The sequence below is a fragment of the Blastomyces gilchristii genome (genome assembly GCF_000003855.2).
Source record: "Blastomyces gilchristii SLH14081 genomic scaffold supercont1.3, whole genome shotgun sequence".
Taxonomy (NCBI): domain Eukaryota; kingdom Fungi; phylum Ascomycota; class Eurotiomycetes; order Onygenales; family Ajellomycetaceae; genus Blastomyces; species Blastomyces gilchristii.
This window is the reverse complement of record NW_003101680.1, coordinates 5001520-5069383: the sequence shown is the minus strand read 5'-3', so window position 1 is coordinate 5069383 and position 67864 is coordinate 5001520. Positions and strand designations below refer to the sequence as shown.

General features: G+C 39.2%; 14 protein-coding genes across 16 annotated transcripts; 5 read left to right on the top strand and 9 right to left on the bottom strand.

The window, feature by feature from the left end:
- Positions 1 to 7918: 7918 nt before the first annotated feature.
- On the bottom strand, positions 7919 to 8458 carry BDBG_16597 (uncharacterized protein; the record flags this gene model as incomplete). Its single annotated transcript, XM_031724521.1, has 1 exon — positions 7919 to 8458. One exon carries the CDS (start codon positions 8456 to 8458, stop codon positions 7919 to 7921), a length of 540 nt encoding a protein of 179 aa, XP_031577151.1.
- A 13529-nt stretch (positions 8459 to 21987) lies between these two features.
- On the top strand, positions 21988 to 24214 carry BDBG_02555 (vacuolar membrane PQ loop repeat protein). The gene is made up of 5 exons (XM_002627838.2): positions 21988 to 22554; positions 22636 to 23297; positions 23373 to 23422; positions 23494 to 23552; positions 23628 to 24214. Exons 1-5 carry the CDS (start codon positions 22444 to 22446, stop codon positions 23781 to 23783), a joined length of 1038 nt encoding a protein of 345 aa, XP_002627884.2. The 5' UTR covers positions 21988 to 22443; the 3' UTR covers positions 23784 to 24214.
- BDBG_02554 (60S acidic ribosomal protein P1) lies at positions 23109 to 25209 on the bottom strand. The gene is made up of 4 exons (XM_002627837.2): positions 25014 to 25209; positions 24790 to 24867; positions 24502 to 24640; positions 23109 to 24421 (listed from the first exon to the last, which is right to left on the bottom strand). The coding sequence occupies exons 1-4, from the start codon at positions 25080 to 25082 to the stop codon at positions 24375 to 24377; spliced, it is 333 nt and encodes a 110-aa protein (XP_002627883.1). The 5' UTR covers positions 25083 to 25209; the 3' UTR covers positions 23109 to 24374.
- Positions 25210 to 25333: 124 nt separating this feature from the next.
- On the top strand, positions 25334 to 27680 carry BDBG_02553. 2 transcript variants are annotated; one of them, XM_002627836.2, is made up of 8 exons: positions 25334 to 25688; positions 25770 to 25851; positions 25956 to 25980; positions 26035 to 26313; positions 26381 to 26547; positions 26617 to 26830; positions 26898 to 27083; positions 27171 to 27680. In XM_002627836.2, the coding sequence occupies exons 1-8, from the start codon at positions 25472 to 25474 to the stop codon at positions 27324 to 27326; spliced, it is 1326 nt and encodes a 441-aa protein (XP_002627882.1). In that variant the 5' UTR covers positions 25334 to 25471; the 3' UTR covers positions 27327 to 27680. The 2 variants fall into 2 exon arrangements, with proteins under 2 accessions (XP_002627882.1, XP_031577150.1); XM_031720838.1 differs by having other exon boundaries at positions 25756 to 25851.
- A 44-nt stretch (positions 27681 to 27724) lies between these two features.
- Positions 27725 to 30780, top strand: BDBG_02552 (aconitate hydratase, mitochondrial). The gene is made up of 2 exons (XM_002627835.2): positions 27725 to 27814; positions 27875 to 30780. The coding sequence occupies exons 1-2, from the start codon at positions 27770 to 27772 to the stop codon at positions 30257 to 30259; spliced, it is 2430 nt and encodes an 809-aa protein (XP_002627881.1). The 5' UTR covers positions 27725 to 27769; the 3' UTR covers positions 30260 to 30780.
- Positions 30781 to 31536: 756 nt separating this feature from the next.
- BDBG_02551 (importin beta-3 subunit) lies at positions 31537 to 35240 on the bottom strand (the record flags this gene model as incomplete). The annotated part of the gene is made up of 6 exons (XM_031720837.1): positions 31537 to 31744; positions 31842 to 33847; positions 33983 to 34414; positions 34491 to 34666; positions 34750 to 34972; positions 35058 to 35240. The coding sequence occupies 6 exons, from the start codon at positions 35238 to 35240 to the stop codon at positions 31537 to 31539; spliced, it is 3228 nt and encodes a 1075-aa protein (XP_031577149.1).
- A 715-nt stretch (positions 35241 to 35955) lies between these two features.
- BDBG_02550 (CBS/PB1 domain-containing protein) lies at positions 35956 to 39094 on the bottom strand. The gene is made up of 4 exons (XM_002627833.2): positions 38521 to 39094; positions 37531 to 38407; positions 37367 to 37461; positions 35956 to 37297 (listed from the first exon to the last, which is right to left on the bottom strand). The coding sequence occupies exons 1-4, from the start codon at positions 38707 to 38709 to the stop codon at positions 36458 to 36460; spliced, it is 2001 nt and encodes a 666-aa protein (XP_002627879.1). The 5' UTR covers positions 38710 to 39094; the 3' UTR covers positions 35956 to 36457.
- BDBG_02549 (40S ribosomal protein S26) lies at positions 39032 to 40964 on the top strand. Its single transcript, XM_002627832.2, has 5 exons — positions 39032 to 39115; positions 39203 to 39236; positions 39410 to 39537; positions 39629 to 39731; positions 39961 to 40964. Exons 2-5 carry the CDS (start codon positions 39214 to 39216, stop codon positions 40070 to 40072), a joined length of 366 nt encoding a protein of 121 aa, XP_002627878.1. The 5' UTR covers positions 39032 to 39115; positions 39203 to 39213; the 3' UTR covers positions 40073 to 40964.
- BDBG_02548 (leucine Rich Repeat domain-containing protein) lies at positions 39252 to 43994 on the bottom strand. The gene is made up of 2 exons (XM_002627831.2): positions 43355 to 43994; positions 39252 to 43245 (listed from the first exon to the last, which is right to left on the bottom strand). The coding sequence occupies exons 1-2, from the start codon at positions 43542 to 43544 to the stop codon at positions 40757 to 40759; spliced, it is 2679 nt and encodes an 892-aa protein (XP_002627877.1). The 5' UTR covers positions 43545 to 43994; the 3' UTR covers positions 39252 to 40756.
- Positions 43995 to 44460: 466 nt separating this feature from the next.
- On the bottom strand, positions 44461 to 45435 carry BDBG_02547 (uncharacterized protein; the record flags this gene model as incomplete). The annotated part of the gene is made up of 2 exons (XM_031720836.1): positions 44461 to 44809; positions 45269 to 45435. The coding sequence occupies 2 exons, from the start codon at positions 45433 to 45435 to the stop codon at positions 44710 to 44712; spliced, it is 267 nt and encodes an 88-aa protein (XP_031577148.1). The 3' UTR covers positions 44461 to 44709.
- A 2270-nt stretch (positions 45436 to 47705) lies between these two features.
- Positions 47706 to 49392, bottom strand: BDBG_02546 (metacaspase-1; the record flags this gene model as incomplete). Its single annotated transcript, XM_031720835.1, has 6 exons — positions 47706 to 47731; positions 47799 to 48407; positions 48469 to 48873; positions 48935 to 49037; positions 49099 to 49213; positions 49283 to 49392. The coding sequence occupies 6 exons, from the start codon at positions 49390 to 49392 to the stop codon at positions 47706 to 47708; spliced, it is 1368 nt and encodes a 455-aa protein (XP_031577147.1).
- A 1584-nt stretch (positions 49393 to 50976) lies between these two features.
- BDBG_02544 (T-complex protein 1 subunit eta) lies at positions 50977 to 55579 on the bottom strand. Its single transcript, XM_002627827.2, has 7 exons — positions 54912 to 55579; positions 54608 to 54774; positions 54101 to 54437; positions 53625 to 53997; positions 52903 to 53564; positions 51700 to 52680; positions 50977 to 51616 (listed from the first exon to the last, which is right to left on the bottom strand). The coding sequence occupies exons 1-6, from the start codon at positions 54955 to 54957 to the stop codon at positions 52577 to 52579; spliced, it is 1689 nt and encodes a 562-aa protein (XP_002627873.2). The 5' UTR covers positions 54958 to 55579; the 3' UTR covers positions 50977 to 51616; positions 51700 to 52576.
- Positions 55580 to 55619: 40 nt separating this feature from the next.
- BDBG_02543 lies at positions 55620 to 58074 on the bottom strand. 2 transcript variants are annotated; one of them, XM_031720833.1, is made up of 3 exons: positions 57817 to 58074; positions 57174 to 57737; positions 55620 to 57103 (listed from the first exon to the last, which is right to left on the bottom strand). In XM_031720833.1, exons 2-3 carry the CDS (start codon positions 57702 to 57704, stop codon positions 55688 to 55690), a joined length of 1947 nt encoding a protein of 648 aa, XP_031577145.1. In that variant the 5' UTR covers positions 57705 to 57737; positions 57817 to 58074; the 3' UTR covers positions 55620 to 55687. The 2 variants fall into 2 exon arrangements, with proteins under 2 accessions (XP_031577145.1, XP_031577146.1); XM_031720834.1 differs by having other exon boundaries at positions 57804 to 57853.
- A 5683-nt stretch (positions 58075 to 63757) lies between these two features.
- Positions 63758 to 63985, top strand: BDBG_02542 (uncharacterized protein; the record flags this gene model as incomplete). Its single annotated transcript, XM_031720832.1, has 1 exon — positions 63758 to 63985. The coding sequence occupies one exon, from the start codon at positions 63758 to 63760 to the stop codon at positions 63983 to 63985; it is 228 nt and encodes a 75-aa protein (XP_031577144.1).
- Between the last annotated feature and the right edge of the window lie 3879 nt (positions 63986 to 67864).

Sequence of the window (67864 nt, the reverse complement as noted above, 5' to 3'; positions counted from 1 at the left end):
TCTTATAATTACAACTGATAATACTGCAAATAACTACACTATGATAAAGAGCTTGAAATAAAAATTGACTTTGCATTTCTGAAATAATAAACAAGGTCATATTCTCTGTATTACTCATGTAATTTAACTTGTAATATAAACACTGATAAAGAATCTTAACATTGAGATAATAAATAATGAGATGACTGATTCTTGAGATGAGAATGAGATGAAAGTAATTGCTTAAGTAACTTTTACATTCACTTTGTAAAAGATAATGTTTTTTGATACCACTTTTTAATAATACTTTTTGATAACACTACTGTTAATTTTGAATAGATTAACTAATAATTTAAATATCACAGATTTAAAACATTGCTAATATGATTTGTACCTTCTCTAAATAATAATAATGATTTCATAATATTCAATAAATAAACAAATCAGTCACATCACTGAATATAATACAGAATATTAGAATATAATGAAGTTTAATATATAAAATAACTGTTCAGACTCTTTGATTATATCAGATAATTAATTATTAAGTGCAATACTCTGATCAGAAAAAGATTCAGATATTAAAACTTTCTGATATAAAGTAAACTTAGTTGAAATATGTAATTGATTCACTGTTTTAGTTTTATAAGATAATAAAGACAGTCTTAATCACTTGTACATCAATACTGCAGTCAGTCTGATATGTGTATAACAGTTTATTTACTCATCTTAAGAAGCAGTTGAATCACTTAAAAAGAAATTCAGTCTGAAATAATGCTATAGCACAGGCTATTATTACTATAAGAAATAAACTAGTATATTACTACAGTAAAACTGAACAATCTTTTACAGAGTACTATACTATAGCAGCTCTACTAGATCTCTCTTATTAAGTTAATATCTACACTTCTCAAGATTGAACAGAGAAGAAATAAGACTTATATATTAAATTAATTTAAGACTACTACAATGTTAACTATCAGAGATTTATAAGTAGATATTTGAGATGTAAAGATAGTGAAATATAATTCTCTAATAAATAATAATCTTTAGTATCACTTCGTATTACATAGAACTATAATACTAACTTTAAAACAGAACTTACATACATTGATTATAACTGAAAATCAGACAAAACTACGTACTTATAAAACTGAATTTGATTACTATTTTCAAGATAATCTGATAAAGTTACACATTAAATCAATTCTAGAGTTATGTAAGAAATCCCGCTTCTCGCGGATTCTTTACCTCTATTTCTATCTCTCACGTAATCAATAGGGTTAGCAGCCCTTGGCTACACACAACTATATAGACTGAAGTTCACAAATACTATTTATAACTCAGCTTAAATACTAATATACATTTTAACTTCTACATTTTATCTTTCTACTGTGAATACTTCTAGTAGTTAATGATACATATCATGTCAAGCTGCAAATATCTGAATAATTGCCTGTGAGCTCTTATTCTTACATTTCAAGCTCAGTCAGTCAGTAATCATCTGTTATAACTGAAAGAACTAGAAACTTACATGCTTCAATCCCTGTAAATTCTACTACAGATACTCAGAAGCAGTCACTCAAATCATGAATAATCTCTATAAAAGAAGTCTCAGAGAACTTATCAATCACTTATAATACATTATTTTCTACATCTGTGACAGAGAAACTCTCTGAACTCATGAATAAATCAATCTTAGTGAAGAACATTCTTGAGTATCTTCTGCAGAATCAAGCTATTTTTCTATAAGAAATACTTACTGTCTATGAACACTCTCAAACTGAGTCTCTAGACATAATCTTCAGAGATATCTATGAATTGAAAAGAAACTTTCTTAAGCTGTAATCACTTAAGATCACTTATTAAATCACAATCTATAAAAGCTTTTACAAGTTTATATTTAAAATTGACTCACAAGCCTGACTGTGTAATATAAAAGATGAAGAAGCTGTTATCTATATAATAACAGATCTCTACTACACTGAAGTCAAGAACTGACTGAATTATTTAAAAAATAATTATAAGAGATTCTGCTGATCTGTTCTTAAGACCTATCTAGAGAATAAGTTAAGAAACTCTATAAGCTGAACAGAGAATATCTAAGCTGTGATCATTAATATTAGAAAAAGAGATGAGAAATCTGATAAAAACTACTCATAGTGCTTCATGAAATTGTGATATAAATTAAGATCTGTGAAAACAGAGCTCTGAAACAAGATCTGAATAATAATGTTTATAAAGAGATTGAATAAAGATATACAGAACAAGCTCATTGAGTAAGACTCTAAGTTCTTGACTCTGAAGAAACTAATAACTCTTATTCACTGCTTACAGATCACTGTGAGAGTTATAGACCTGTGAAGAGTGAATCATTGACTGACTCTGTGAGAGTCAGAATAACAGAGAACACATTTATCAGAAAAAGATAATAAAATACAGAGAGATTCATATCTGACTACTGAGTAGAAAGAGAGAGCTTTATAAGCTTCTATAAATAGAGTGTATAATAGAGAGATTAAGAAAAAGAGTCTCTGCTTTATCTATTTTAAATTAGAATATCTTTATACAAACTGTTCAGATAAATTAAAATAGAAATTTGAGAAGTCATGAACAGAGTCAGTAACAGTCTTCTTAAGAGTTTTGAAGTTAATACCTGAATCTGTTACTTCTCTGATGAAAATACTTACTTATAAGAAGAGACTGCACTGCAGTACTGCTATCTCATAAGTATGAGAAGCATTAATGAACTCAGAATCTCAGGTCACTGTAGTGTTTCTAAAGCTCACAGAGTGAATAAGCTGAGTGATGAAAACTAGAAACCTGCTCTTATAATAAGCAGAATATGAGAACTCAGATCTGAGAGCTGAGAGACTTATAAGAGTGATCTTTGAATTACAAGATCTCTTCAGAATCTGAAGAAGATTTGTAGAAACTGTGATTGTCACAGACATCATAGATGATATATACTTAAGACTTATATAACTTTAAAGATATAATCTGTACATAGCTGTCTGTAAGTCAGGTTTATACTTCTGATCAGTGTTAACAGACTTACTCATAGAGATAGAATCAGTTGATACTGCAGAGTTAATTAGAGAAGACAAGCTTATCTATATAATAACTTTATAAATGTCTGAGAACTTCATGATTATGAAAACTGAGCTTTAGATATCAGAGAAATACTGAGATCTTATAAAGATATTTAGCTCAGTAAAGACAGCTGAGCTTTCTTCTTACTATGAGAAGAATCTAATAATAGATTTAATAGAAGAATAGAAACTCTTCTGAGAACTAATCTATAAGCTCTTTCATTATGAGACAGAGATCTTGCAGATCTATATAAAGAAGAATCTGAAGAATGACTTTATCTAATCTTCACAGATCTCTGTAGAAGTCTCTGTGATATTTATAAAGAAGAAGAATAAAGATCTCAGATTATATATAGACTATTATAATCTGAACTTTAAGATAATAAAGAGTCACTACTCTCTGTCTCTGATTGAGAATGTAATTAATTATCTCATAGAAGCTGTTATATTCACATAACTGAATATAATTAATATATATACACAGCTGTGAATACAGTCTGAAAATGAATAAAAGACTGTCTTTAGAACTGCACTGAAATTATTTGAATATCTAGTGATGTCTTTTAATTTGATTAATATCTCTGTAGCATTCCAGTCTTTCATTAATAAAACACTTTGTGTATATCTGAATATCTTCATAGTAATATATCTGAATGATGTGATAATATACTCTGCAAAGAAGAAAGAACACACTGAGTATATATGAAGTGTATTAAAGATCTTAGATGAGACAGAACTGTATATTAAGCTTATAAAGTATAACTTCAGTACTTATCAGATTAATTTTCTAGAATATGTAATTACTGTAGATGATATTCAGATGAAATCTTCATAGATTGAGACTATTCTATCATAATCAGAGTTAACTAGTATTTATAAGATTCAGATCTTTCTGAGCTTTGTGAATTTCTATAGATAATTTATCTTTGTATTTATAAGAATCTTCTTGACTCTTACAGACATGCTGAAGAGTGAAAATAAGAAGAAGTTATCTCATAAATAGAGAATAGAAAGATTATTAAGAAGAAAGAGCTGTAAGAACTTTCTTATCTCAGAAGCTTACAGAGTCTTTATAAGATTAAAACAGATATTCACAGATATAGTAATACTGTTTCACTTTGATCTCTTACTCTTAATCAGATTGAAGACAGATATCTTCTTCTTTATAATTTCAGAAATAGTCTTATAACTACAGTTAAATGAGAACTGAGTTTTAGTGATCTTTTTCTTATAAAAGATATAACTTATGAAGATCAACTATGATATTTATAATCAGAAGCTTCTTATAATAGTGAAATTCTTCTATTACTAATTAGACTGACCGTGTGACCGTGTCTGGGACCAGGATCAGATTTTTTGATAGTCTCATTATCAATTCGACTGATCCCATTACACGGTTTTAACATTAGATAGTAGTCCCATACTGTCCCAGTGGGACTTACTGTCTACTCTTGTCACATTTTCCAAATGAGACCATGATTTCCACTTCTCAATTTAAATTATTTTTATTGCTTTAAATGACTTTAAATCTCATTTGAGCGTTACCAAAAAGCGTTACTTTTTAAAAAATTAAAAATAGTCTAAAAAAAACCTTAAAATGTCTAAAAATAGTAACTTTATGCCAAGAATGGGACTAAATGGGACCAAATGGGACCACTTTCTCATTTTTTTCAAGTCATGGTTCCATTTTAAGATCTGATATATAGTCACTTTACATGTTTTTTTGATAGCCAGTCCCAGCGGGATTCACGCCAAGAAATGTATGAGACCAGATCAAATGGGATCAAACGTGAAATTCATGGTCCCGGCGGCCAGTCTATTACTAATATTACTACTTTGAGAGTCTTATAATAGTGATTACTGTTAGAACTGATTATAATAGCTTATAAAAGTTTACTTCAATTAAGAAACTCTCACAGTGATAGATTTACTAAGCTCAGAGACTGAGTGAGTTCTGATTCAAGATAGAATATATTAAGAAAACTAAGAATTCAGCAGATAAACTCTCTTACAGACTAGACTATATTAAGAAGATCAGAGTGACAGATACAGAGAGACTAGAAAAGACAGAAAAGCTTCACAGAATGCTTAAACTGAGTGTTGTAAAGAGATTAACTGAAGAGTCTCTCAATCTCTTATAAAAGAAGAGAGAAGAGAGAGAGAAGAAGTCTGTATAATTACTCTCTATAATACTGAGAATCAACACTCTGAGAATCTCTGTGAGAATTCTTGAAGAGAGTATCTATAATCTGAAGAATTTATAAGCTTTGAGAAGCACTGTAGAAGACCTGATATAAGAGAAAACAGAGTATAAGTCTTTATAAGATCTTCTGTTCAGATTGTCTGAACTATAACTGAAGAATAAATATACTCAGTATATTCAAAAACTGCTTATAACAGAGATCAATTCTGCAGAAATAAAGAATTAAAGAGACTTAAATAATCTCTTATAAAGAGAGAGCTGAATTTATATATCTATAAATGAGTTTCTATATATAGAACTTATTAAAAGGTATTATGACTCTTCTCTAATAAGTTATTTTATAGATACTAAAACTCATGAGTTACTTATAAGAAAATACTTCTGACTGAAGATATAAGAACTTATGAAGAAGAGAGTGAATTCTTATACTATTTATCAGAGTTCATGAGTAGTATAATTCAGATTCTATAAAGAACTTACTTCTCTACTTATCTTACAGAAATCTTGAGAATAGCTAGAAATGAATATTCTCATAAGTCTCTCTGAAAGTAAGAATATATATAATACCTGTTTTGACAGTGTGCTGATGATAGTAGATTACTTTATCAAGATAACACACTTTAGATTTATTCATAAGAACTTAAAGTCAAAGAATTTAACTTATATCTTCATCTGTAATATGATTCAGTTGTATAAGTTATCTACAAATATTATCTCAGACAGAGAATTAATCTTTATAGAAGAGTTCTAATCTGATCTGATGACTATACTGAAGATTTTATGAAATCTAAGCATGACTTTTTATTAACAGATAGATGATCAGATAGAATATCTGATGAGTATATTAAAACAGTATCTGCAGTGCTTTGTTAATTATAATCAGAATGACTGAGTGTATTAATTATTACTTATGAAGTTTATATACAATAACTTAAAATATGTTAGCATAGATAAAACTCTCTTTGAGATACTCACTAAGACTCACTCACAGAAGATCTTGATAAATTTATAAGAGTATACTATAGAGTGTGATAATATCTGTGAATAAGTTAAGAGAATTCAGAATATTCAGAAGAAAGCTCACAAATTCTTGAGAAAGACTCAAGAGTATCAGAAGAGATACTATGACTTTAAGTATATTATAAAGAGTTTTAAGAAAGATAATAGAGTCTGACTGAGTCTAGAAAATATTATTATATAAAGATTTAGTAAGAAGCTGAATCTCTTATAAACAGAGTCTTATAAGATTATAAAGAAAGTTAGCTCACAGTTCTATAGATTAAAACTGTTATCTAAGTTATAGATATATAATATTTTTCATATCTCTTTACTCTGTGAATATAAGAAATTCTTAGAAGAGAATTCTATGACTCATTACTCTATTTATAAAGTACTAGAGAGTGAAAGAGAATATCAGATTAAAGAAATTATTAACTCAGAGAAGTGAGATTACAAGCTCTGATTCAAGATTCAGTGATAAGAGTATTCTGATAAGATAAATGAGTTCACTTGAAAATCATCTAAGTAGATAAGATATCTGTGAAAGCTGAGATATAACTTTTATGCTGTGAATTCTGATAAGTTAGAATAATACAGTCTTTACTAAGAATCTGATTATAATAAAGATATTAACACTGTTATTTATAAACTCTAGTCTATAAGATAATGAGTTTCTACTGAGATGAACAGTTCACAGTGTATATAAAGAGAAGAAGAAATCATATTCTTATTAAAGTTAAAAAATAAGAAAATAAAAACAGAGCTGTGAACACAATTTAAAGATTAATAAAGAAAAAATAAAGAAAATTCACACTTATATTCTCAATATCTGTAATACTCAATCTCTCTGTGACTATCAATTTCTCTCTTCAAAGAAGCAGAGAGTATTATATTCATAATACAGACAATTATTATATTCAACATGAAGACTGTCAGAAATGTACAGACTTCAGAGAAGCTGAATATCAGAGTACATGCAGTTGCAGCAGAGTCTTAAGAGCTGACTATCTATATATATAATCAGATATCTCTCATGAAGCTGTATTCACTCTCTCAGTTATACTGAAGTATTCAGCCTGAATACAATTGAAATACAAAGAGAAGGCTTATCTGTTCAGATTAACTCTCATCATAAATTCATAATATTCATATTATCTTAATTACTCAGATTTTGCAGGTATCTGAGAACTCATCTCTCATTGATAATAAGATTGTGAAAATACACTGCAGTATGAGAACTGTTGATAGAAAATCTAGACATATTTGCATATATCTGATCAGAGATTATACAGATAGAGAGAGAGTAATTGTAGATCTGTAAGACTATAGAAGATATTAACAATATCCGAAGCTTTATAAGAACTGTCAGTTAGAGTCTGTAAGAAATTACTTACAGAGAGACTTATAGTAAAGAGTAGAACTACACTACTTAAAGTCAGAAGCTGATCTGAGAGAGATATGAAGTTAGTTACTGATCTGAAGATTAGATGCAGTGACAGAGCTGAGAGAGATAAAGATACTGTTATAAGTAGTAATACTTCTACTTCATCAGCTGATAAAAAGTGATCAGAGAAGTTACAGAGATACTTATAAGAAGCTCAGCAGTGATCACATATAAATCACTGATAGAAGTGAGCAAATCTGATCAGATATACAAATCTGAACCGCTCCACCACGAACTCGCTAGATTTTTTGAATAAGAACCCGCCGATAGATCCATCGAAAAGCCCTCGATCATACGAGCATTTTGACCCCATCGCCGACCGCATACCCCGTGTGGTGGTGGAGTTATCCAGCCAAACGTGAACCAACGTTGTTCGAAACTCCTGTGTGGGATTATCCCCCGTTCTCCCCTACCACACCACAACCCCGGGCCAAATTGCCATACAAATTGTAAGGTGAAAAGACCTAGCCATATGCACCAATCTTCTCGATTTTGGAAGATCCCCAATCTGTGATTGTGGAGATATCCGAGGAGCGACATCCGCGAAAACCCTGTCCATCTTTGATGTTCCAAAACATCAACGCCAAGTCCCACCCTCGTACCGCCCTTCCCAATCTGGCCCATCCCCGGCAGAAAAATACAAAAAGATACCTCGGCAATAATATCAAGCACATAATCAACGGACACTTCTGAAGTGCAACCTCCACGAATACCCTGTCTGTCTTCAGTGTATCTAGACATAAACGCCAAGTCTCACCCTTGTACCGCCCCTCTCAATCTGGCCCATCCCCGGCAGAACAATACAAAAAGACACCTTGGCAACAGTACTCAATACATAACCGGTGGATAATAAGTCAATAGAACAAGTCAACAGCACATCAACAACTATAAATTCAGTATACCTCAAGATCTGACTGAGCCTTTGATCCCTGCCCAGTGAGATATATTAAATCTAGTTTTAATATCTCAATATTCAATAGATTCTGCAAGGGATTGAGAACAGCAACACTAGATTTCTATTGAATTTGAGAATTATCTCTATATTGATATAATCATTGACAAAGTCTTCTATTTTGAGATATAAATAACCAGTTCCTCTACATCCCGCTGGCAATATTTATATTATCATATAGAAATAGACTTATATTCTCTATAATATCAAGACTCTGAAGAGGGAAAGTCTTGATAGAGAGTATACAGTAGTGCATATCTTAGCAGTTTCTATCTCATTCTTCTGCAGCAGTTAATGCAATAAAAAAAAAAAAGATCTTAGAAATAGTTTTTTACTTCTCTTGAAAAAGTAAGATGTTTTTCTCTGAATTTTACACAATATTCTTACAAAGAATTAAAAACAGAGTTGTTTTCTGTCATAATTTCATATTCTTTTAAGTAAGAATTACTTTTTCAGTGGCTGAAGAGCTCTCATTAATACTTAATTCTCTTTTACACTCTTTATTGACTGATTTGAGTTGCACACTTGTTGTGTGAGAAGAATTGAATGATTTAGAATAAAATTGAATAGTTTTAATCAATTTCTCTGCAAAAAATTGACTTATTTTTTGTCAGTTTTTCTCTCAAAAACTGTCATATTATCTGATTTATTATCAATTGATATCATACTTTTCCTCACTGTATCTCAAGAAAGAGTTTGTAAAGATTTTATTGATTTATCTTAAAAATCACTTTTAGTTTATTAGATTCTCTTTAAAAATCTAATCTAGTTACTGAACTAGTGTGAAAAAAATCAGGTGTTTTATACACAAAAGTCTTTCATTCTTCTTTTGAAACAGTCTGACCAACTTTTCAATTGAAAATAGACTAATAAATCTCTCAACTGAAACAGTCTGACCAACTTTTCATTTGAAAATAGATTAATAAACCTCTCAATTGAAACAGTCTGACCAACTTTTCATTTGAAAATAGACTGATAAATCTCTCAATTGAAACAGTCTGATCAACTTTTCATTCAGTGAGTAAAATGAGTTCAAGAGTACACTCAGTTGATGTGGAAAAAGATGTTTTCCCAGATACTGTTTCTGAGATTGAAATTCTAAAGAGAAGAAAGAAGGAAGAAATAGAGAAATAACAAGTTCTTGAAATACAGGAACTGGAAAAAGCAAGCAAAATTCTTGGAAAACAGTGTCTGAGTGAGGAGAATGAAGAAGTTCTGTTAATTCTTCATACTCAGGCTAGACAACTACAAGAAGTGATCAAGTTCAAACTTGGAATTTCAAACATAATTCAAAAAACATTGAAATCTTTCAGTACAGTCACTGACTCTTTTTCATATTCTACTTCTTCATCTTCTTCTTCAAATCAGAAGAAAACATATGCTCAAGTAGCAGAATCTGCTGTCTTTAAACCTGCTAGTTCAAAATCTGCTCAAAATTCTGAGAAAACTGAGAAGAATATTACTCAGATCTCTGTTCATAGAAAGAAAAAAAAAGAAATGCAAAAAGAGAAGAACTTTCAAATCTTCAGAAACAGAAGACTTATTCTCAAAGTCTCAAATCAGAAGAGCTTGCAAAAAAACAAGCTAAACTCAAATGTTATTTTCAGAATTAGAAATGAAATTAATCAGCAGTTCTTTTCTCAGTTAATGACTGATATTGAAGTTCAAAAACCAGTCATAGCTTCAATTAAGTCATCTTTCTTTGGAAATTCTATTATTTTGACTACAATGTCTGAATTCAGTGCAGAATTTCTCATTCAGAATGAGAATCTCTGAAAATCAGCAATAGAATCTCTACTGAATACAACAATTCTATCTGAGAGAGATGAAAAGTGAGACAAATTCATTCTTCATGATATTTCAGTTGAAATTTTTGACTGTGAGGAAGGAATGCTGCTTCTCAAAAATGAATTAGAAGAATACAATTCTATTCAACTGAGAAAAGAGCCTGTATGACTTAATTCAATTGAGTTCAGACAGAGCAGAAGAAATGTCTCTGTTCTAGTGTATACAAAGACACTTGAATAATCAAGAATCTCTGAAGTAAGAGTAGCAGGTTTGAAAATGAGAGTTCATGAATACAAAGACTCAAGAATGAATCTCAAAGCTCAAACACAGTGTTCAAACTGTCAAAGATATGAACACTTTGTAATCTCTTGTTTCAGAGACTCAAAATGCACATTCTGTGCTAGAGATCACAAAACTAGTGAGCATAAATATGAAACATGCTCAAAAAGAGGTGAAATATGTCAATATACTCTGCTTAAGTGCTCCAATTGCAAAGAAAAACATGCATCTAGCTTAAAAGAATGTGTATTTACTTCAAGAACTCAGAAGAACTGGAGAAAAGATGAAGCTTAAAGTGAATCTAAAACTGAAGAGAAAAGTTAAGCTAGTAAATTCACAACTGCAAGCTTAAAAAGAAGAAACTCTCAACTATCTAGGTCTTCAAACTTCAATTCTCTAGCTAAATGTAAACAGAATTTGACTTCTCAAACACCTGTTAAGATTAGAGAATTGAGAAATGACTCTGGTGATAAACTAGATAGAATGTAAGCAGTTGAGATTCCTGCTTTTCAAAATAGTTATAATCTACTATCTGATGATAGTGATTAGATTCTACTATATCTTCACTCTCTTTTAGTATGAATGTACAACAAAAACAAAAAAAAAAAAAAAAAAAGTTTAAAAACTCTTCAAAAATCACATTTATTTAAAACAATGTGAATAGAAACTCAAATTGCATTTATTCTTGTCTTCAGATTACATTTGAATAAAAAGTTGACTTTGTACTTCTTCAAGAATCAAACTTTGATACTGAGCAAAAGTACATCATTTCTCATTCAAGCTATTACTGCTTTCTTTCTGAAAAATCTGAGATAAAATCAAGAGTAGCAATCTATGAGAGAAAAAGATCAAGATATCAATTTAATCTGAGATTTGATATCATATCTGACTCTGACATTCTAGTGAGTGACATTATAGATAAAGATAATGAGTTTGATACTATTCAACTTATAAATATCTATAATGAAAAATCATTGAAAGAAAACAACAATACCTGAACAATTAATAGAGGATTTTTGAATATAACTCTCTTAAAAAACTCTATAATTGCAGGAGACTTCAATACACATTATCTCTGATGAAACTCAGAGTGCATAAGAGCAGTAAGAGTAGATAAACTGATTGAATAAACTTTTGAGCATTCAATAGATTTAGTTAACAAGTCTGATCAACAAACATTCTTTAGAAAAGACATAAAACAGAAATCTATTATAGATCTAACTTTCATATCATAAAATCTAATTGAAAAAAGACTTATAAACTGGTTTATTGATTCAAATGAAACCTCAGAATCAGATCATGAGATCATTCAATTTGATATTAAACTGAGTGAAAAATAAAGAAGTGAAAATCCTCTTCTCTCTAATCAGTATAACTTTGAAAAAGCTGATTGAAAAGCAGTTGAAGAAAGAGTAAAACAGCTGAAATCTGAAAGACAGAGTGAGCTCTATTGAAATCAAAGTCAAGACATCTCAAATGAAATGCTTGAAAATAGAGTAAAGCTGATTACATCTATTCTTCTAACAAGTATTGAAGAAAATATTTCAAAGAAAAAGTCTTCTGAGTATTTCAAACCTTGATGAAATGAAAATATCACTTCTAAAAGAAAGCAATTAGTCACTGCTAAGAGAGATTGAAAGAATCACTTAATATCTGATGAAGAGTTCAAAGCTATTTGAAATGAATATTTTTCAGATATTAAAAAAGTCAAAACAGATTACTGAAACAAATTTCTTGAAGAAGTATAAGAAAAAGAAGTTTTCAAAGTCTTTAACTATACTAAAACAAGAAGTGTAGCAAAGCTTTCAACCTTAGAATATGAATTTCAGAATGAATTATATACAGCAAACTCTTTTGAGAAAAAATGTCAAGCTTTTATGAGAATTCTCTTTCAAAACTCATCACATTTAGAAGAGAAGAATATGTCATTTTATGAATATATTGATGAAAATAACTGGGAATGGCCTGAGCTTACATATAATGAACTAGAGTCAGTAATATTCTCAAGTTCAATTAAAACTGCTGCAGGGCCTGATTCAATTAATCACTTAATTATTTAAAACACATATTCCTACTTGAAGAATGAATATTTTGAGCTCTTTTTCAATCTCTTAAAAAATGATTATCATTCTGAATGCTGAAGAGAAGCTACTGAAGTAATCCTTGTAAAACCTAATAGAAAGACTTCAATTTCTAAGTCATATAAAGTAATATCTCTGTTGAACTGTTTGAAAAAAATTCTAGAAAAGATAATAGCTACTAGATTATCTTTTATAAGCTCTATTAGTGATTCTCTTCTATTTAATGAATAAATGAGAGATAGAAAACAATGTTCTGCAATTGATACTATTCTCTCAGTTATTCATAATATTCAAGTAGCAAAGTATGAAGGCCTGGTCTCAACTGCAGTTTTTATTGATATAAAAGATGCATTTGATTATGTTTCAAAGTCTAAGATGATTCAAACTTTGAAGATGTTAAAACTGTCACTTTCTCTAATAAAATGAGTCAATTGTTTCATGTCTAAAAGAATTATATAACTATTCTTTGATGGAAGAAAACAAGATAAAACTGAGATAAAAATAGAAGTATCACAAGAATCTTCAATCTCATCTGTTTTATTTGCAATATACACTGCATATTTATTCAAGAATAGAGAGATGAAAATAGTGAGATCTTCAAGTTATATAGATGATATTGATCTTCTCTACAGTTCAAAGATAATCAAAGAGAATTTAGAAGTGATTGAGAAAGCAGCAAAGAAAATCTTTGTTAGAGCAGATATCAATCTAATTCAATTTAATATGAATAAAACTGAGTTAATTCACTTTTTTCTCAGATTTAATGAGAAAGAACTAAGTCTAACTCTTCTGAATAAAGAGATTAAACTCAGTTTGAATGTCAAATGACTAGAAGTATGATTAAACTCCAAGTTGAATTTTAAATATTATATTCAACAAAGAATCATCAAGGCAGAGAGACTACTGAATAGTATAATCAGACTATCAAATACTGAGAGAGGTTTATCTTTTCAGACTATGAGACAGTTGTACATAGCCTGTATTATCTCAGTAGCTGATTATGAAGTTTAAGTTTGATGAAACAATCAAGATAACTTCACTGAACTGTTTCAAAGTCTATAAAACAGAGCTTTGAGAAGAATTCTGAGAGCATTCAAATAATCTCCTATTAAAGCAATGGAAATTGAAGCCTCAATTTCATCTCCTGCTATTCAATTTGAAAAGGCCTGTATGAACTATGCTCTGAGAGTCATAAAGATGAGCTCAAATCATATAATCAGAGAAAGAGTCTCTTCTTCATTTTCATCAGTTAACTCAGGAAATGAACTGAATTGAAATAGATTTCTTGATTGAAATGAGAATAATGCTTTAAAGAAAATGCCCTCTCAACTGTATAGAATATTTTCACTTATTAAGAATTAATTTTCTTCATTAAATGTTGAGAAAATTGATCATGAGAAGATATCTCTCTGAAGAGAAAAGCTGAAATCTCTCATAGACTTAGAAATAAGTGAACTATCTAAAGAGAGAGAATATGAACAGCATTTGAAGAAGATCTCTATAATTAATATAAAAGACTCTATTCTGATTTACTCAGATGACTCAAAAAATGAGAATTTGAATAGATTAGATGCAGGCATTGCTTATACTGAAGATAATATTAATTTTATCTCAGATTTCTGGAATTTAGACTGTGAATCTGAAGTCTTTGATACTGAATTATTTACAATAGTGAAAGCTTTCAAACTCATTGAAATAAAATCTTATAAAAGAGGAAATGATTTGAAAGAGGCATGAATATTCTCTGATAGTCAAGCCACTTTAAAAAGACTTAGAAATAGTCAGATTCATAATGATCAAATGAATCTTGAACTGATTTTAAACTCTGTTTTGAAAATTCAAAAGAGAAGAACATCAAAACTGATAATTCATCTGCATTGAGTTTCTGCTTATATGAATATTCATGGCAATGAATTGGCTGATTCAGCTGTAAAAAAGGGTTCAGAATTAAGCAGATCTATTCAAAAAACAGTGTCCTGATCTTTCATAAAGAGAAAGATAAAAGAATCTTGTTTAAATAAATGAAATGAAAGCTGGCAGAAACAAAAGAAGAGTATACATTATTCAAGATTTGAGATAAAATCAAAGTGAAAATCTTGTTCAATTGAATGTAAAAAGAAAATATTCTCATCTATAATTCAGCTGAAACTAGGACATGGTTATTTCAAATCTTATATACAAAGATTTGATAATAGATTTGATTCAACAGAGTGCTCATTCTGCAATATGAATGAAAATTCTGAGTATATTGTAATGCATTGTGCATTATACAATAGTCTCAGAGTCAGATTAAAGAAAAAGTATGATTTAAATCAATTAAATATGAGATTCTTATTCTCAACTGAGACAGGAACTAAATACTTAATAGACTTTCTATCAGAAACTAGAGCAGCTACAAGAAAATGACTGAATTCAGAAGTATCTGAATATGAAGAGGTGAAAATTGACTAGATATAGTCTGTTAAAACAGCTATACATTATCTTTTAATAATTTTGTTTTATTATAGTCTCTCTTTACTGTACTTGTTTTCTTCTGTTCTTTTCTCTATCTATTTAATGTGTCTATCTTTAAGACTATGTTCTCTTTTCTTTTGTCATAATATTTTCAAATGATTTCAAACTATCAGAAGGTGTTGAAATACTGCAATTTGTAAACAGTTTTTGTATTCTGAGCTGGAATTTTCTGATTTTGCATATTTGAAATTGATAAATATATAATAGTTGTCTCTATAGATATAGGAAAAACCCTGAGAATTAAAGATTCTCAGGTAGATATCATAGTCTCTGACTGCATACATCTATAATTGAAGAATAATAATAATAATAATCAGCAGTGATCAGATATTGTTTACAAAGATATTAAAATTGAAAAAATTTTTATTCTTGAGAAGTTCTTGAATTAATATACAGATATTGTTAGAAACACTCTCTCTCTCTTATCTAAGTGAAAACACTTCACAGATGAATGAGAATACTCATAGTTTATAAGAATAAGAGCTATTATAGAAAAAGAAAAAAGAAGATGAGATTTTATAGACAGATCTGAGATATTTATACTACTCTAGAGAGATTTATTTACACTGTGAATAATTTCATAAAATAGTTAGATTACTTTAGTAAATAAAGAGTGATTATAAATTACAGATCTGAATCTTTCTATATAACTATAAAGAGTGATTGCAGACTGCAGATATCTTGATTCTACAATTTTACAGAGTTAATAAAAGAATAGAAAGCCAGTGTGACTCAGTTAATAAGACTGATAATCAAGACTGCACATATTAGAGATGCATGGATTTAAATCCCACTGCTAGCATCTGTTACTTCTTACTCATGAAAGCCTTCATGTAATAGAGGCTGAGTCTAATTAGTAAGGCTTGATGCAGGGTAGAACTCTCTACTGCAAGCTAAGTCACTAGTTAAACAAGATTCTGCAAACACTCATCAGAGTCAGTATGAGATGTCAATGTCTCACTATTCTACTGTACATCTGTCAAGATTCTAATGATATAGAGTCAAGCCTAATGTAGTGATTATACACTACTTAAGCAAGTCTCTAACTAGGGTCATCATCAGAGCCTAGCTCTTTCTTAAATACAGAGAATGATTTTGAAAACTACTTAACTAGCAGATCTAGACATATATCTAGACTCTAGACAGAGCCCTCTGATAGGCTAAAGCCTGCAAGCTCACTGTCAATTCCTAATACTAATAGAGAGAACTGTAGTCATCAAGTCTATAATTAGTCTCTAACACAGGGTGAGGCCACAACAGCTGATTGATAGGCCTATGAGCATCTAATAAGACCGAGATCAGCAATCAAAAGCTTGATGTGTGTGTCATCAAGTGAGCAGTGACAGTCACTAACTAACATCTCTGGAAATTAGTGGCTGGTCTGAGAGAATGAACACAGTGATCAGTTAATTATAGAGGATTAAATGTAATTAACTTAAGATGCATTCTGCGAGTGACTAGCATCTGTAGTTGAAGCTTCAATTTCCCCTCCTGCTATTAGATTTGAAAAGACCTGTATGAACTATGCTCTGAGAGTTATAAAGATAAGCTTAAATCATATAATTAGAGAAAGAGTCTCTTCTTCATTTTCATCAATTAACTCTGGAAATGAACTGGATTAAAATAGATTTCTTGATTAAAATGAAAATAATTCTTCAAAGAAAATATCTTCTCAACTGTACAGACTATACTGACTAATTAAAAATAAATTTTCTTCTTTAAATGTTGAAAAAGTTGATCATGAGAAGTTATCTCTCTGAAGAGAAAAGCTTGAATCTCTTATAGACTTATAAATAAGTGAACTATCTAAAGAGAAAGAATATGAACAGCATTTGAAGAGAATTTCTACAATCAATATAAAAGACTCTATTCTGATTTATTCAGATAACTCAAAAAATGAGAATTTGAATAGATTAGATACAGACATTGCTTATACTGAAGATAATATTAATTTTATCTCAGATTTCTGAAATTTAGACAGTGAATCTGAAGTCTTTGATGCTGAACTATTTATAATAGTGAAAGCTTTTATACTTATTAAAATAAAATCTTATAAAAGAGAAAATAGTTTGAAAGAGACATGAATATTCTCTAATAGTCAAGCTGCTTTAAAAAGACTTAGAAATAGTCAGATTTATAATGATTAAATAAATCTTGAACTGATCTTAAACTCTGTTTTAAAAATTCAAAAGAGAAGAATATCAAAGCTGATAATTCATCTACACTAAGTTTCTACTTATATGAATATTCATGACAATGAATTGACTGATTCAGCTGTAAAAAAAGATTCAGAACTAAGTAGATTTATTTAAAAAATTATATTCTGATCCTTTATAAAGAGAAAAATAAAAGAATCTTATTTAGAAAAGTGAAATAAACGCTGACAGAAATAAAAGAAGAGTATACATTATTCAAGATTTGAAATAAAACCCAAGTGAAAATCTTGTTTAATTAAATATAAAAAGAAAATATTCTCATCTATAATACAGCTGAAACTAGAATATGACTATTTCAAATCTTATATACAAAGATTTAATGATAGATTTGATTCAATAGAATGCTCATTCTGCAATATAAATGAGAATTCTGAGTATATTATAATGCACTGTGCATTATATAATAGTCTCAGAGTCAGATTGAAAGAGAAGTATAATTTAAATCAATTAAATATAAGATTCTTATTCTCAACTGAGACAGGAATTAAATACTTAATAGACTTTCTATCAGAAACTCAAGCAGCTATAAGAAAATGACTGAATTCAGAAATATCTGAATATGAAGAGAAGGAAATTGATCAGATATAGTCTGTTAAAACAGCTATATACTATCTTTTAATAATTTATTTCATTACAGTCTCTCTTTATTCTACTTTACTTTTTTCTTTCTATTCTTTTCTATCTATCTATTTAATGTATCTATCTTTAAGACTGTGGTCTCTTTTCTTTTATCATGATATTGTTAAATGATTTCAAAGTATCAGAAGATGTTAAAACACTGCAATTTATAAACAGTTTTTGTATTCTGAGCTGAAATTTTCTGATTTTGCATATCCGAAATTGATGAATGTATAATAGTTAACTTTATAGATATAGGAAAAACCCTGAGAACTAAAAGTTCTTAGGTAGATGTCATAGTCTCTGACTGCATACATCTATAATTGAAGAATAATAATAATAATAATAAAAGAATAGAAAATTCCTCACAATTCTACAGTGTCAAAGAACAATGATTTATAAGAATAAGTGAAAGATTAACTCATGAATACTTCTCTTTAATAAGAATAATCTCATAGAGAGTGATTCATCTATGAGATGAATCTATGTAATAATTATACAAGAATTTTATGAAAATAATTAAGAGTTAATCAGAACTCTTCTGTATGAAAGATATGAGATGAATCTATGTAATAGTCAGAGAAGAATCTGTAAATTATAAAGAATCTTATAGAATAAGAAACTGAGTGATAGACTCTTTTCTCTTTATAATAACAAGGAATTTTTCCTCACTGAGATTTTTTTATAAATATAAAGAGTTTTTAGTGAGTATCACTGCAGTGCTGAGCTGATTCTATGAAGTCACTTAGTGAAAGACTTCATAGATAAAGTCTTAGAGAGAGAGAAGTAGACTGGCCGCTGAGATCATGAATTTCACATTTGATCCCATTTGGTCTGATCCCATACATTTCTTGGCGTGAATCCCGCTGGGACTGGCTATCAAAAAAACATGTAAAGTGACTATATATCAGATCTTAAAATGGAATCATGACTTGAAAAAAATGAGAAAGTGGTCCCATTTGATTCCATTTAGTCTCATTCTTGATATAAAGTTACTATTTTTAGACATTTTAAGGTTTTTTTTAGTCTATTTTTAATTTTTTAAAAAGTAACACTTTTTGATAATGCTCAAATGAGATTTAAAGTCATTTAAAGCAATAAAAATAATTTAAATTGAGAAGTGAAAATCATGATCTCATTTGAAAAATGTGACAAGAGTAGACAGTAAGTCTCACTGAGACAGTATGAGACTACTATCTAATGTTAAAACTGTGTAATGAGATCAGTTGAATTGGTAATGAAACTATCAAAAAATCTAGTTCTGATTTCAGACACAGTCACACGGTCAGTCTAGAGAGAAGTATGTAAGAAATCTTACTTCTCACAGATTCTTTACTTCTATTTCTATTTCTTATATAATTAATAGAGTTAGCAGCCCTTGACTACACATAACTATATAGACTGGAGTTTACAAATACTATTCATAACTCAGCTTAAATACTAATATACATTTTAACCTCTATATTTTATCTTTCTACTGTGAATACTTCTAGTAGTTAACAGTACATATCACACCAAGCTGCAAACACCTGAATAATTGCCTGTGAGCTCTTATTCTTACAAGTTATGAAAAATTATTAAGAGTATATATTCAACTGTTATACTGATAATATATAATATTCTGATAATTTTATTGATAGAGATGAAAATAAAGTAAAAGTTCAACTCAAGTTGAGATATTTATTACTATCACTGAGAACAATTATAAGAAGAAACAATTAAGAAACTTATAATTATAAAATATAGAATTATCAGATAGTTTAATATCTCTGATCACAGTATATCAGAGAAGTGTAGTTTTCATGAGAAAGTAAAGAATAAACTTTCCCCGGTGGCTGAATGGTTAATGCGGCCACCCGGTAGCGCCTTGGCGTGGGAAACCAAGGCGCGTGGGTTTGAAACCTGCAGGGAATACATTAAATCCAGAACTCAAGCACCTCAGATTTCTAATAAATACAGAGGTGTACAAATCACTTCAATGAATTACTCTATGTTCCTGGGCTGAGAAGTTATTATTGCATGTATTTAATTGTCACTTCTTTGTATTTTCCTATGTTCTTGTTATCTTGATGTGATCTTAACACCTGTATTTCCTTCTGTATAATCAACACTTAATCTGTATTTAACATCATGCAAGAACTCATCATAAGCTCTGCTTATATATAAGTATAATAACAGAATAATAATAATAATAATAATAAAGAATAAACTTATATAAGAATATATTTAGTTATTTCATAAGTGTTATTAATAATCATTATTAAATTCTGATTATATAAGTAATTACTGAATAAATTAAATAGAACTGATTTTAATCTTCAGTCTCAGTCTTATTCTGATTTTGAAAAAATGATTATCTTTTACAGTTTATTCTGAGAAATTACTTTTATTTCACTGTTCTTAAATTAAATCTGATCATTTTTCACATCATTTCTCTCAGAAATGATTCATTTTCAGATTTTTTTTAAGACTTGATTCTGGTAAAACTCATATCAAGAAATGTATGAGATCAGATTAAATGAGATTAAATGTGAAATTTATAATCTTACTAACTAGTTTAAAAAGAACTGTGATATGCTTTCACTCTCTATTCAAGTTAATTCTCTATTTAACTCTAGCTTTCACTTCATTTCTTACTGTTTTCTAAAGCTTTCACTTCTATCTTCTCTCTCTGCTCTTTTCTTCATATGTGATTACTTCTTCTATAAGAGCTTCTACTTCTTCTCTACAGAGTCTCTGTTCTTCTCTTTATATATAATTACTTCTTCTATAAGAGCTTTCACTTCTTCTCTACAGAGTCTCTATTCTTTTCTTCATTAATAATTACTTCTTCTACAAGAGTTAATCTCTATAAAATAATTACTGTATATATAAGAGTGTATACTCATCTCTCATCTTTTAAAGAATTAGATGAGTTTTTACTCTTATATCTAACTCTATATAGCAGCGTACGCTGCAGATAATAAGAATATTATAGATCTTATAAAGATAGCAGTTATTACAGTCTGAAGTAAGTATATTAATACATGTTTTCATTTTTTATATTGACAGTTGAATCAGAGAGTTATTGATTTAAAATATATTCTTATCACTCAGATAATAGTAAATAAACTCACTAAAGTTCTAAACACTGATATTTATATAATTCATGATTTTACTAGATCTTACAGGTGTATAGATTGAAAATGCTTAATTTTACATTTGTATTTAGTTTTGACAGACTGTCTTAGTGGATTGAGTGTTTTTGTATGTGATTCTTGTTATCTTGAGAGAGGGGTGGCGGTTAGCGATCCCACTAGATCACGTGACCCACCACTATATTATATTCTTGTAGATAGATCTATCAATACAACCTTCAATTATTCTACACATATGATGGAAGGATTAGTAAACCAGATCACGTGATCTGACATAATGTTGAAGATATTCATGTTTTTCTATAAGTACCTTTTGTATGGTGAACTCATACAAAATGTACCTTTACGGTTGCGGTGATATTACGGTACGCTGGGGCGCACTCACTAGAGAGAGTGAGTGCGCTTGGCACGGTTAGTAACTTGTGTTTCATGTCATGTGATAAGAGTAGCCCTAACTTGGAGGTTCAAATTCTGGAAATTCTTCCCGCAGCAGAGCAAGCCACAGTCCGCTAGAGGGAAAAAGCAATAACAACGTTTCAGCTAGTTAGGGGAAGCAGGGAATCTGTGTAGCAAGGATAGATAGGAAAGATAATTGAGAGATATTCTTGTATTTTCATCTCCACAACCTAGTCTGAACAAGGAGGCTAATCATTCATGGACTTGTAGAGAGTTCAATTGAGTGGCTTGAACTTACATCCAATTAGAGAATTGAGACATCAATTCAGCCAGGTTGATAAAACCGTAGCTAACTGCTGCTAACTTGTAGAATTGATGCTTTTTTTTCACTTTCTTTCTTCCATTTTCTTTCTTTGTTCCTTCTAGAAGCGCACATCCATCACGTGAGGCTATCCCTGCGTCATCTACTAATTTTAGCCGTGCAGGATATTTTCGCTTTTTTCCTTTTCATGATGCTTGCAACTTTTTGATTCTTTTTACAACCCCTCCGACATTAAACAAAGGTCAGATGTTTCACTCTCGGTATTCCCCCCTCAACACGAAATAGCCGAGCGAACCTGATGGATCCGTGCGATTGTTCATATTGAACCCCCCGTCCTATTCGGGCTCCCTATATGTGGCTCAAACTTCACTTTCCGAGCGTTGTCAGTGTCATCCACTACATTTCACCATATAGACCTGCGATATGTACATCCTAGCCATGTCGGGACAGGTTGATTCCGTCCCGTTGACACCACGGGAAGCTGCTTCAGGAGTTCTAGGCTCAATTTCTCTTGCCTGTTGGATCTTCCTCCTGGTACGTACATACATGAACGTTGAAAAGAGCAAATGATACCAACCCAGATAAGAAATACAAATAGCTAACAGCCCAACATAGGTCCCTCAACTAATTGAAAACTACAAACAAGGCTCCGCCGACGCCGTTTCCGTCGCTTTCATCCTCGTCTGGTTCATAGGCGACATTGCAAACTTAATCGGCTCCCTCTGGGCGCAGCTTGTCCCCGTCATCATCGCCATTGCCGTCTACTTCTGTCTCGCAGACGGCATCCTCATTTGCCAATGCATCTACTACAACATAAAGAACGCCCGTCTGGAAGCTGCTTCCTCTACCCGTAAACGAAAGTACGGCAATGACCATCGCCGTACCTTGTCCGGCGGGACGGCAGTCGACGATTCTGACGCAGAGTCCGATGCCCCTGATCCCACCACGCCGCTCCTTTCACGCCGGATGAGTGAGAATCTAGGTATTTCCGCATCTGCTTCTTCAGCAGCGCGGAGGAGACCGTCGTCGGCGTCACGGAGACGACACTCACAGCACCATGTGCAGGATTCGTTGACGAAGATTCTAGAGGAAACGGAGCCCAGAAACGCGTGGGTGAAGAACAGTTTGAGTGTCTTTGGGATCTGTGCTGCAGGTGCCGCTGGATGGGCGATTGCTTGGCAGTCTGGTGTTTGGCAACCGACGACTAGGGAGCAACCGGGGAATATGGCGGTTGGGGCGCAGGTATTTGGGTATTTGAGTGCAGTTTGTTATCTAGGGTAAGTTTATAGCCCCTGAATGTTAACTCTCAACTCGGTTTCAATAGCTAATGGAGTTTGGGATGAACCGAACAGGGCGCGAATACCACAGATCCTCAAAAACTACCGTGAGAAATCATGTGAAGGTATGTTTGTCAAGGAAGTCTGCTGTCGTTTATATTTATGTGGAGTGGACGGGCTGACCGGTTTTTCATAGGGCTTTCTTTACTGTTTTTCATATTTTCTCTTATGGGCAATTTGTCATATGGCGCAGGGGTAAGTTCCCAATTCTATTGGCTGTAGAATATTTACCTACACCGCTGAGGAACCATCTACTAACAAAATGCCTAGATATTGTTTCATTCCACCGAAAAGGGTTACTTTCTTAAGAATCTCCCGTGGCTCATTGGCTCCCTTGGGACGATGGTTGAAGATGCCGTGATCTTTGCACAGTTCCGGATATACGCAGTCCAGCGTGCAGATTCATCCTCTTCGGCTGTGATATAAGCTCCCCATCCCCATCCTCTCGCTCTCATTTCTTTCTAAAAAAAAAAACACACACTTTCCTTCAGAATCCTTCCACTGTATCTCTTTTAATTACTTGGGTGGCACTCTCCTTTTTTTTCTCCCATTTCTTTCTTTTTTCTTTGCCTAGTCTCTTATTAAAAGCAAACCGGGACAGGAACCAAAAAACTTCGGCGGGAACCACGATATCGAAAGATGCATGTCACATCTCACATTTCTTATTTGATTTTTCTTATTGACGGAATACGACAATCATGACCATAAACCATATGACATTAGAAGCATCCTTGGAAGCACATCATATTGATATACTAAAAAAAAAAAAAAAAAAAAGAAAATTCAACCAATTGCTACCCGATTCTCTGGTCCAGTCCCCAACATGAAATTCCATGGTTATATATGAACTTCGCCAATTGGGGGGGTGGTCTGTCCGTAAAAGCGCCGTAGCTGTGCACCCCATTTCTCTTTTGTAATTTTCCTCTCGCAAATATGAGTACACGCCAATAGGAGGTAGGTGGATGAGGAGGGACGGAACCAAAACGTAAAGGAAAAAAAGAAAAGAAGAAAATTCGTTTAGTCGAAAAGACCGAAGCCCATGTCCTCGTCGGACTCTTCCTTCTCTGCAAATTGTAAGCCATACATTAGTCAGAGCTGCCTCTATTCGCGATATGTGGCGGGGACAATATTGAATGAGCCGTACCTTCTTCCTTCTCCTCCTTCTTCTCCTCAGCAGCACCGGCCTCAGCAGCGACAGGGGCAGCTCCGCCAGCGGCGGCAGCGGCACCACCGCCTGATCCGACGTTGAGCAGGAGGTCCTTTACATCCTTCCCCTCAAGAGCCTTTAGTGTTCAAAAAAATCTTCAAGTCAGCCTCAACTTTGCTCTTTAACAGTCCCAATTTTCCTAATTTATAGATCCAATTGCAACAGATATCGCGATTTGATGAAAAGAGACGGCACGGATAGGCGCAACGCGTGATATGTATGTACCTTGGCGAACAGAGAAGACCAGATTGGTTCAATATCTTGGACATTGGCGGCCTTCAGGATTGATTGGAGCTTGTCAGACTATACAAATCCCCCCGAGAAATCAAAATGTGTCAGCAACCATTTCCTTTTCGTAAACATATTCCATATTCCACGTCGCTTTGCAGCTGCAGGCTTCCCCTTTCTTCCAAAATATCACATTTTCGAATGTACGGGTCTAAACATACCGTGACATCAACGCCATCATCGGCCAGGATCAAGGCGGCGTAGGAAACAGCGAGCTCGGCGGTAGACATTGTGAGAGAGGGTATCCGGCGGCAAAGGATACGATGTGATGCGATGCAGGCGTTGGGTTGACGGGGAGGGAGAAAGAGAAAAGAGATGACAGATCGGAAGCAGCTCGTCGTCGTCGGTTCGTTGGTGTCCAAAATTGTGTGGAAAATAAAACCCTCGCTTAACCTTGGCTGGGATGGCCCGTGCTTGCAGCGGGGTCACGTGGGGAATTTATCTTCCACCCCGATCGGGAAACACTTGTTAGAGACCTATCGGAACATCTACAACACTTACACCATCTACATACAACCTCCAGTTTACTTGTGTTTGGCCTGGATTTATCCCTTCCTGTTTCCGGGCTAGCCGCAGCTCCAATTTAACCGCGTATGAAAGTGGGCCAATCTCTCGAAATATGGCCGACTCCCCCGCCGTATCCATCCCTCTAGATCCTCAAGAACAACCTATCCTAGACCAGCTCCTTGTAATTCGAGACGCCCTCTTGCTCCTCAAACAAGATAAATCGAGGTACATCAAGTCCCAAGATGTGCTCCACTATCATGACCAGGTCGTCGAACAAGTCCAGAGGCTGAACGCCATCCGAACGGAACATACAGTAGAGCATAGTCGAGGTTCGTCCACCCCGCAATAGAACATCCCTTCTCAGGACTTACGGCCAGTTTATTCATCTAACTCCAGTCCTCATGCCGCAGTTGATAATGTGCTTGACGATTGTTTCCAGCTGATTTCGTTGCTATTTCTTACCGTTGGGAGGAACAATGAAGCCCCCGCAGCGTAAGTTTAAAATTCTTATCTATATACATACCTGCTCTTTTCTTTCCGGTTTATTCCCAGTCCGGTTACAACAGGCAATTACTAACATATATCTGATTCAATAGATATGCCATGGCTTCAACAATTAAGGTAATTAAAAATGGGTGTACCCGTTCCATAATCGTTCTAACTGATGTAATGTAGCGCCTCCTCGACCATCTAAGGGAAGCGGCATTTTATAGCCAGAAGGACTTGGATTCGGTCTCGAAAACCTTGGATACCATGCAGGAGAACATTAATAGAGGAAAAGAGACATGTTCACCGGATGTATTGAAGCTTTTGGAGGTTCGTTTAGAAACATGTCGGAAACAATTAGCTGAACTGCAGCATGAGCTTTCGTTCTTGTCGCCCGAGCTCGCCCCGACTCATGAGACACTCGTCTCCATTTTACGTTCTACATCGGCTGCAAATACAAGGTCAAAGGTAGTGTCTAGTTTTTTTTTACTTCCCAGGTTCGTACACTAGGCTAATTTCCACTGTGGTTTCGTAGTTTTCTGCCTCTGAGGTCGCGAGCTTCCGAGAGCAACTCAAAGCTATACAGGATTCAATGAAAGGCGGTAATTTTGTGGGACCTGATGGCTCGATCCCTGAAGGCCAAGAAATCGTTAAAGCTTTGTTAGATAGATGTTGGAAATGGTCGGAAATTGTGCTCGAAAGGTAACGCCTCGCAATTGCCCTGAATTGGTGGATTCAGGCTTACTGAATCCCCTTTGTTTACTTTTCTAGGCATGGCCAAATCGACGAACGGTTCAAAGACCCATATATCAAACTTCTGGAGATTCGCAACCAGCTAGATCGCCTTGTCATGACCCAGGCTTGGTCGCTAAGAGAAACAGATTTATTTATGTATCAGAGAAAGCTTAACAATATTGACGAATCCCGGGTTGATGGGAATTTCTTGGATAGCGATGGGAAACCGGCCGATATTCACGCTCAAAGGGTATGGTTATATTGCTCTCCCGGTTTAGAAGTTTGAGTGAACTTTCGGGTACTGATTTTCCGCGCAGACACTTCTTTATCTGATTCGAAGGAGCTATGCCTTAATATACGGTTTGCTTATCTCGTCTGAGCCTGTCTCGGAAGCGCTCCTACCAATATATAACCAACTTCAGACATTGAGGAGATGCTTAATTGAAGTTAAGGAGTCGGGCGGGGTTTCCAATTCCAGGGAACTCTATCCATATAGTATGAAGGTCAGTCTACTACCCATTTGCTATTATTAGCTGCTATTATATATTTTCTGGCTTTATGCATGCACACGGTGCTAACACGCCCTTCAGCTCAACTCCATCGATAATATGAGAGTTGATGGTAAGTTTTATGTTGGGAATGACTTACCCGAAGGTCAAGGGAGTGTCAACGAACTTCTTGCACAATGTTATGATCTCTGCTACGAGCTTAGGGCAGACACGGAAGAGAGTAGAGACAGCAAATGAGAAGATAGCATTAATTTATGAACGGTTTCTTTGGTTGGCATTTAAATAATGATCTTTTTTCCACCTTTCCTATGATATTTCATACCCGTCTTTCTTTCCTTCTTCATATCAGGCTCGCGTTCAGCTTTTCTTTGGCTTTTTTGGGACGATCTCTCTACTGAGGTTTGTTGATGGTACAATTTAACTTTCTCAACCTTGTACAATGGGAGTTGTATCATAATCTCTGTCTACCAGCTATCGAATGCTATGTATCTATTAATTGAGTGACAGCCACCTTCCGATGTTATTCCCCACAAAATTAGACCCGAAATCGGCCTTAGTCAGCCGCAGTCAGCCAATCAGCATTCTCCTGAAAAGATTACCCCAAAAACTTACTCTTTCCGCCAACATCGAATGGAGACATTTTCAACTTCTTTCTGGCAATAGCTGCGGATATCTCCAAAATGATGCGGCAGTATTTCTGCCAAAGGGCAGTTGCTTCGCGAAAGGTTAGTAACCATACCATTTAATTTAGTATGTATCCCGGCGTTTAACTAACAATAAATCAGCTTGCACAATGCCTACCACTCGGAGCCCGAATCCGAAGCCGCGGGCTTGCAACAGAGGCAGACCCTCAAAACAGCGCAAATAGCAATTCCTCCCGTTTCCCTCCATATCCCAAGATTCTAAACAATCTCCGCGAAGTACGACGGGTCTTAGGAACCGAGCGCTCTCTCACCCTCGCTGAGAAGATCCTGTATTCCCATCTCGATAATGTGGAAGAGTCACTCCTCTCCGATACCCAGAATGGGAAGAATATCCGCGGCCAGGCCAATCTGAAGCTGAAGCCCGATCGTGTCGCCATGCAGGATGCATCGGCGCAAATGGCACTGCTTCAATTCATGACGTGTGGACTCCCCTCGACCGCAGTCCCTGCGAGCATACATTGCGATCACATGATTGTGGGGGAAAAGGGAGCTGATGTGGATCTCCCAGCGTCGATTAAGGGGAATAAAGAGGTTTTTGATTTCCTGGAGTCCGCTGCGAAGAAATATGGTATTGAATTTTGGCCTCCCGGTGCGGGCATTATTCATCAGACCGTTTTGGAGAACTATGCTGCTCCGGGCCTTGTGATGCTGGGTACAGATAGCCATACGCCTAACGGCGGTGGTTTGGGCGCCATTGCTATTGGCGTTGGTGGTGCGGATGCCGTTGATGCGCTTGTGGATGCCCCTTGGGAATTAAAGGCGCCAAAGGTGCTTGGGGTTAAGCTTGAAGGCAAACTGTCTGGCTGGACGGCGCCGAAGGATATCATTCTGCACCTTGCTGGGAAATTGACTGTTCGTGGCGGCACTGGGTATATAATCGAGTACTATGGCCCTGGTGTCGAATCGCTTAGCTGTACCGGAATGGCTACTATCTGCAACATGGGCGCTGAAGTTGGAGCAACTACATCACTTTTCCCTTTCTCACCTAGCATGGTACCGTACCTGCGAGCCACCAATCGAGGCGATATTGCAGATGCCGCAGCGGCTATTGCGTCATCGGGTCCTCAGAACCTCCTGCGCGCAGACATCAACGCAGAATATGATCAACATATTACAATTGATCTTTCAACCCTCGAGCCACATATTAATGGACCCTTTACTCCAGATCTTTCAATCCCTCTGTCATCATTTGCACAGACCGTTCGCGAAAAGAAGTGGCCTGAAACTTTCGGCGCTGGTCTTATTGGGAGCTGCACCAACAGTTCTTATGAAGACATGACTCGTGCGGAAGATCTTGTCAAACAAGCTTCCGAGGCCGGCCTAAAGCCAAAAGCAGATTTCTTCATCACGCCGGGAAGTGAGCAAATTCGAGCTACCCTAGACCGCGATCAGACATTGGCAACTTTCTCTGCTGCCGGGGGAACCGTCCTAGCTAACGCCTGCGGACCGTGTATCGGTCAATGGAAGCGGACTGATGGGGTCAAGAAACGCGAGAGCAACGCGATCCTGACCTCATACAACCGCAATTTCCGCGGACGAAACGATGGAAACCCCGCAACCATGAATTTCCTCGCTTCTCCCGAAATTGTCACTGCCATGTCATATGCGGGCAGCACCACATTCAACCCCATGACGGACACTCTCCCAACCCCAAGCGGCAAACCCTTCAAGTTCCGTCCCCCGACAGGCTTCGACCTCCCCAAATCCGGCTTCGAATCAGGAAACCCAGACTTCCAACCAAGCATGGCCGCCCCATCCCCTTCCTGCCCCGTCGTAATCTCCCCAACCTCAGACCGCCTCGCAGTCCTCGAACCCTTCTCACCTTTCCCCCCCCACAACCTCACTTCCCTTCGCGTCCTCTACAAAGTCAAGGGTCAATGCACAACAGACACCATCTCTGCCGCCGGCCCCTGGCTCAAATACAAAGGCCACCTCCCGAACATCTCCGCCAACACCCTCATCGGCGCCATAAACGCTGCAACAGGCGAGACGAACGTCGCCTACGACATCGATGGTAGCACCTACTCCATCCCAGACCTCGCCTCCAAATGGAAAGAGGCCGGCACGGAATGGCTCGTTGTCGCCGAAGACAACTACGGCGAGGGCAGTGCGCGCGAACACGCCGCGCTACAACCGCGCTATCTAGGCGGACGCATAATTGCCGCCAAGAGCTTCGCGCGCATCCACGAGACGAACTTGAAGAAACAGGGCGTCGTACCGTTGACGTTTAGGGACAAGGCGGATTATGACCGGATTGATGCGTGTGATACGGTTGATACGGTTGGCTTGTATGAGGTACTGACCAGCGGTGGGCAGGGGGGTCAGGAGGTGAGATTGCGGGTGACGAAGAAGGGGAGTGGAGAGGTTTTTGAGATTCCGATGAAACATACGTTGAGCAAGGATCAGTGTGGATTTATCCTTGCGGGAAGCGCGTTGAATTTATTGGCGAAGAAAGCTAATAAATAGGCAGGTTGAGACACCGGGTGTGTTTCCAACGGGGTTTGTTAAAAAAATAAAAAATAAAATTGCTACTAGGGTGTTTTTCTATATAGATGAGTGGAATTTCTCCCTTGGATTTCTAATCCATCTTCTACGATTTTTGCTGTTTCCTATATTCTATTTGTCATTTAGATACTTTGCTCTTGCGTTTCATTCGTCATTTACCAACCTGTATTTCCTTTCGTCGTCCTTTATGTCTCCTTTTCTCGTTTGTCTTCTACTTCCTTTAGGCTTGAGACACGGAGTAGACAAAAAGATTTTCATTAAAGGCAAAGATTAATCACAGTACATACTCGGGCGGCATCAGCGATATATTTAATTTTACTTCAATACTTTTCTCCAGACTCACTTTGCCTGGCCAGGTATGGTAGAGTATGTCTGTCTGGATAAAATTCGTTTATTTTACTTATTTCCCCCGCATATCTCATACCATCAAAGCAGCAAAACTAGAGTAGGCAAATAAAGAAAACCCTGAAATTATGACTGTGGAGTTACCCCGTTGTCTTCTTATGAAGGTGACTTGTAATCGGGAACATTTGAATGATGTATGTAAACGTCCATGTGAAAAAATGGTAACACGTCGCACTCGGAGGGATCCGGTCTCATAGAAAGGGGGAGGCGTGGGAATGAAGGGTTGATTGATAAAGGCCCAAGTTCTAGAGTGATTATGTATACAATCTTCTCGATTTCCCTGCTCCTTAGAAATTCAAGGAACGCACACGTCAGGTAGAGGAGAGAGCATTCCATAATCTCTATGTATTAAAAATGTAACATTTCGTTTTTCTAGCAGTGTTCGTCGTTGGTTGTTGTGGTTGTGGTGACATTTCAAAATTCAGGATGAATAGAAGAAAGGGAGAAGAAAAATAGACATTTGTTTGGACGACTGCTGGGATTGGGAGGTATTGGTTATCTGGGAAAAGACAAGAAGTTACGAAGGAAAATACGACTCTGGGATCCTAAGAGGGAAAGGAACCTTGAGGTAAGTCGGGACATGCATGATCTGGTAAACATAGGGGCAAGCAGTAGAAATCCGGTAGTTTAAATGAAAAAGACGAAAAACTGGGGGGAGGGAAGAGCCGGGAGAAAAGCAATCGACCACAGGAATGATATAAACGGCAGATGGGGTAATGACGAAGATGAATATGAACGGGAAAAGAGACAAAAGGAACCAAAACGGGGGGAAAAGAAAAAAAAAATTCAGAAGCGAGACCACTAAAGTCCTAACTACCCGGTCCACAGTGGTTTTATTGAAAAAAACTTCGGACGGCCATCTGGTATTTTGGGTTAACATTTGCAAATATCGGCTCTACATTTATGCCCGTTGCTGTCGCCAGTTGTTTCGCCGAGCTCGCCACACGAGCGGCTGTACCGCCTTGCAGCGTCTCTGCTTCAAGTGCCTGTACGATGAACGTGAATGCCTTCGCAGCATTGTTGAACACTGTGGGATTTTGTCTATTTGAGAATTTTTGGGTCAGCTCTAGCACAAATTGCGCCTGAACTTAAAGATAAAAAAAAGGGGTCGAGGTTGGGAAGGGGAAGGGATACATACTGGTCAATAAGCTGCGCGAGGAACGAATAGACATACGGCGCCGCTTCCTCATCGTTGACAATGGGCAAAGTATTAAACCAATTCTCCACAACCTCCTGCGGATTCTGCACCTTACTAGAATTGTAATGTAAAATCTTCGCAATACTAGCTGACGCATTCTCCGTCGCGAAGATATGCTCCTGAGTCCTGGCCTTGGCGTGCTGCGTCGCCTGGAAGAGCGTCGGGATGCTCGCGGCCACAAACTCGCTCCACGCTAGCCCGCCCTTCTGCGCAGCCATGCCGACACCATAACATGCTGCTTGCCGGTTCGCGGCATTGTCATCCCGCATGCCGTTAATGAGTGGCTGCAGGATATGATCTTTGTAATTCCACGATTGCTCACCGCAGAATTCAAGCACGTCGTCCATAATACAAATACCCCATTGACGCTGCGTGGAGTCCTGGCTTGCGATGAAGGAATCATAGAAAGAGAGCAGTTGACCCCAAGCTGGTAGGAAGGCAGGGCCATGGTTCTTGAAGATGATGTGGAAGGCTTTGTTCATGTCGCTAAGAAGGTTCTGGTCCTCTTCGACTTCGATTTCATAGGAGTAGGTATCATCATCCCCATCCTCGAGTTCTGCTTTTTCTTCCAAACGTCGCTTTACTCGTTCCTGATAGTCTACAAGCGATGACTTTGCAGACGTGATGAATGCTTGCATGTGAGCAGGGGTTAGGCTATTTTTCCCGGCAACTTCAACTGATTCGTAGAAGCATTGGAACATTTCCGCCAGTGTATCAATGGCAGGCTCTGCGCTTAGAACCTCAATAAGCTTTTCGACAGTCTTGGACCACATTTGCAAGAATTCAGGAGACTGATCCCCGTGTGCTGTCTTGTAAGAATTTAGCAACTGAGGGATTAAGCTAGCAGACGAGACCCGGACCGGGTCGTGGAAGAAAAACGCCAGCCCTGGAATAGCAATCTTCTCCAGGGTCTCAACAACATAAGGCTCGAAGGCAGCAGCAAGAACTTGCGCGTAAATCGTAATCAGCTCAATAGCAGTGTTTTTATCTTCGAGTGCGCTTGTTCGAATTCCAATAATTTTGTCCTTCAACGGAACGAGCTCCCACCCTACGTCTTGCTCAACCTGTCTAAGCTGCTCTTCATCATCGAGAATCTGGACGTCCGCTTTGGCACCAGCAACTAGGAGAAGTGGCGGCATGACACCGGGAAGATATGGAGCGAAATCTTGCTTGAGGACTCGACACATGCGACCCCAGCAGTGGAGAAGATACGACGATTGAGGATCGTCCGCATCCGTAATGCTCTGTTGGATATTGCCAAGAAGCTGTACCAAAGTCAACGCATCCCGGCCCATCTTCTCCTTTCCAACTGCCAGTGCAATCAAAGTGGCGCATTCCATAGCCTTCGCACGCAAAATTCGGAATTCCTTGGATTGCTCCTCATTCAGAACGTTAAACAACAACGGCATAAGAGTATCATAGAACTGTCCAAATGCAGTCTCCGCAGAATCAGCAACTGTAGCGATGGTAGAAAGCGCCTGTTCCTGAACATATCGCTTTGGGCTTCGCAGTAGCTGTAGCAGGCGTCTCAGGAGCTCTTCAAGATAAGGCTCAAGAATCTCCTTCTCCGCCTCCTCGCAGAAGTTAACTAGCGCAGCAGCGGCATGGGACTGGACGCGGGGTTCAGTCGAATCCAGAACGGGAATAATACTTCCGAGGACGATGGAATGGTACTTTTCCTGCATGGTTGGTGCGAAATCGGTGCTCATCTGGCCAAGGGCATTGCACCCAGCAAAGCGGACTCGCGGGTGTGGGTCTTGGAGCGCTGGCACGACAAGTGCGAGAACCTGGTCCAGTTCGCCCTCCATGAGGTCCCTGCAACCTTCGGATATAGCGGAAATCGCCATAAGCGCCGCATGCCGATCGCGCCAGGCAGTTGATGACATCATGCGAGGAACCCAGACGAAAGTTGCGGGTAGAATTACCTGGCCGCCGAGTTGATTTGGCTAGGCGGTCCATGCATTGCTCACCAGCAAACGTGGTTTTTGTCACTTTCCTCGAGATCAAGCTGCAGGGATAGAAGCGTTAGCAACATTATCAATAAGCCGCCACTGCCCTTAGAAATTGGGTTCAGTGCTTACATCTTCTGACTGAGTCCATTCAGCAGCATCCTCGTCATCCAAGCCAACATCGGTCATCAAACTCAGACATTGGGTAACCATTTCCCCGGCGTACGTCGGATCATTCTTGCACATCTTAGGGGAATAATCGGCAAATGTAGCCATCAACTCAAGCGCATTCTGTCTCACTTGATCAGACAGTTCTTTATCGCCAATAACACTGATGCTAAACTTTACAAGGTTGTTGAAGAGCGCCTTGAACATCTTGGGACACACTTCCGCGAGCTCAATTAACGCAATGAATGCCTTGGACAGGTTATCGCTCTCATCGGCCTCTTTGAGGGGAGGCAATATATTGAGAACATCGGGGACTAAGGAGAAGAATTTTGTTTGGCTCTTCCTTGTGATGGAACGGAAGAATGAGGAAAACGCTTCCATTGCAGATATCCGAACCTATATTAGTTCGTAGTTCCGGATCATCAGTAAAAACAAGGCGCATCGCTTCGTTCTTTTCATGTAAGGTGCATACAGAAATATTCTCATCCCTAAAACCTTTCGAGAAAACATCCACAACCATATCCTCATGTTGTTTTTCAATAATACCCGGTGTCGTCGAAAATATCCGGAACGCGGAATCTCGCACACCAGGATCAGTAGACTGACTAGCCTGGAAAAGCACTCCAAGGAGTTCGGGCCATTGCTCCCCTAAAAGATCCCCAATAAATAAATTAATGATTGGGCGCTAGGCTCAGGTAATTTGCATTCGGTGCGGGTTAGCAAAGACATACCATGGTCGGCATATTGACCCGCAATTTCAGCCACGGCGTCGCCAATTTTATTCCGCACGTGGGCTAAACTCTCATTCCCCAGCGACTCTAGCAGTTTTTGCCGAATGGCCACTCTTTGCTCTTGCGAAAGCGTGAAGAACAACTCCTTCGATTCAGTAGAATTGGGGAGCCTCGTTGACCGTGTCGATATCCGACGGAACAGGACAGCAGCAAATGATCGTGTCTATATACAAACGAAAAGAGGTAAGCAAGATATATGTTAACAAAACACAGCGAAAAAGAAAAACGACATCCTTCCAAATACGTACACTGGCATCCTCCGCCCCATTTAATTGTTCCGCCAGCCCTATGAGCAAGACATCAGGACGGCCCTGCACCCATTCATTATTCAACTGTTCCTCAGCCTGCGTCCGCACTATATTGTCGGCGGATGCTAAGGCAAGCAAGAGCTGCGAGAGCGCAACGTGGACCTCCTGCGGCAACAACGACATTGTTGCTCCTCACTGTTGGGGTGTTGGTATAGGTGTTACTGATGGTTCTCGTTCTCGTTTTTGTAGTTGTATTTGTATCGTCCCTAGGCGCTATCTGAGGAGTATCGGGAAACTTGCTTCTTTTTAAATTTCAACGAAAAGACAAGGAAATGTGTAGCCGGATACGCGCGCGCCAAAAAATATCTTAGAGAAAGGAAAGGAACGAGTAGGAAAGGGGGAACCCAATTAGATTGAATTTCCGGTATATCAGACGTATTCGGTTTGTGCGTTGGAGACTTGTTTCAATTATAAAAGTTGGACGTTAAGACGGTGGTTGTTGGTGGTGGTGGGGGGTTTCTAAGTACAACCAACGGCCGAAGCAGACACGAATTTGTTTTCGTTTGTGGGGGCATGCACAGGCTGGCTGGGATTAGACGCGACAAGCTCAGCGACGAGCAGCGCATAGACGCAACGGCAGACACGCTGTATCGTGGGGGAGAGAGAAAGGAGGAGAAAAGGTATACAGCGAGAGAGAAGAGAGGAGACGAAGAGCAGAACAGACGCGAACGAGAGGAAGTGGAAGGCAGCTTTTTTGGTGCAGGTGGGATGTGGTTGAGAGAAGATGCGCGCTAGGGTAGATCCGGTTAGCGTAGATGGGCAGCCCGCACTAGTCCCGAACAGTCAAAACCAGCAGGACAGGGACTTAGTTCCTGAAAATAATCTTGGAATCATGTTGTCTTGTATTGCAAACTTTGTCTTTTGGATTGTTCTAATAGGTAGTCATAGAAACAAGAGAGGAGAAGAAAGATAAAAATGCAATAAATATATTAGAAATTAAAATCAGAAAAGGTCAAAAAAGGGAAACAAACTTAACCCACTTGGGACTCGCTAATAGTTGGAATATTGGCCGTGATATCTTTAGATGGCGGAGCAGTGGTACATGCAATGCTATGTATGTAGGCGTAGGGGATATTATCGAAAGTGGCAAGATAGATAGCAAAGAATACAATAATGGATACATATCATAAGAAAGTTAGGGAGAGACGAGACAAAGAAAAAGAAAAAAAAAAAAAAAAAAAAAAAAAAAAAAAAAAAAAAAACGCGGACATTGCCCGAATATCTTCTTTAAACGCGCGAGATATGTGTTCCATCTACCAATCAATGCCCAAGTTGAATTATTTTATTTCTTGAATTGGAAATTTTTTTCCCGTTTTTAGGGAGATGGAGTGGCACAATAACTACCGATTACCCGCCCGGCTGAGAATGAAAACACCAACAATAGCAACAGCCAACGTCACAATGGCTCCAGGGAGGATAAGTTCATTGGGCACCCCGTTTATCAACTGCTGCTCCGCAGTTGGTGGCCGGACAAGAGTCTGCGGCTTTTCACGCTCTGAAATGCTCGGCTCGTCATCTTCTCCCGTTGTAGATCTCAGAACAGACCCGGCGGGGGTGGCAGATTTCGCAACTGGCGGCTGGGGTTCAGGGGCAGGAGGAGGCGTGATGATGGGCTGCTTCTCGGGATCGTGTACAAAAAGATCCACTTTGTCTTGGCTGGCTCTCCGGGCCAGAGTGATGGCATCAAATAGATCTTGGTCAGTTGTGATAGAGACTGTATCACCCTCGCTGTCCAAATAACTCAGCGCATAGCCTGTGTGGCTCATTTTGCCATCTTCAACAGCAGCTTGCCCGCCAACAGCTTCAACTTCGGCTCCCAGTTTCAAAGAAACTTGGGAGACAAGATCTGCTACACCTGCAGAAGGGGTAACGTGAAGTCTATGTACTCGGCCGCTGGGGGCTTTGAATTTGAACGGAAAGGGAGTGTCCACATTATGGACTGATCTGGCCCCTAAAATATCAGAGACAGCCTCGTCGCCGTGGTGCGAAGCTGATTCGTTCGGAAGAACACTGTTCTCACGATCACCGTGAGATCTTGACATATCGGGACTCATAACGGAACGGTGAGAAGTGTGGGGTTGATGGCTGCCAGACACCATGGAATCAGACTCATTGTCCATAGAAAGCCAGAACTTATTCCACGCAGGCCCTTCACTTTCGTTCGTTGACATAGTATTAACCTAGAACAATGGTAAAAGCGTGAGTAAGAATCGATGAAAAAGAGTCTGAAACAGAAGGAAGAAGCGTACCTGCTCGAGAGTAGCGTAGGTCAACTTCAGCACATCGACCATGCCAACAATCTCTCCAGCTTCGTTCATAACAGGTAGGTTAAGATAGTGTCCATCTATTACATCATTGTCAGTGAGATTTATTATACCTCCGATATTAACTTGAAAGAGGTCTCAGAACTAACCGTGCATCTTCCGGAGGGCAGCTTGAATGCTCATATCGGTGGGAGCAAAATCAGGGTGAGGTGTCATAACCCTAACAACGCTACAGGTATTGGGATCTAATCCAGGGGCGATAACACGGAGAACAACGTCTTTGCTGGTAAAAATCCCAGTAATCGAACCCTGATCCTGGACCAGCAAAGCGGTAGTGTGATTCTCCTTCATCAATGCAGCGGCCTCCCGAACAGACGTGCGTACTGATACAGTGGTGGGTGGCAATCCATTCAAAACAGACTCCAAGGTCGGGCCAGACATTTTCTGACGCAAAGCCTCCACGTACTGGATAATTTGCTGTGGCTGATTGGAGCCCAGTTCGGACTGTACACCTTCGAGAGCATCATACAATTTGCGAGATGAGCTATATGCCCTCTCCAGCTTCTCCATCGCATCGTAGAAACACTTGGTAATGTCAAGGATTCCAGATATATCCTGGTTCTCATCCATAACAGGAAGATGTCTGAACCCCTTCCGGACCATGAGGTCCAGGGCATCGGTAGCACTGGTGTCGGTTCTCGCGCAGAGAGGATTCTTCGTCATGATTTCTGCAATTGTAACATCCCGAGCCCTAATGCCAGCACCGACAACTCTAAACGCCAAATCCTTTGCAGTGAATATACCAGCAATACGGTCGTCATCATCCGTCACAAGAACGCAATCTTCTCTCTTCGCAGCCATCAATTGGGCAGCCTCTGCAACCGTGGTGTTGGGTTTGATCTGGAGAGCCTGGCTGGGTTTGAGAGCCATGACAGTTCCCGGGGGGGGTTTGCGGCTATGGCGAGAACGAGCAGGGTTTCCATGCCTCTTCTTATTGAGGTCCGCCTCCATTTTTTTTCTAATAGCCTAGCCATTGAAACATGTATACTTAGTCCTATATAACAGCAAGAGAAGAGAAGAGTAGTTATCCAACCAATTGAACGTCGGAGGAACTAAGGAAGAGATGTATATATTTTTACCTCATCACGCTTTGACTGCTTTTGCCTGCTGGTACTCAAGGCAGAGCTGCTTCCAATATCAGACGGAGCAGCAGCGGGTGGGGGTCCCTGGTCAACCTTGCGAGGAATACCAGACGGGTTGCCATCGAAGGGAATCTGGCCACGGCCCACAGTCCGATTCCTAAAAGTTCCTCCCCCTGCAGCAGACATGTTCGGCGATATAACACAATGAAATTAGAACTAGGCGTAATTAATGTAGATAAAATAAACACTAGTGAGAGAATGGTCGATCCGCCACGCAGCCTTGTTGGGGGCGAGGGATGGATGTCAGAGAGGGATATCCGGGAAAACTGGGAGAGCAAAAAGGGGAGTTTTCGACGCCGGATATTGTTGTTGATGCTGTGTTCCTGCCACAGAACGAACCAACATAAAGTTTGGGAGAACTGCAACGGCCAGGCACTGGTCACGGGGTCGGTGGATCACGGGAATGCTGCTTAGCTAAGCCCGGTTCGCTTAGTTAACCCGCTAGCCCTCTTGCCCACAAACAAGACCAACATCGCGGAGCCAGGGCCAGGACAGCGCTTTTTCAACCACCTCATCCCGCCGACTTCAACCAGTACGCTTCTCTCTTCCCCCGGGCCCCCTGTGTGTAGGCGTTGTCGCTGCTATTGCACTCTTTCCCTAACGTCGAACGAATATACAGAATCCGCCAAAATGGTCAAGAAACGGGCGTCGAAGTATGTGCATTGAGGAACCCTCAAATATCCCCCTTCTTTACGCGGAGCGAAATACAGGAATTGGAAATTAGTTGAGAAATTTATGAGATATCAATTATGGGGAAGGGGCGAAAAACCCAAGTTTTTTTCCGGAAATAGATGGGCTGACAATTGGCCTGTTTTTAATGGAACAGCGGACGTAACAAGAAGGGTCGCGGCCACGTCAAGCCAATCCGATGCTCCAACTGCTCGCGATGCACTCCCAAGGACAAGGCCATCAAGAGATTCACCATCCGTAACATGGTCGAGTCTGCCGCCATTCGTACGTTCTTCCACCATTTACAGATGAGCAAAGGGAGGGAAATGGAAGAAATTATTGCTAATACCAACATCCGTTTTTCGCGAATAATTAGGTGATATCTCCGACGCATCCGTCTTCGCTGATTACGCCGTACCCAAGATGTACTTGAAGCTCCAGTACTGCGTTTCCTGCGCCATTCACGGAAAGATTGTGCGGTATGGCCGAACCCAATCCAAGCAAATTCCCAAGCCCTTTCTCTCCGTTTCTCGTCCTCTCTCCTTCCAGAAAACACCACAATAAAGTCAGAAAAAGATATCAAGGCTCCCAGGGAAACGGAAAAAGAGGGTGAAGAGGCCACGCGAGGAATAGATATAATGGGGCGATATCAGAGGGAAATTGAACACGCGGAACAGTTTGATATACTGATTTAAATCTGCTTTCTAGTGTCCGCTCCCGAGAGGGCCGTCGCAACCGGGCTCCCCCCCCAAGAATCCGGTACAACAGAGATGGAAAGAAGATGAGCCCAACCCAGGCCGCCAAGACTGCTCAGGTATAGATATGAGTCTAGTCGATAGGTGTGTTCGGGAGAACGTGGTTGGGATAATGGGGTGTGGTGACGCTGCTGCTACTATCATGCCAAATTTTTATCTTTCACCTTTTTACTTCTTTCCTTTTTTATATTTTCTCTCTTCCGCTTTGTCTATTTTTTTAATTTTTTTTCCCTCTTGTTAAACGGTGTCAGGCAAATAAAAACTGGGTTTTTATATATCAACATGGCTCCAAGGGGAAAAAACAAAGACGTGAAAAGGCGGATGAAGAGAAGAAGGAGAATAAGAAGGAAAACAAAAGAAATGAGACATGAATGTGGGAAACGATAAACGCCCTTATTCCTCCTTTTAAGTGTTTTTGTCCCCGAGCCGTGCGGTTTTAGTGGACTCATTTGATACCTTTCTTTCTCTCTGCGCGTTTGGCGAACGATGACACTTTGTTTTACTAACGTGATTTGAAGAAGGAAAAATGGGTAAATGAGCACGGAGCGCATAATCATACGCCGCGGAGGAAGTGAGCCTTCTGGGGATGCGAGAAGATATCTAAAAAATGCGAAATGAAAATAAAAATGATTTGACTTATAATATATGCAAAAAAAGTATCATTATGTCATAAGATCCTTTGATATGTAACACGCACAAGCTGTACGTGCACACGTTGGAAGGAAAAAAAAGTAATAATTCCTAGAAACTCAAGGATACAAATACCCCCTCTCAAAATAATTCCCATAAATATCCACAAACCCACCACTCCGGCCCTTGGGCATCGGGTTTCTCACAATCTTCACTTCCCCCTTCCAATAGCCCTCAACGTACAGCGGATAATTGAGTGATGCACCTGACGAAGTCGTCGACGACGATGAAGACGATGACATTGTTGATCGTGGTAACGTCGGAGTTATGGTAGAAGTGGACACAGGAGTAGAATTAGTCGTAGTACTCCCGCTCGACCCTTGCTTTTTGGCGCGTAGTAACATTTCTTCGTATTCTGCTTTTCTAGCCTTGCGGAACGCGGCTAGAGCAGCGACGACATCAATGTCTGCGTCCTGTGTGGGCGTGGCAGGGGCTGTCGACGGCTGCTGCTGCTGCTGGTTGTTCGAGGGAGGAGGGGGAGATGGTGTGGATACTAGGGTCTGATTTGGAGGGGGGAATGGAGATAACGAGCGGGGTTGTGATGTGGGTGTGGGTTTGGGTGTGGGACGGTGAGCGAGTCTCTGCGTATTGCGTAGAGATGTTGCGGAGGCACGATGGGATAACGATGGGGTAGAAGCTTCGAGCTCCGGGATCCGAAGTGAACGCATAGATTCAGCATCAATATCACCGTCCATATCGTTATCCTTAACCTTAATCTCTTCATCTAGAACCCCACACTCCTCCTCGGTCTCCCCGCTAAAGAAGCTAAAATCATTCTCCGCTGCCGCCCACAGGTTCTCCGAGTCTACATCCTCTGTGCTAGACTTAGAGATGCCCGCGCCGCTGCGCTTCCAGGACGTCGAGCCTATGGAGGTATCGGGTTTGGCGACAGGCGTTATCTCAAGGATAATGCGTTCAAGGGAGAAAAGAGATCGTGCATGCCGTCGCTCTGCATTGGCACGTAACCGGCCAGGGGGCAGGGAGTAGTTGGAACGGGCCTGTAGGCCGGCTAGGAAGGCTTCATCTGCACACGCTGTGATGAAGTGGGTTAGGCGGGATATGATGTGGGAAGATGAGGGTTGAACGGTTGCGGGTACATCTGTGAGGACGAGTGTTCGGAGGTGTGGGGTGTGAGAGGGATGGAAGAACGGGGCTGTGCCGTTGCTTAGTTTAGGTCGCTTTTTGAGTAACGCTTCGATGAAGTCGGTTCGAAGCTGGGAAGATGACGATAGCGTTGATGATGAAGGTTCATGAGGGGCCAGTCCTGGCACTTCAAAGCTTGGTGTTAGCAATGGTGCGTCAGAGCCACTACGCATTCCAGGCCGCCATCCAGGGATCGGGCTTTGGAATGAGGTGTCCGCGAGTTCATGCCGTACAACTGGCTTTGCAGCAGGCAGCTCGTAAATTTGGCTCGAAGAGCCGTCCAATTCCACAGCAACAGCCCGGGGGACGGGACGTCTTGTAGGTGTTTTCCTAGCAGGAAAAACTTCCCGTGATGACGTGGAGGCATTTTCCGTAACCACCGCATGGTGAATTCGTAGATAGGTCAACTTGTCTGCTGCTGAATGGCGCAGTGCTGGTATAAGTTTTTCAGCACCTGGATATCTCACGCCAACCACCCACTGGCTCTCATTATCCGCTATCGGCTCAAACCCCTTCCGCTTCCACATCGACCCAGCACTCTTCACGGTCCCGCCATCTAGCACATGAAGGCACGTCGATTTGAGCAAACTGCCTAACCCCTCAACAGACAGTCGATTGTCTGAAATGTAAAGATGCGTAATACCAACATGAGGTAGATCCTGGGGGTCAGAGCGGCCGGTCAGGGGTATCATTAACTGTTTCATGAGATGGGCATCAAAGTTCTCGCTTCTCAACGAATCTACGCCCAAGATATTCGCAAAGGGGCTTATAGTGCAGGCCCACTCAAAATGGAACTTAACGGCTCTATCAATGGGAGAGGACTCTTCGGCGGCATCCAGTGGTAAGAAGCATTTCTGTAGGAGGGATCTTAACGAGGCATCCGTCAACATGTTATTTCGCACGTCCAACAATCGAACCCGCGTTTGAATAGACTCCGCCACGACTTCCAGATCCGCATCTCGAAGCCCAATACCCCTCAGCTTCACCACTTGGAGATGTTTCAAATATGACATAGACGATAACACCCCATGATCCTTTGCCGGCGTCGTGAACGACATATCCAAGTAAACCAACAGCGGGAATCGCAATAGAGCCTCCCTAAGGCCAACAGATGTAGTATTCGGTTCCTGCTGTGCCATCAGCAGACGGAGGCCATATGCTTCGCAGGAATTGTCATTGTTCGATTTTGGCCTCAATGCGATAAGCGAATTGTGGTCGAAGAACGGCAGCTGGGACACGAGCAGCGATTGGAGATTCGGTAGATATTCCAGTACCTCCTGAAGCCATGATCGTCTCGGCCCGCCATATATCTCTGACAGCGCGGGTGGCAGGTGGAAGGTGTGAGTCAGCATACGCACCTCGAGGCGAGCCCGTTTGAGCGTCCGCCTGAATCTTGTCAATGCCACTTTACCATTGGTAGATCGATCATTGTTAGCAAGAAGCCCAACGTCCCAGTGGGGAGCTCAATTACCATGGCGTTTGAGTGTGATGGGATGGAAGAGAGGCAAACACACCATATACAGCGTCGTTATCAGTTCCGAAATGAGATGCTGGCGCGCCCCACAGGAACGGGATGAATATATCATGCCATCTCCTACACACGAGTGAGGCGGCGCATAAGTCCGCAGATGGGATGTAGTCAGCAACTATAGTCCACACATCCCTAGCTGTAGCGAGTTCGTATGATGGTGGGAAATCTTCCATTTTGAGGGCGGATTGGTTATGCGACTGCCCTCTTCATTCTCGCATCTCTGGGTATTCAAGCCCATTCGATATATTCCCAACTCTTCTGCGAATAGTTTGATCAAATTATATCCGATGCAGCTGTCCGTCTTTGTTGTTCTGTTCACCCGTTTATTAAGTCAGAAGTTGTAGATGGCAAGGGAAACGGTTTCCTCGAGATGAGGCTGCGATTAAATAACAGTATCGGAAATTGATGTAAATATCTGAGGCAGCATCCTGATTGAGGCGCAGAATAATTCTCAGCTGCATGGGTTGAAATCACCAGCCCATGTGACCAGGGCAAGCAAGCTGTTGTTATTCTCCGAGCCACGACAAGCTAAGATCCCAATAGCAGTCACTGCTCAGACTGGTTTTCGTTTGGCGTTGAGAAAATTATTATAAGTTATTTACCTATGTTCTCCGTATTATTCGCAGATCTATCACGTAATAATTGTTCATCTTGGAGCAACAATGTTGTTGTGTATTGTAATCTAGCTACACAACCTCTTACTAATTGTATGGCACGGAACTGTAAACATTTTGGAGCTCCTTGTGTTGTAAGCGTATCAATAATCACTCAGCTAGATGTGCTTTGATGCAGGAGTGAAATCACTATATTTACCACCCTACTCACTCAATTTGAACCTAATAGAGGAGTTCTTTGCTGAGCTAAAGGCTTATATTAAGAAGAGCTGGTCATTATATGAAGCGGACCCTCGCCAGGGCTTTGGTGTTTTCCTTCAATGTGTTGATATTGTCGGTGCGAGAAAAGAGAGTGCGGCAGGTCACTTTCGAAGTGCTGGTGTATCAGTCGGGCTGTGTGGTTTTGAATAGAATTCGTTCATCGCGTTGTTCAATGAAAAAAGCTGGGATATAACACCTGTTTCATTATTCATATCCCTGTTTAATATAACTTCAGAGTCCTTTTCAAAATTCGCTCCATGATTCAACACTATTCCATTTATTTACCACCCAGTTACCAAGCTGCTATGACATTTGGTTACTGCTGTTGTACGCTCCGCCAAAATTCAAATCCGTCGCACAACGCTCAAAGCCGCAAACTCTCTCTAGGCATTCACCCAGTCTTGTACCAGCAAAGCTCCGGAAAATATTACCTCTCACATTTCACGCCTGCTAACTAAATCCACTACCGCTTTCCTCTCATAGCGAGCTCCCTGGCGGGATCAGAAGGAGAGAAAATCCATTTCAGAATATCAAAGGCTACCTTCTTGTCATAATTGTCCTTGCTAAGGTTGTATATAGCCCTCAGTGTCAAGGTGAGTGTTGGGTACATTTCCGATGGGTTGCAGGTAAGGAGGTACAAAGACAAGAGGAGGTGAACATACTATCAAGAAACCTTCCTTGTATATGAGCTTAGGCATATACCGGCCCTCCTCAGAAAGCCACTCCATCTCATTCATCTGATGGTAAAAGATTGAGGTGACTGCCAGTAGTTCACTTTTCAGAAGATAATCTCTATGGTTTTCTTGTGGTTTTGTGTTGAATGTGCTTGAGAGATCACGAATTATGCAGCTCCAGTGGTTATGACAAAGATGGAAGATCTGTTCCCCCTTAATACAGGGGTGGGAATTGATTATGATGCCGATGCCCAGCCTGCGAAAAAGTGGGCCATGAAACCTGATAAAATGTCAAGAGAAGGAAAGAAAAAGTGAATAAAGAAGTATCAAAGATATAATTATACATACTCTTCAGCCTTCATGAAAGGAATCTCATCAAGAACCTGATGAGCGGCAGTCTTAATGAAGCCGAGGCCCTGAGCTTTCTCTGGTGCAGTAACTCTCTCACATTTGTGGATGACTTGTAGAAGCTCTGGAGTTGTTGAAAAAGTAATCTTCTCTCTGGTGCTGTCCATACAATGCAGCTTGAGGTCTTCTGTCTTTTGCAGCCACTCAAAGGGGAATGAGTCTGACGAGTAAGTGATGTACAGACGAAAGAGGTCAAACATGAGCCAGCCAACATCTTCCGGGATGATTGAATGGCTTTATATCTGATTGCATAGCGTGCTATTAATGGAATGTCTGCTGTCCTGTTAGTCTGGTGGGTAGTTGATGTCTGTTGACATGATGATAATTCTTTAATGTAGGCTACTGGGGCAAAAGAGCTCAGTCACCACCAGCGCACTGCTGGTAGAAGGGCCGATCAACCCGGGACCCCCAACACCCCCCCTCGGACCAGCTACCACAGAGTACAGTACTCCTCTCATGGCTCCTCTCAGTGGACTCAGTCCTAGGGCTCAAGGGACTTCTAGGGCACACTTCTAGGATGTCTCTTGACACTGTTAAATGTCCAGGGTATTTGTTTGAAATTTAAGTCCATTCTAGGATTGAACCCATGCAAACAGTCTCATAACCTATAAGTTAGGCTACTGGGGCAAAGGAGCTCAGTCACCACCAGCGCACTGCTGGTAGAAGGGCCGATCAACTCCCGGGACCCCCAACATTTAACGCATCCGGACTGTCGCCCATCACGTGACTTACCACCAATGGGAAGAAGTGAAATACGCCCCAGGCCGCCCTTACATCCGTCCCTCGTTGTTGTCTTTTTCTTCTTCTTCTTCTTCTTCTTCTTCTTCTTCTTGGTATTTATCTTTGTCGCCGGGTCCGTCACCTGCGTAGTTATCTCTGCTGCCTTATGGTTGGCCCATGCTCTCTCCAACCTCTACTTAACTTTTAAGCTTAAACTTACCCTAGCACGTTCCACCTACGAAGTTTAGCGCGACATGACAGAGTGAATATTAATAAATTGATTCAATGATTTTATTATTCTTACTCTTCTTTATATATCTCTTATAGTCTTTTAATTTATGTTTTCAGTTCTGTTTATCTATCTACTTAAAAGTTCTCAACTATTTACTATTCTTATCATTTATTTTCTTTGATTTTTAATATGCTTGATTTCTCTTCACTGAGATACACTTTACTATGTAGATGAGAAATAATGTAATAAGAATAATACTTCAGAAGAAGTAAAACTGTGAAAGCATCAGACTCAGAGAATGAGTGAGAAAAAAAATATATAAGTATAGAGAATTCACTCATATAATTACATTAAGAAGAGGAGATTTGAGAAGACAGTATGATGTGTGAAAGAAAGAGAGCTTTATTAATATTCTATATCTACATAAAATGTTCATTCTTAAAGAGAATTCTAGTTGCTTTATCATTGAAATATTTTTGATTATTGATTTTGAACTTTGATTTTGATTCAATTTCTTCATAACACTCATTCTTATTATAATTTATGAATCAATTATTCATGATATTTATCTAGAATCAGAACTAATTTTTTAAAAGAGAAGTTATATTCACTTTACAGATCTTTTTCAAGTACTGCAACTTTGAAAAGAATAACATCAAAAAAAAAAAAAAAAAAAAAAAAAAAAAAAAAAAAAAAAGATTGAGAGTAAGAACATCAGAATATCATTTCTGAAAAAGATGGGAAAAGTAGATGTAGAAAGACAAGCTGATAGAGCACAAACTAGCCAGATCAGTAACAATAACTAAAGAGTTAAAACACATTACAAAGAGAGAGCAAGAAGAAAGAAGTGTTTAACTATTCCATTCTTTCAATACTATGACAGCTCTTCAGGAAAAATGATAATAAGCTAGACATTGACGTGCAAACATAGACTGATAACAGGCATATAGACTATCGAGTACTGTGATTACCAAGGTTTTTTCCTTCCCCCCCGTATTCAAGTCCGCCACTCACGGCAGTTTAGGAATGATAATCGAAAAAAAAAGACAACAACAGATGCTTTAGGCCTAGGAAAATCGTCAAGGTACTTCAACTAGAGACATTAGGAAAAGATGGGAATAAGAGAGAACGGCGACATATCCAATTGGAGGAAGGTACAGTGGTAAAGCATGCAGTTGAAGCTGAATATTTGGTAGGAGAAGAGTAGTTTCGCAAAACACAAGTGTCGAACAGGCCAAATACTCGGACGAGAGGGCAAATTTTCATCAAGCAAGCAAAGCCCAAGTGTCGTTTCCAGTAGAGTCAGCTCAGGGGTTTGTATTTATCACTGTTGTCAAGATTTCATTCGCGTACCACTTAGCGAGCTTGCTCATACAAGGCGTGTCCTCGAACCGGTTGGGGGGAAGTTAAGAATGAAATATCCGTTTACATGACATATAGAAGATCGGTATCTACAAATCCATAGGTTAGCAGACAGCCTACGGATGTCATCGAGAGTTAAAAATTATGGGAACGTACTTAGCGGATGACTGCAACTTAACTGGGGTTTCTGGGTATATTTCGTCGCTAATTCATCACGGATGCTCCTCAAGAGTTGCACGTAGCTCTGTTGTGGGTTCTTCTTCAACGCGGTAATAAAGGCCCAGGACATAGCTCCAGTAGCTTCTCCACCAATTGTGGCGTCTTGGCTTGTCTGGGTATCCTTGCTTCCGGACCACATAATAACATCGGCGGGGCTTGTTTTCGTTTGTCGTGCCTTCTGGTGACTTGCATCGCCTTTCGTAGCCTTTTTGATTAATCCACCAACAGTGGAAAGCATGCCTGAAACATCTCCTCTCGCGTACGCAGACACAACGCTGAGCAAACCTTGACCAGCCTCCTTGGCCAGATTGGGCTCCTTGAGAATGCCCTGGGTAGAGTAGATATATGGAAGATCGAGGGCCGAGCCGGAGTGGCACGAGTCGAAGATTGCAGTTAGACGGACACCAGGAAGAAGCGACTTGACCATAATTCTATGCATTTCGTCATCGACAATATGTCCAGCCGATCTAAAATCTACAGGATAGATGACCTCGTCATTTCCATCATCTTCGTCGCCGTCAAGATCTTTCGTTTGACCACCATGACCTATATACATAGTTAGCGACTTGAAAAAGGACAGACGCTATAACATCGGGCAAACACATACCTGAATAATGGAAGAAGAGGGAGTCGTTGGGTCTAGCATCCTTCACTAGCCAGTGCATCGCTCGCAGGATGTTTGCCTTAGTTGGCTGACTCATTGGATTTTGCTGGTCATCGGTAAGGATAACCATGTCCTCCCTTGCGTAGCCAAAATTTTGGTTCAGATACGTCGACATATTTTTGACATCGTTAATGCAACCTCGTAGTTGGCCGCGTTGACCAAAATAGTTGATACCGATCAACAAGGCCTTCCGCTTTCCAGTACAATTCGAGTATTGGAAACTATATCCCTGTGGAGCGCCATGGCCGAACTGGACAGGCTGCGTTGGTGGCGGGGGAGGCACGCCATGTCCGGAAGGGCGCTGATTGTTGTAGGAATTCGGGTAGGGAGAAGGTGCGGGAGGGGCCGCTGATCATGGGTTAGATCTATGAAATGTATTATTTTTGTATTATAGGTGACTAGTACTCACCACCTGCGCGACCACTATACATTGGGGCACCGTTTGGAGGTTGCGGAGAGACACTTGGATGGGGTGGTAGAGCGCCGTACATTGGTTGTTGAGGTGGAGGTGCCTTCAACAGGAATTATCAGTATGTGTCGGAGTCAAAGAGTATTACAACCCGGGAAACTCACATGATATCCGCCATTGTACGGTGGCTGAGGAGATGGAGTGTGAGGGGTATATCCGTATTGGTTCTGCTGAGGGGGTGGAGGGCCTTGCGGTGGATATCCTCCGTAACTCTGTGGGCTAGCAGGTTGTTAGAACAAAAGCCATCTCCCTTTAAAAATAGCACATGATGCGCAGTAGACTACTCACGGGTATTGTTGAGGTGGTGGTGCTCCATATGGCTGAGGAGGATATTGTTGTTGAGGCGGCGGGTACCCGCCCTGACCTCCCGCGTAGCCCTGGGAAGGATAGTACGACATTGCTCACGATCAGAGAGTCAAGCGAAGGAATAATGCAGAGTAATGTGAGGTAAATATTTCGCGTGGCGGATAGAAAACAAATAGAAGAGAGTTGCAATCGAGGAAAACACCAGATCGCGCTCGAACGAAGGATAGACAAAGGCGCAAAGGGCCAGGCAGCGAAAGGATCAGCTGATCGGGTATAAATCCTGCACTCCCCACAGCGGAACGTTCAGTGGGCGCCGGTTCTCACGGATGGCGGAAGGCTTGGATAGAATCGGCGGAAGCAGATCTCCTCCAGGTTTTGGGCACGCAACAACGATAGCTGGCAGCCAATTCCACAAGGGCGCTGGCTATCTTCCTAGAGAACGTCTACCGGCGCGAAGGAGGGGTAAACTGGAGAAACAAGGATACGCTCTTCCCGGCTATTCTTCTACCAGGGCTATTCGGCTTCTCCTATCCAAGAGACACACAGGTATACCAACGAGGCAGCGAAACGAGTAGGTTATCTGGGCACTCCGACTGCGAGTGTCTGACGGCAAGATGGTTGATGGGAAGGGAGTCGGGGGAAGGAAAATGTGGAATCTTGAGGCGTCGGCGAAGGTTGATATATTTTAGTTAAATACCAGCTGAATAATACGCTTGGATACTGCACCGCCAATCGACCCGGACAATCAGAGAGCAGAACAGCCTCAACACGCCTGGAGATCGCGACAATGTGACATGGAATATGCGAAAGCAAGCAAAAAGCAAAAACAGAGAAGCTTTTTTTTTCATGTATCTCTAACTAGCTATTTCCATAGCGGTAACATCGGCAAGTTTTTCTACTCCATCCCATATGCTCCGCCTGAAAGGATGAACCGTTGAATTATTTCTCTACACAGCGCAGTCCGAGTGTCCCATTCGCACGGCATCCGATTGCCCATCAAGACCCAACAAGCACTGTCCGGCCCATTTGACAAGGATCCCGGTTTCCAGCCGTAACTTGAGGCTCTTAGTCTCCTCGTGCCCGAGTTCTCGAGATCCAATCAAGCGGACTCTTCTCGGTTGTTTCAAAATACCTAAACCGACATGGTTTGGCCGGGGAACTCGTTCATGATCGTCTGTTTACGAAGTTTTACGAACAGGGATGTGGAAAGGGGTTTCTGTCGAGGAAAATTCTGATAATCCGTCGTAGATTTTTCCTTTCGCATACAACTCTGTTTTCCGAGTCGACAAAACCTCCTCAAGAGTCCTCAACAGAGTCGAATGCCGACACAATTGTCTGCAAATAACATTTGTGTACTACGATGCCACGTTGGTTCAACCGGGGGCATGCATCCAGAATCCGAAATTGGTTGGCTTCCGATATTGAGTCAATCAAATCCAATCAGTACTTTTCCTTTTTGCCCGGTGGGCTACGAACAGACTAAAGACGCTAGCCCCCGGCACCTCCGCCACTAATAATACTCACCAGCTCGTTGGCGGTGTCAGGCAAGTTGATCGAAGCTCCTCTGCAAAATTTTCATCCATTTCGGGGGTCCTATTCTCATGAATATTCGCCTCATCTACAGAGTACTGTCCATCTGGTACTATTTCCTTACTTATAGAAACATAGAAAACAAGCTCTCAATGGACCCAATTGAAGGAACACAACTAGGTTATTATTGGCTTAAGGAATATGTTCACAATATCTCCCTGCCGGTGATATTTTCTGCCATGTAAGGACCAGAGCAGAGCAAACAAATAAGATCGCCTTTCCCGCTCGTCGCATGCTCAACCCCTGAAGACAGGGGTGGGGGTTCATTGACGAACTTCCAAGTCGCTTCGAAGCACTTAGTTTTTTGAAAAAAATTACAATAGAGCCCTGCTTCAATTGTTCATTTGGGCACAGAATCCCCGTGGTCGGCTGCACAATTTGCCCTGAGGAAAACCCGTTGAACGCCCACAGTTTGTATGAAGCCTTGGATCATACCATCCTCCTTTTCACCGTACCTCAACCCGGGTCGCTAACTATTGAGAAATCGGGTAGAGTGGAAAACGCTTGAACCCTTGCGGCCCGTGTCAATGTTCGTCAAATATCAGTGAGCTATTACCTAGCTAATAGCGCCCGGCTACATCTTATTCCTCGCATGTTCGCATGTTCGCCTGTTCGCCTGTTCGCCTGTTCGCCTGTTCGCCTGTCATTGTACATACATGTACAACTTACGGAGCAGCTTGTAGAAGACCTTTTCATCCCCATCGGATATCCTCCAAAAAAACAGCTCTTAGACACTCGGTGCAATAATGCCTGTCTCAGTCTACCAAAAGAAAAATTGATAATTATCATGTTGGAAAAATAAAACTCACGAGCCTGCCAAACCAGAAAACCCATATTCTTTCATATGTTTCCACGTCAAGCCAAACAAAAAAAAAAAAAAAGAAAAAAAGAAAAAATCTAGCTTTTCTGGACAAATGCGAGCAGCCACAGCTACGGCTTGAAGGACAGAAAAAAACGAAAGGACGATGGATCGGAGGTACGCGATCCCGCGCTTGGCGTTTTGCCTCTGGTCCTATAGTTTAAAGGAGGTTGAGTTGAGTGAGGGTGTGGCGGTGGAAACATAACTATGCATTTATTATTCTATGTTTTGTTTTTGCGTCTCGTTTAAGAATCAAAACGGTTCAAATCCTCATTTCTTTTGTTTGCTTTTTTATTTTTTGCCGTCTGAAGATCTCGGGCGTCGCAAGCTGTTTTAGCAGCCTGGTTGGCTAGTGAATTTGTTGGTATTTCAAGAGGCGGAGGCCGCTCTCAACATTCTTTTTTGGTGATGCTCGGGGGTAAGTTATATATCCAGAAATAAGAAACCGACTGCAGGCCGTGATGGACACTGAATGTATTATTGTAAAAAAAATCAAATTCATCACGTTCCTGACTTTGGTTTCCTTTTCTATAAATCGATCCACGACGCCTGCATACACCCACTCCCTCTTCATGATCGTCATAGGAACCAGCAACAGGAGTTAGTTCACTTTCCTACAATTTACATATTTAAAGAGGTAAGAAAACATTACAATTGAATGAACAAAAATAGCCTGGATAGAAGACAAAAATGCAATATTTTTTTTCCTTCTATGCTTGAGTAACAATGGTACTGCCGGTCGACTTAAATTTAGAGTACGCTAATTAGAAGCGGCATACGGAGTACGGAGTACATTGACTCAAACAATAACAGCCACTCCATTTTATCTATCTTCTGGGCATTCCCCTTCCTCTCCCGCGCAGAACTCTCTGCGTAGCATCTTGTGGTAGACCCCGTTGGGGCGCTTGTGGCGCCTTGGACTCTTCGTTTTCTGTTTGAGAAGGTTATGGGTCAGCTTTCGTCGAAGAATTTTTACAAGTAGGAAACGGGAAAATGGGCGGAGTGTAGAACTGTATGTCGAAATATAATAACTCCGCGAAACCGGGGAAGGAGAATTGAACATCAAGGAAGGGAGAAGGGGGAGGTAGAAGGGGGAGTAGAAGGGGGAGGTAGAAGGGGGAGTAGAAGGGGAAGGGGGGAATAGAAAACGTACTGATAGTCTCATCCACACTCAATATCAAACATGCCGCCTCAACAGCCGCTTGGATAGCATTAACCTTGACAAGACTAGGCTCCCACACAAACGCTTCCATATTATCCCTAACCCCTTCGTTATCAAAGTCAACACCAGCCCACACATTCCCCTTCCGATGCTCCACACGCAGCCGGTTAAGAATATCCGTCGCATCAAAGCCCGCATTATCACACAGCTGGCGGGGGATGACCTCCAGCGCCTTCGCAAAGGCCTTGACGACCGCCTGCTGCTTATGGGGCACGTTCCGATCCGCGAAGCTGTGCAGGTAGCCGGAGAGATCCATCTCTGTCGCACCACCGCCGGCGACGATGCTCGTGTTTCTAAGCGCGCGCTTGACGATCATGATGGCGTCGTGGAGACTGCGTTCGGCTTCTGCGATGAACTGTTCGGCGCCGCCGCGGAGAACCAGGGTGCAGGTTTTGGCGGCGGGGCAGTCGGAGAAGATGTTGAAGCGCTCGCTGCCGATTTGGCGCTCTTCGAAAGAGCCGCAGGTTCCTAGGTGGCGGTCTTGGATGTCTGTGCATGTGGATTGGGTGGAGGCGCCGGTGGCCTGGCAGACGCGCTCCATGTCGTCAGCGGCGACGCGGCCGGCGCAAAAGATGTCGCGGTCGGCAAAGTATCTGGGGTCTGTCAGTATATAATCCTTGAGGTATTTTCTTAAAAATGAGATATAATCATACTGTGTTGCTAGGTCACCGATGGGCAGCTTGCTCAACACGACCTTCGCACCGGTCTTGTAGACGGCCTCCATTTTATTGAAGATGATTTGCCATTCCGCATCGACGATGGCTTGATACTCCGATACCTGCTCCACGCGCACCTCTGCATTGTCCTTCTCGCTCTTCAGCTCTAGCTCAACATTCAAGCACACGATCTTAGGGTTCGTAAAGAATTTCGGTTGTTGTTCGAAGCCAGCATATGAGAATGTTTTCTTGAAGGCAACGCCGTTGATGAATAGGGATTCCTGAAGGGCCCCGCCGGTAACCTTCTTGACACCAATAAGTTTCTCGTTCAAATCGTCCTGGTCCAGAGATAAGACCGCATCGACCACCACTGTGAAACAAATCGTCAGCACATGTCCTATAAACCAAAAACTTGATCCCACACCCAAAAAGCCCGGTAAGCAGGCCAGCCCAAGTTGAAAAGAGAAACTAACTCTTCGTAAAAAATTCCGAATTCCTCTTAATTAACTTGCTATTCATCGCCGTCCCCGCCAACCGTCGCAGCGTTTCTACCTTCGTTTCAAGGTTTCCATGCGTGCTACGCAGATCGACAGCAATCTCCTTGATGTGGTTAACAGCCAGTGCACTCGCCCTCCGTAGGCCTTTGATGATGATCTGTGAGCTGACTCCTTGCTCAACAGCGTCGCGGACCTCCTTCAGTATCTCTCCGGCTAACACAACAACGGAGGTCGTGCCATCGCCAACTTCCGCGTCCTGGGATCTGGCAATGTCTGTGAGGATGCGGGCGGCTGGATGGACGATGTCGAGGAGCTGTGATTTGATTTGATTTTTATTTTTTTTGTTAGTTTTCTTGCCTCTCCGTAATTGGGCATGTACGCAGGGGTCTTGCCATGGGCCCATATGATAATAGAAAAGACGGATTCCGCGTAGTAGTTAATGAAATAAAATAAAAAAGCAACAAACGCAACGTCTAAACTAACCTTCATAACCGTCGCTCCATCATTGGTAATGGTCTGCTGCCCGTTGGCATCGACCATTAATAGATCTCCACCATAAGGACCGAGGGTTCCCTTAACCGTCGACTGGATTGCCAGACACGCGTTGATGTTGGATATTATTTGACCCTTTCCTTGGGATGTATCCGTGCCTGTAGTTTACACCAAAACAACACAAACCACACATTGAACATCAGCGTATATCCCGAAATTATTACGGGAAGCGAATAGCATGTAATAAATATAGATAGATAGATAGAGTAGTGTAACGTAGCGGAGACGAACTAACCTTCTTTCAGGACAATGATCGTAGGAGTCTGGCCGGCGAAGGCCATGATTGTGGGAGGGGTCTAACGCACGGAGAAACAACCGGGTGAACAGAGTTAATTAACAAGACAGAAGGTATTCCCGTCGTATATTTCCCTCTTCCGCAGCAAAGGACTGATGGGGTATCGTAGCGAGGATAGACGGAGGTGGTGAGGTTGAGTGTCTTTGACCGTCGTTCTCTCAGTCCAACCATGTTCTCATAAGGTTGTTCCAAAATTTGCGTGGAAGAGCTTTCCTGGCCCCAATCCAGCCAATCACGCGCTGAGGGGCAACACCTCGATTTCACCTAAAAGAGACAAGTGATTTATTTTACACACCATCCAATTCTGTCATAAATCCATGTGTTCCGCCCACTACGGGTCTATCTACATATTGGATCAACACTAGTAAAAATATGGACACCTAATAAATTACTGACAACAGAGATGAAATAATAATGATCACAAGCCACACCCAAAAATCACTTCAACACCTAGGGGTGGTAACAAAACCAAACCGCCTGTGGCAAGGTAGCCAAAATAACGCTCGAAGCAAATCGGAACAGATGCAGACAACCACATGGTTGCCACTATAACCAAGAGTAACAGGAATAACAACTGCCCCCACCCCCCCCCCCCCCAAAAAAAAAAAAAATATAGATATATAATAACAATAATAACAATAATAATAATAATAATAATAATAATAATAATAATAACCATAACCGAGAAATCCCAAAATCAAGTGCTAAACGGGCCCTTATCCGGATTCCCAAAAGCCGCGTTGGGCAATTCCTTGATGCAGGTCTGATTCGCTCATCCGCCCGGTATTCACTAACCGCATCGTCTGCTGACGCAACGCCTCAGCGGCCTGGGAATTTATATTTCCAGGGACTTGGTAGTCGTTGGGATGGCCTTGGTGTTGAATAACGACCGCGGCAGCGGAATGGTCGAATTCGTGCTCTAAGCTGTGCGGGTTGTGCAGGCTGCTAGCACCATACGGGTTGACGTGATGATGGTGAGGGTTGTGGTGGTGATCGTGCTCTGGGAATGGTGGGAGATGCTGTTGGATGTCGTCCATTATTTGTGGGTCGAGGGGAATATCGCCGTAGGCTGCCGTCATGGGGTCGTCGACCGGTGCATGCATCATTTGCGGGTGTGCGGTGCCGAAAGGATTGACTTTCTCGTATTCTTCTTGGGTTGCCAGGAGCTGGTCGGGGGGGGTATCGAAGCCATTTGTGGGTATGTTGTATGTTGTTTGCTCGCGTGAACTTGCCGATTTTGCTCTTCTAGGCAGGGATATTTCTGAGTTGGAGTTGGAGGTAGATTGGGAGATCGAGTCGGGGATGGAGTTAGAAGTGGAGTTGGGAATGGGGTTGGGAATGGAGCTCGGGATCGTGTCGGGGATCGAGTCGGGGATCGAGTTGGGGATTGAGTCGGGGATCGAGTCGGGGATCGAGTCGGAGATCGAGTTTAAGCTAGAATTGGAATTGGAATTGGGATTGGGATTGGGATTGGGATTGGGATTGGGATTGGAATTGGAATTGGAATTGGAATTGGAGTTGGAGTTGGAGTTGGAGTTGGAGTTGGAGTTGGAATTGGAATTGGAATTGGAGTTGGAACTTGGGTTGGAGTTGACAGTGGACACTTTTGGGGTTTCTTTGCATTGTGGGCAGTTCTTGATCACCATACTAACTGTTTCCTTGATACGGACCCAGTGATACTTCAACGCAATGGTGGCCGTGGTTTTGTTGATTCCCCCATGTTGCTGGAGATGGATTTGGCGCGCTATCTCATATTGTTGCTGAGGATCCGATACCACCTCTTTGTCTTTTAGCATCAATTTCTCGGGTTCTCCGTCCTGCCCACTGACGAGTTTATAGTGGGTTGCAGCGCTCCTCAAGCGACTCTTCTCCGCCCGGTCGGCACCACTTGGATATTTTGAATGCTTTAGGTAATATCGAATCTTATCGAATCGCTCTTCCGACACGAAATCCTCGCCTTCTGGGCCTAAATCTCGTCCATATATAATCGCGTCAACGGGTTGATTTGGATGTGATCGAAGGTTTCCGCATCCAGGTACTTTGCCAATGCGTTTAAAGCCCAAAGCGTCCCAAATTCGACAGGATGCCACATTGGTCTCATAAACAAGATTAAATACAGAGTAAGTATAACCCTTCATTTTGGGTAAAGTTAGCGCCAGTTGAGAATTTTATATATAAGAGGCATTAGGTGATTTAACTGACCAGATGAGGCGCCCATTCTAGATAACATTCCCCCATTAGCCTCCCTACTCCGCGATTACGCGATGCATCAGTGACGAGGAAGCTCCCATTGCAAACATGACTGCTACGCCCTGGATAGTTAGGCTTAATATTAAAGCTCCCCAGGCAGACCTTCCTCCAATCCGCCCCCATCCTCCCCATTTCCTGGACTTCATGGATACTATTGATGTCACCCAGCAGCATCACAGCACCGAAGTTCGAAAACCAATAGGGACCAAAGGATTCAAGGGAGATGGGATCAATCATGGGATAAGTGTCTCCCATATCGATCTCCTTATTGAGCTGGTCGCATAGGTAGCGCAGGAGCGATACGGGCACATCTGTGGAGGAACAGAAGGGTACAAGGGTCGCAACGGTGACACGGTCGCGAAGGGTCACCTGGCGGGGATATATATTGGATGGCAGCTGAGGATTAGCCGGGTCAGGATAGGGTAGCTCTCCCGAAGTGCGGAATATCAGGGGCCCAGCTGGGTCCCCATGAACAGCGGGCATGGTGCCTCTAACCCGCCCTTGCAGGTCACGAGACTATGTCCATATTGGATTCCATCAGTGAACATAGCTCATAATAGCAAAGAATGAACCAAAAATTACATAGCCATTTAACCTTTTAGGCCTGGAAGTTTGGGAGAGTAGATAATATAGGGTATGGTGGCCAGCCCTCACACTGGAGATGGGGGGGGGGTGGTTAGTGTGAGGCGGCTACTAGAGCAGAAATATATGGAGTGACTTTACCGAAAGGCGATCCGTCCGGTGCCAACAGATGGGAGGCGTCGGTCCTATCTGGAACAAGAGCCGGACAGACAAGGGGGTAAGGAGGTGGACAAGGGGCCCAGAGCTGGACGAAACAACGCACAGTCTGGAACGGCTTCGTAGTTTGGAGAACGGAGGTAACAAGATGCCTAGGTGTTGCTGGTGTGCTGGGAGCAACGAGAGAGAGAATGTTGCAAGAAGGTGTTGCCGTTGCCGAGTCTAATCTTGGCGCTGACTCAGGTACCTTCCGGCGGCGGATTATTGTGGCTCCGATAACCCTCCGCGCCTCGGGATGGATCATTTTGACACTAAAAAGCTACCATACCGGAATAAAATATAATATAATGATGGATTAGCCATGAAATCACTGTAAATAAGTTATGAACAGAACAAAATCATCATTGTATTAATAATGTCACTGATTCCTATCTATATAATCACTAATTCTAAAAAATGTCTCATTCACTGAAATCATTCTCTATTGAAAATCTGTCACATTCTTCTGTAATTTCTTCTGAATTCTCTGAATCATCTCTATATCATTATCATCATTTTCTGTCATATTCACATCAACATTTATTTCAGAGAACTTGTGAATTAGTATTAAAGTTTGTGAAGAATCAGTGTCAATGACTATTCACTGTTTAGAAGAGAGAGTTTCAGAGAGATTAAAAGCTATATATTTATTCATTTATATTATTATCAACTTCTGTATAAATCTGAGAATCATTTCACTGATTCTAACTTACTTTTTCACTGAGAATGTTGAGAGTTTCAGTGCTGCTTATAGTCAGAGAATCAACTGAAGTCAGAAGATTGAAGAAGAAAGAGAGAGAAGAATTAACAGCAGTAGCAGAGATGTCAGTAAGAGAGATAAGAAGAGAATTATCACTGTTATTAAATTTCTCATTGCTACTACTATTATTGCTGACTGTAACTGAATTCTTATCAAGATAATCTGTAAATCTCTGAATATGCTTCATTGTTTCACACATTTCAATGATAATATAGCTAGCTTTGATATTAATATTATTTATCAAATTTATAAGATTCTTCATCACTGATTTTTATTCTTTAATATAACTGACTATCATTCTCAAAAGCTTGTAATACACTTTAAGCTTAATAGTTTCAATGTTAAGTTTTGTCTTTTTAATCATGATTTTCTTCTTTTCTACAGTAACTTTTTTCTTTTTAATTTCTAATTTCACTCTTTCAATATTCAACTTAATCTTCTTAATCTTAATTTTAACTTTTTCAGCAGTACTGATAATAATATTCAGAGCTTTCAGAGTAATAGTAACACTTTTTATATATTGAGCTTTTACTTTCTATCAGTGAGTTTTGACTTTCTTGATCTATTTTGAAAGATTCTTCACTGATTTCAATATAGTTCTCTTTATTATTTTCTTAAAATTATCTAACATAGAAAGATAAAAGTCATGAATTTGAATCAGATTATTAACTTATTCTTTTAATTCTTCAGAGATAATTATGCATCTCTTTTTCTCATGATTGTAATTTATATAAGACTTTAAACTTCTCTTCATCTTATCATAAGCAGCATTCAAATGATGAAGAAAAATATACTTAATACAGTGCTTATATATTATTCATTTATCAGACTGCTTTATCAGAGTATTCAGACAGCTGCTTGCTTTCTTCTCTTGAGTCTTTATAACAGTGATATAAGTATACTTAAGAGTGTTACTTATTATTTTAATACTGCTGCTGTTATTATTATTACTATGATTGATACTACTACTGTTATTATTACTGTGATTGATACTACTGCCATTATTATTATTACTGTGATTAATACTGATGCAATGAATTACTGATGTTCTTAATATACTACACAGATAAGATATCTTGATTAGAACTTTTCTAATTAAAAGCTTTCTATTATAACTGACAGAATACTAACTGAACTGAGAAATAAAGAAGAACAGAATGAGCTGAGTGAGCTGAGAATAATCTTTACAGTGTATTATTATTACAAGAAGAAGAAAGAAGAAAAGAAGGAAAAGAAAAATATATGTCTTTATATATATTATTAATTCATCTTTGCAGATTATTATACAATGAATGTAAATACTTTCATATTTTATTTCTAAGTGTAATCAGCATATCTGATGAATTTCATTCATATTTTAATACTTTTTATACAGGCTATCACTGATTGAATTACAGCTATTTTAAATATAAAATCATTTCTATTAACTAGAAACAAGTATTTAATACACTGTCAGAAATATATCTACAGAATTCAAGATTTTCTGATGTAGTGAAATTGATGAATTCTCTGCAGTCATAACTATACAAATTACAGAATAGAGAATATAATAACTTTCTTCAGTGAATATCAAGACAGATATATTCTAATTATATGTATTAAAGTATATATTAACTAATTTATATATAAAACTCATAGAAAACTAAATATATTGAAATATAAATAGATTATATTGAAAATCTCTACATTACTGATCTGTCTTTTACTGAAAGTGTCTCTGAAAATTTAATCTTTTTCTGTATTTTCTTTCATACATCTTTCATCAGATGTCTCTTTTTTACTGTTGAGATATTCTGAATTATCTCAGTAAAGTCATCTCTGACAATTTACTGATATTCAGAAATATCACTTATCAGATTTCAGAATATCAGAATATTTTATCATTGTAGCATAGCTGTAATGAAATTTTCATTTGTATCAGTATCATCAAATATTTTAGCCTGAGTTGTAAGATTAGTATATATCTCTATTTTTCAGAATCAGTTTCTAGTTTTTCAATTTGAAGTTTTCAATTCAATATCTTTAACTAATGAATATTCAACTTATGTTTCATATATCATTGTTCTCACTCAGAGAATTGATCAAAGTTGATAATTCTTCATACTCAGTAAAAAACCAGAAAGAACTTTTCAGTGATAAATGAATCACAGAAGTATTTAAAGATGATTGATTCTTTATAGTAGTTATATAATCTGATTACTACTGAACTTTCTCTGCTCTTTATCTTCTTCTGTTGAATATGGTTCTATATTAATAAATGATTAGCTAAGTTGATCAAAAAAATTTTAATATTTCACTGAAAAGTTGATATATTTGTTAAAATCTAATACTACTTATCTTCATTTCTTTGAGAGTTCAGAACTTTCATATTTTAATCACATTCAGCATTATTATTTTGCTGAATGAAAAGATGTATAATATTTTATTCTTTATTTTTATCACACTTGTAACTGTTCAATTCAAATTATCTTTATTGAAAGAAAGAAAATATATTCATTTTATCTTCAGACACAGATACTGCTCTATCAGCTGAATTTCCTTCTTATATATTTCTGCATCTAAATGCTGAGTTCAGTAATGCCTTTTTAATGAACTGCTTGATATCAGTGATGAGTTTAACTTCTTCTTATCTGACTAATATTCATCATTGCTATTATTATATTCATTCTATGTTCAGATATATCAATATTGAATTTCTTTTGAAATCAGTGATTTGTCTCATTAAACCTATCAGATGAGAGAGTTCAGAGAGATCTAGTAGAGCAGAATTTATAACAATATTCATTTTTGAAATCTTGATGAAACTCTGATAAATTTGTGATATGAATTTTAACAAATTACAGAAATATAATTTTGAAACAAAGAAAGTAGTTTAATTGTTAATATTAAATTAATGTAGATTGTTACTGATTACAGCTCTTATTAAGATATCTCTTTTTAGTAATTCAATCTCATCTCTTTATTTTATCAAGATCACTCATTCACTTCATTTATATCTTTTCAACTATGCAACTTTTTTCTACAAATCATATCAGAAAGTAAAATGTCATGTCTATTTAATTAAAATTCAAAACACTACCTGCTATCTGTCTCTAGACAAGAATCTGAAGATGATTAATCAGAATTTCAACCTCAGAGCTCTCTTTTTCCAGAAACTGTAAATGAAGATTTCACTGAAAGTGATTCTGATAATAATACTTCTGATAAAGAAGCATTACTATTTTCAGTAAGTTTATCACTTTTGATGTCTTTATTATTATAAAAACTAACATTCTCTAAAGACAGAGTCATATAATGAGAATGCTGCTGATAATGTTAAGTATATTAAGTAGCTTTTGAAAGCAGCTGCTAAGAAGAATATTTCTGAAAATGATAATTAAGAGAATTCTGATGAGTCAGTCACTGATAATATTGAAATAGCAGCTGCTGATACAATTGCTGTTACTATTACTGATCAATTTGTTAATTCTGATTCAGTAATTAATATACCTCACAAATGCAGTAACTTTAAAATGAATTTATTTGTTCTGACAATGAGACTCTGAGCTGAAGAGTCAGATATTTCCTGAAAAAACTACAAATCATAAATGCAAATTCTATGTTTATTGAAGAATACATCACTGATAAGTCTGCTCTCAGAAAACCTCTCAACTCTGAAAAAGTAATACAGAGTATAATTTCTGATTTTATTAGTTAAGAAAATCTCAATTTCAATAGTATTATCAATACAAATGTCAACTCTGAGTTCTGCTCAGAAAAATCTCACTGAATTCTTCATAAGATTACTCTACTTTTAAAATCTGATTCTCTTGATATCTGCTCTTCTTAAATCCCCAACTTTCCAGCAACAAATGCATATAGAAATGACAGAAATTGTCAACAATTTCACAGAGTTATGACAATCTCACAGTTGAGAAAGCTCAGTCAAATATTATTCTGATGACTTTGCATGATATTCATCAAATAAACCTATTTTTTCTTCTGATTTTATTCAGTATCAGTGTGAGAATCTTGAATGCTTTTATAAATCAGAGTTGAATGATATATCTCATGTAGCGTACGCCGCTACGTAGGGTCAGATATAAGAGTAAAAACTTGTCTTCTTCTCTAAAAGATGAGAGATGGGCGTACGCCCTTATATATACAGTGATTGTTTTATAGAGATTAACTCTTGTAGAAGAAGTAATTGTCTATGAAGAGAAGAACAGAGACTCTGTAGAGAAGAAGTGAATACTCTCATAGAAGAAGTAATTGTATATAAAGAAAAGAATAAAGGCTCTGTAGAGAAGAAGTGAAAGCTCTTATAGAAGAAGCAATCACATATGAAGAGAAGAACAGAGAGAGAAGGTAGAAGTGAAAGCTTCAGAAAACAGCAAGAGATGAAGTGAAAGCTAGAGCTGAATAGAGAATTGACTTGAATAGAGAGTGAAAGCATGTCACAGTCCCTCTATCTGAAAGAATGTGTTTGTAGAGAAGAAAAAATGACATTGAAAAAAGGTGGCGGGTATCGCGGGCGCTAGGCTCAAAGAAGTGAATATTATTCAGAAGTGCTAGTCTGTTTATATATGCTGCAGATATTATAGAAAAGAGAAAACTGAGTGATAGAATTACTTATTCATACAAAGAATAATCAGATGTAAGAATTATTTATCTCTACAAAGAGTGAAAGATGTAAGAATGACTTGAAAAGAAATGATAAGAAAGAGACAGAAGTTCTTTAATCTAAAAACAGCTGTAAGAAAAAAAAGGAATTGTAAAGAAATCACAAGAAGCTTGAATGAGAAAGAATTCTTTGATGAGATAGATGAGAATGAAAGTTTTATTATGATGAGAAAAAGATTCTGTGAGTGATAGAGATTGATGTAGATGAATGATTGTATTAATATATATATCACAATTACTTCCTTCTTATCCTTCTCTTATTCCTCACACATCTTGCTAAAATTTAACATAGTGAAATTAGTGAAAATCGCGACATATGAAAGATTAGATTATGAAAATGATGAGTCTTAAGAAGAAGTTGACAGCTGTGAAGACAGGCGCAGTGAGCATGATAAAAAAGGCCTTGATCTTAGAGAAATTATTTCAGTTGTTAAGCCAGGAGAAGTGTGATGCCCTTCTTCATATAAGTGATAGAGAAGAGAAGACAGGTGAGAAGACTGATGAAGAGAAGATAGGTGAGAATAAGATGAAAGAAAATAATGAAGATGAAGAGTTAGAATTCTGAACAGAGAGTGAGTCAGAAATTTTCAATTCTGACAACTTCAGAGATGAACTTCTGACACTATCAACTTATCTTTTCACATACAAAGTGATCAAAGATTAAGATAAGGAAACAGAAGCTTGAAGAGTCAAGAAGAGTCTAAGACTGTGATATGAAAGCTTATAACACTGTTTACTCATTTGAAAAAGTCATGACTGTTCACACACTGGTTTTCAGAAGAAGATATTAAGATGAATGAGAGAAAAGAGAGTCAGAAGACTGCTGTAGAAGCAGCTGATAATGAAGAACTGTAAGTAGAACTGAAAGCAGAAGCTGAACAGACAGATATGAATGCTGAAGAACTGTTGCTGACAGAAGAGAATAAGAAGTGCTGAAGAGCTAGTTAAAAGCAGTATGAGACTCTGAGTGATAATGTTTTGAAGAAGTCAGAATGAAAGAAGAATGTTGAGAGTGATCAGATGCCTTGACTGTATGACACAGTATATATAAGATGTCTGTATTACAATGACAAGACTGACTTGCACTTCTGACAGAATGATAAGCTTACTCACCTGAGTGTGTCAATCATGTGAGACCTGACTGTGAAGAGGCTTGCAGATGCTATCTTGATCATTGAAAGACTCATGAGATATAGTGAGAAGATGCTACTTATTGATTGTGAATTTTTTGTTTTACTCAGTCAGTGATTGATTAAAGATTTGAGACAGTTATCTGCTAAGTGAAAGTTGCACTGATGAATGAATAATGATAAGCTAATCACTTCACAGACTGTCAATTCTAAGAATTCTGCTAATCAGAACATTGTTATTCTGCAGACTCACAGAGAAATAGCTTCTGTGTCATATCAGTCTTGTGTGAAGAATCAGAGATAATTCAAGAAATGTGTGATCATCTCTGCAGACAACAAACAGATGTGACAAGGACATGATACTTGTGCCAACTGTCAGTGAGAAAATAAGAAGTCTCACTGCTCTTTAAATTGCTGTAGCTGATATGAACTCAGGTGAAACACAGATAACTTGCTGTTTAAAGAGAGTGTGCCTGAATTTGAAAAGACTGCAGCTGAGGAGATGAATGTTGATGACATTGTTAAGGTCAGTGATATAGAGAAGAAGAATGATTTGACTATAGTTTCAATGAAGAGAATGTCTATATCTTTTAAGTACAAGGTATTGAGTCTGATTGTGCTGAAATTCTTGAAACATGTTCAAATCAGTGAGTGAGATATCTTGACACCTGTGAAGGTAAATGATGAGGTCAAGACAAGTCATTTGACCCCTGCTAAGATGATCAATGAGGCTAAGATGAGTGATGTGTGACAGTCATTAATTCTGTCTTCTGAAGGCTGTATAATCAATTATAGAGCTCAAGATTTGAAGGTGCTGAGGCAGCTGCCTAATCTTGACAAGTATAATCTGAACATCATTCAGGCCGTGTGAAAGAAACTGGACAAGATAGCTGAGTTCATCAATATGATTTCAGCTGTGAGAGATACTGTGACTAATAATTATTTCTTTAAGTTGCTCAGTGAGGTGCATTTCAGTGATCTTATGAATGAGAGATTGTCAGTGAATGTTGCATTCTGAGATGCATATCTTGCTGAACAGAAGGTCAAGCTGCAGAAAGAGCTTGAAGATGATTGATAAGAAGAGATAGAGTGAAATGATGAAAAGAGTGAAAGATAATGATTTTCTTGTTTTCTTTATCTTCTCATTCAATAGCTAAAATTAAATTATAATATATTTTCTTTCTTTCTTTCACTCTCTCTCTATTTTACTTTTCTTTCTATTGTTTACTTGGCTGACTGTGAGACTTCTTAGTCATGAAGGTCTTGACCAGGTGCAGAATGTCTTATATGATGACTTCAAGAAGCTTTCAGATCAGGTCTTTATATCTCTTTCACTTAATCTGAAGATAAGTCTTGCTGTTCTCTGTGTACTTTCTTATGATATTTTCAACTTCAAATTGTGACTGATTATTAACAAGTACTGATTCTGATGATGAGTGCTTCATATTCACTCCTGTTAACACAGTCTTTTTCAGATGAATGATAAAGATTACTGAGTGCATTCATCAACTGGCTGACAGTTTCAATTGAAATACAGCATCTGATACCTTCTGAAGAATGTGAAATGAGCCTATCTGTAAGAGTAATAGCTTGAATGTCCCTTTTAATGTATAGCTCTTTTGAGCTTTTTAAGCAAGGTTCAAGAAGACTCAATTATCAATCTGAATAGTTGATTGAGAATGAGATCAGTTGAAGAACTCAGCCATTCTAGCTTTTGTCAGAGTATATAAGTCAAGAATATCTTGCTGCACTGTGTCTTATGCAGTGATGAACTCAGCTACATCTAGCAGAGCTTTCTTATTATTCAATGACAGTTATCTAGGCTTTACACCTGTGAGTAATTCAAAGAAAGAGATCATTGCTGACTGCGCAGCTACTGAGTTTAATACTCTTTTCACTTGTTTAAGCAGAGCAGTTCAATTTGCTTTATATTTATCTATAAGAAGTGTTTGCAATGTGACTTCAACTGTGAGATTGATTCACTTGCTTTGATTATTTGAGTGAGAATTGTAGATAGTTGTCATTCATGTCTTAATTTCTATGAGTTGAAGAACTGACTTTCAAAATTGCAATGTAAATTTGAAGTCTCTATCTGAAATAATCATCAGTGAGAGCTGTCAGCAGCAGATCATCTTCTTATAGAAGTCTTCTGCTCATTGTGAAGTGTCTTATTGTTTCTGTTCTGCAATTAGAATTACTGCTTTTGAAAATTTGTCTGTGACTGTCAATATAGTGTTACAATTGTCACTCACAGATAATCCTGTAATAAAATCAATTGAAAGAACTTTAAACAGCTGTTTTGAAAGTGAGATGAGTCTGACAAGTGATTCAGCAGTTTGACTAGTTGACAATTGAGACATTGTGATAGGTGGTCCAGAATTCTCTTTCAGGCATGAGAAAGAAAGAAGAACTGATGAATAAGGTTTTCTGTTTGATGAAGGCCAGAGTGATCTGCTGTGTTATGACACATACAGATGATGTCTCACATCAGCAATTTAAGAATATAGAGATGTGATTCTTTGAAGAACAATAGCTTATTCTGCACTATAAACAACTGATATTATTCTTTCTGACTGATCTTGTGAAAGACCTTTCTCAATGCTGAGTTGTGAGAAATATCTTGATGTAGTTACTTTTTGAATTTGTTGATAAGCTCTATCACTGTAGTTGAAATCATACATATCTTTACTGAAGATGTGTCTGTTATCAGTTCATCTGCCTGATTGATGATGATCTGATGAATTTTTTTCTGCTCTTCAGAGAGAATCTCTTCTGAATCATTATCTAGATAATACAATCTGAATAGAGCATCAGCATTAGTATGTGCAGTGCTCTTATGATAGTGAATTATCATCTGTGAGAGATATGAGCTTAGAACTAAGACTCAATTTATCAGTTGATTGCTATGATAATCTATTACTGATGACTGAAAAGTGAACATAAGAGTGATATGATCTGTGACAACTGTAAACTTGTCATCTAAATACTGTGATAATTTCTGCAGGGCTCATATGAGTCTAAGACACTTCAATTCAGTTACTCAGTAGCACTTTTCAGCTGTGCTCAATCAGTGAGAGAGAAATAGAACAGGTCTTTCAATATTATTCATTCTGACTTAATGTAGAGCTACTCTGATACCTCTTTACTTACTGGCATCTATGTACAATATGAAGAGATGTTTAAAGTCAGAATATGCCTGAGTGAGGGCATTCATCAAGACTTGCTTTATCATGTCAAACAAATGTCTGGCTTCTGTGAGCAGAGTGTGAAACTGTGATGAGTTCTCAAATCTCATCAACTTAGTCTTAGCTGCA

Bases quoted from the DNA above. Each gene is read 5' to 3' on its own strand.
- BDBG_02555 (XM_002627838.2), top strand. From the start codon at position 22,444: ATGTACATCCTAGCCATGTCGGGACAGGTTGATTCCGTCCCGTTGACA. The intron at 22,555-22,635 runs GTACGTACATAC...AGCCCAACATAG, and splicing joins CCTGTTGGATCTTCCTCCTG to GTCCCTCAACTAATTGAAAA. The intron at 23,298-23,372 runs GTAAGTTTATAG...TGAACCGAACAG, and splicing joins AGTGCAGTTTGTTATCTAGG to GGCGCGAATACCACAGATCC.
- BDBG_02554 (XM_002627837.2), bottom strand. From the start codon at position 25,082: ATGTCTACCGCCGAGCTCGCTGTTTCCTACGCCGCCTTGATCCTGGCC. The intron at 24,868-25,013 runs GTATGTTTAGAC...GGATTTGTATAG, and splicing joins ATGATGGCGTTGATGTCACG to TCTGACAAGCTCCAATCAAT. The intron at 24,422-24,501 runs GTACGGCTCATT...TACAATTTGCAG, and splicing joins GAAGGAGGAGAAGGAAGAAG to AGAAGGAAGAGTCCGACGAG.
- BDBG_02553 (XM_002627836.2), top strand. From the start codon at position 25,472: ATGGCCGACTCCCCCGCCGTATCCATCCCTCTAGATCCTCAAGAACAA. The intron at 26,314-26,380 runs GTAGTGTCTAGT...GTGGTTTCGTAG, and splicing joins CTGCAAATACAAGGTCAAAG to TTTTCTGCCTCTGAGGTCGC. The intron at 26,548-26,616 runs GTAACGCCTCGC...TTACTTTTCTAG, and splicing joins TCGGAAATTGTGCTCGAAAG to GCATGGCCAAATCGACGAAC.
- BDBG_02552 (XM_002627835.2), top strand. From the start codon at position 27,770: ATGATGCGGCAGTATTTCTGCCAAAGGGCAGTTGCTTCGCGAAAG. The intron at 27,815-27,874 runs GTTAGTAACCAT...ACAATAAATCAG, and splicing joins GGGCAGTTGCTTCGCGAAAG to CTTGCACAATGCCTACCACT.
- BDBG_02550 (XM_002627833.2), bottom strand. From the start codon at position 38,709: ATGTCTGCTGCAGGGGGAGGAACTTTTAGGAATCGGACTGTGGGCCGT. The intron at 37,462-37,530 runs GTTAGTTCTGAG...ATGATGTAATAG, and splicing joins TGCCCTCCGGAAGATGCACG to ATGGACACTATCTTAACCTA. The intron at 37,298-37,366 runs GTACGCTTCTTC...CCATTGTTCTAG, and splicing joins CCTACGCTACTCTCGAGCAG to GTTAATACTATGTCAACGAA.
- BDBG_02549 (XM_002627832.2), top strand. From the start codon at position 39,214: ATGGTCAAGAAACGGGCGTCGAA. The intron at 39,237-39,409 runs GTATGTGCATTG...TTAATGGAACAG, and splicing joins GTCAAGAAACGGGCGTCGAA to CGGACGTAACAAGAAGGGTC. The intron at 39,732-39,960 runs GTATGGCCGAAC...TCTGCTTTCTAG, and splicing joins ATTCACGGAAAGATTGTGCG to TGTCCGCTCCCGAGAGGGCC.
- BDBG_02548 (XM_002627831.2), bottom strand. From the start codon at position 43,544: ATGGAAGATTTCCCACCATCATACGAACTCGCTACAGCTAGGGATGTG. The intron at 43,246-43,354 runs GTGTGTTTGCCT...CCAATGGTAAAG, and splicing joins TGATAACGACGCTGTATATG to TGGCATTGACAAGATTCAGG.
- BDBG_02544 (XM_002627827.2), bottom strand. From the start codon at position 54,957: ATGGCCTTCGCCGGCCAGACTCCTACGATCATTGTCCTGAAAGAAG. The intron at 53,998-54,100 runs GTTAGTTTCTCT...TTTGTTTCACAG, and splicing joins TTCGGAATTTTTTACGAAGA to TGGTGGTCGATGCGGTCTTA. The intron at 53,565-53,624 runs GTATGATTATAT...GACAGACCCCAG, and splicing joins ATCGGTGACCTAGCAACACA to ATACTTTGCCGACCGCGACA.
- BDBG_02543 (XM_031720833.1), bottom strand. From the start codon at position 57,704: ATGCCCGCTGTTCATGGGGACCCAGCTGGGCCCCTGATATTCCGCACT. The intron at 57,104-57,173 runs GTCAGTTAAATC...CCCAAAATGAAG, and splicing joins TAGAATGGGCGCCTCATCTG to GGTTATACTTACTCTGTATT.